Source organism: Lycium barbarum, chromosome 9, assembly GCF_019175385.1.
Source record: "Lycium barbarum isolate Lr01 chromosome 9, ASM1917538v2, whole genome shotgun sequence".
NCBI lineage: Eukaryota > Viridiplantae > Streptophyta > Magnoliopsida > Solanales > Solanaceae > Lycium > Lycium barbarum.
In genome coordinates, this window is record NC_083345.1 from 27310976 (window position 1) to 27383064 (window position 72089).

The 72089-nt window shown below is 36.3% G+C and overlaps 3 protein-coding genes across 4 annotated transcripts; 2 read left to right on the plus strand and 1 right to left on the minus strand.

Moving 5' to 3' along the window:
• Positions 1–4784: 4784 nt before the first annotated feature.
• On the plus strand, positions 4785–9428 carry LOC132610748 (probable histone H2A variant 1). The gene is made up of 3 exons (XM_060325101.1): positions 4785–4941; positions 5676–5798; positions 8943–9428. Exons 2-3 carry the CDS (start codon positions 5676–5678, stop codon positions 9237–9239), a joined length of 420 nt encoding a protein of 139 aa, XP_060181084.1. The 5' UTR covers positions 4785–4941; the 3' UTR covers positions 9240–9428.
• Positions 9429–20504: 11076 nt separating this feature from the next.
• LOC132610503 (beta-carotene isomerase D27, chloroplastic) lies at positions 20505–26953 on the plus strand. Of its 2 annotated transcripts, XM_060324816.1 has the most exons (7): positions 20505–20764; positions 20843–20982; positions 23978–24070; positions 25010–25071; positions 25301–25407; positions 26433–26525; positions 26666–26951. In XM_060324816.1, exons 1-7 carry the CDS (start codon positions 20524–20526, stop codon positions 26734–26736), a joined length of 807 nt encoding a protein of 268 aa, XP_060180799.1. In that variant the 5' UTR covers positions 20505–20523; the 3' UTR covers positions 26737–26951. The 2 variants fall into 2 exon arrangements, with proteins under 2 accessions (XP_060180799.1, XP_060180800.1); XM_060324817.1 differs by lacking the exon at positions 26433–26525 and having other exon boundaries at positions 26666–26953.
• Positions 26954–30998: 4045 nt separating this feature from the next.
• On the minus strand, positions 30999–34609 carry LOC132610602 (ammonium transporter 2 member 5-like). The gene is made up of 4 exons (XM_060324918.1): positions 34375–34609; positions 33227–33702; positions 32446–32731; positions 30999–31672 (listed from the first exon to the last, which is right to left on the minus strand). The coding sequence occupies exons 1-4, from the start codon at positions 34490–34492 to the stop codon at positions 31131–31133; spliced, it is 1422 nt and encodes a 473-aa protein (XP_060180901.1). The 5' UTR covers positions 34493–34609; the 3' UTR covers positions 30999–31130.
• Positions 34610–72089: the final 37480 nt, after the last annotated feature.

The following is a 72089-nucleotide window of genomic DNA, read 5'->3' on the forward strand; positions in this document are numbered from 1 at the left end:
ATGTCTATACGAATTTATTTTTTTATTCTTGAAAGTAAAGTTTATTAGATATTCGACGGAATTATTAACAATTGATATGAGCATTCAGCCTCTTAACTTTCTTTCTCTATCTCTAAAGTTTTACTCCCTCCGTTCCATTTTATTTGGCCCGTATTGGCTTGGCAAGCATCCCCTTAAGAAACATGTGTATTTCAAACTCGCGTATGTATGAAAAATATCCGAAATGATTTGTACATGTATGTACAAATAGATGACTATGATCCAGCGAAAGGATCCTAAAGAGACTATGATCCAATATCTTAGAGGTGTGCGTTGGGGTTGGAGTTTGATTTTGGGATCAAAGAAATAACAATCTAAATAAGCTTGAATTGAATCGAATTTTTTAAATTCAATTTCGAATTAGTCGGTTTAGTTATTTTGATTTTTATTTAAGCCTATACCTTGAGACATTCAACATATAAATGATCATCCAAATGAAGAAGGAAAGACAAAGGAAGCCCAAAATGATACAAAAAAAAATCTCTAACAGTGATATAGATGCACAACTCCTTTAGCCTAATGCTTGTGTATTTATTTCCCAATAAAAAAGATAATAGAATTATAGATGCACAGTTTCTTGCCTCTTTTGTGTTTTCACAATCGACCTTACTAAGTGATAAACTTGTGAAGATCTGAGATCATTCTTTTGTTCGTCATATGTGAATTGATGTACTATAAGAGTATTAAAAATAAAACAGAACAAGAATAGTCACACAAATCAGAATGCTAAATAAGGATTAACAAGTCAAACATTAAACCATACCGCAGAAAAAGTATATTGATAGTAAGAAAGATCTAAAAATTAATTATCTCAAAAATTCACAATTTCAAATAGTTGGATCTATACTCAGCTTCAGCCTTCAAAGTTCATAAACACATAAAACAACAATTGCTGAGAAAGAAGAAAACTCTATATTAGATAATATTAAATACTAGCCATTATTATGAGACATATGGCTAATGTCTAATGAGCAAGGTATTTGACTCATTAGTGTCAGGCATGGAGTAATGTTTAAAGGGTGGGGAAAATATAAGGTATAAATTGTTTAGATTCCTAGATATTCTACTTAAAGATAAATTGGCGTCAAGTATCAACATAATGCCCTATGGCATAAAATAGCACTAATATAAAAAGTTAGCACCTGGTAGCTATTTCCCATGTTTTAGGCTATTGATTTTTGTATTTCATAACCGGTAAAGTGTTCCTTAAAAATAGATTTGAATATTTCAACCTCGCTCCCTCACTTTCGAAAATTTCACTCTCTTTAATCATCTCCGCAAATCTCTTAATTCATAATCGCAAAATCTCTCAAACCATATCCGCAATTATCGATATCAGTATCTCAACATTAGTAGCTGATACTTAATTTTTTTTTATTTATTTTTTAAAAAGCTCTATTGTTTGACAATATCTGCAACTCTCGTCATCAATATTTTGAATAGAGTGACTTGAAACAACATTAAAACTTGGTTTGAGTTTTTTCGATCTATATATTTTTTATTTGTCTTGATTGAGTGCTATTGAGTCTCGTTGGAATCATCTTATGGAGCTTGAATATCAATGTTGGAGGTGCCAGTGACGAAGCCAGAGTTTTCGGTAAGGGTGTTCAAACTTCGAAGAGGTATATGCATATAAAAAAAATCTACCGATGGGTGCACCGAGAAATTTAAGTCAAACTCTATATAATATTAAGCCAACTCATAAAAGTGCTTGTTATAAAATTAACAATAGTACAAATCAAAACTAACGTAAAAGTCAACAAACGAAATTCTTTTAGTGAAAGTATAATTTGAATATGTTATTCAAATCGTTCGAGAAGATAAATAATTAATACTAGATACTTTTATTTATATAAGCCACTACAGAATCCCAAAAAATTCATTATTCATGTAGTGCATTTTATTTAGAAGACTAAAATTCTGTAGTATTTAAAAATATTTTCCTATTGAAGTTTCAAACTGTATCACAAGGTATTTTAATTTGAAAAGATATAATCCAACAAAAAAAAAATTGGAAAATAGAGCTAGGCAACTGTGTTATTATCACCAGGATATTCACAGATAATGAAAAGGGCATTTTTACTTTGCACCTAATCTTTTTATGCATATAAATCAATTTTAGTGCAAAGACAACAAATTAATCCTCTTCTTTAAATAATAACAAATTATTATTCTCATCAAAATTTTAGTGTTCTTCCAATAATAATAGAAAGAGCCCTTACAAGAATTATATTATACAAGGGAATCATGTTGTTAAAATAAATAAAAAATATAAAGGAGGAGAGAATATTTCAAAAGATAAAATTAGTAAACAATAAAAATAAGATGCTCCATTTGAAATTAAATTGTTGATGTCAAAGATGGGCCTTAGTATGCAGCCCAGCTAGCAGAACACTACGTTTTGGAAAAATGTAAAATCAAAGGCGAGACGAAAGGAATCGAACTCGCAACCCTGGGGTAAATTTGAACACCCTTGACCGTTGAGCCATTACTGTTGATATTGTCAAGGGTGTTCAAGAGTTTGCATTTATCCGATATATACAATATATTAACTATATATACAACGTAATTTTCCCGCGAAGGGTGTTCGGTTGAACACCCTTCCACTAGTGTAGCTCCGCCCCTGGGAGGTGCTTGGAGACGATGTGAGGCGGATTAGAGCCAAATTTCAAATTGAAACTCGAGGTTGAAGACGACTTCATCTGGATATCCCCACTGTATGCGGTGTACACATGCATATTTATTTGTCTCGTGTGTATCATGTATGTTTGTGTTAATTCATGAAAAATTGTATTTGATATACATGATATGTGACATGATAAACACTTGTCACAATTGATTCCACGGAATTTTTTGTTATACGATATGCATGATACAATGTGATATGGCTTGAATTTTCACTTGAAATAAAACACTTATAATCATCCTCAAATTTTGCATTTAGACTCGTTTATGTGGTTTCGACTAATTTTGACCATACCAACTCACACTTTTTCAAACCAACAGAAAAGAAGGAGCTTGAAATTTATGTTATTCTTGAATTTGGAATAAATTCTTCGAATTAAATGTCAGCTTTGTTTGACATTTCTTCAATGGAAAGAAAGCGGAATACTCATAGAATACGATCTGAAAAGATGAATAATATGTATTTTGTATATCTTAAGAATGTTACGAGTGTGTGTGTATATTATGAAGTATGAAATATGACACTATTTTCTTTCCCAATAAATCGTTGGTTATAGATGGAATATGCTACACAATGTCAATATTTTTAGACTTCAATTGCTAAATTTAATTTTTGGCTAAAAAATGCCAATAAATATTTAAGGTTATATATAGTGATGGTACTTATTAGCATTTTAATATTAAAAAATGTGTCATAAGTGTCTATTATATGCTAATAACTTCTGCATGTTAAGAGGCAGAAATGATACATATAGATGTCAATATCTTCAAAGTTCCAAATCCAAAATTTAATTTGAATTTAAAAATATAAACATTAATTCTGAAATCAAAACTAAAAAACAAAATCAATTTTTTGTTTAGCAAAACAGTGCCAACTCCTAATTGTTTTTGGGTCATTTGCACGATAATCCTTCAAAGGCACTGATCTTTAATTTTTGTCTCTCAAATTGGTGGTCTTTAATTTTTGTCCTTCACCTAATACCATATGATTTGGGGTTCGAACCCCGGTTCAGTAAAAAAAAAAAAATGCAAGACAGAGTTTCGTAGCAAAGTTAGGCATATTCGGGCCAAAGTAAGGTCTCAGACAGAGTTTTGAATGCAAAACTTTACCTAAGACAGAGTTTTGCGAATCCAAACCTAGGCCCTGCGATTTTTTTTTTTTTTTTACTGAGCTGGGATTCGAACCCAGAACCTCGGAGTATTAGGCGAAGGACAAAAATTAAAGACTAGTGCCTTCGAAGGGCAATCCGCACAAAAAAAAAACATTTTTGTTCCTTGTCGCAAACAATTTTCTCATGGGCCATAAATTTATATTTCCGCTTCATAATATCTCACAGGTTATGCCGAATTCCTAAAAGAACATATGCCCTGCTAGGCATAAGTTCTATTTTGTGCGGATTGGCCTTCTTTTGGGGTGGTCTTTAATTTTTGTCCCTCAGGTTGATGCTCTTTAATATTTGCCCTTCGCTTAACACCCAGAGGTCCTAGGTTTGAACCAGGCTTAGTAAAAAAAAATAAAAAAAATTCACAAGGCATAAGTTGGACCCCAACCTATGCCTTAAGGCAAACTTTTAACTAAAATTAGGCCTTAAGGCAGAGGTTTGCAAAATTTTAGCATTTTTTTTTTTTTTGGCGCCTTAAGGCAGAGTTTGAAATAGGCATAAGTCCTGTGAATCCCAACTTATACCTTGCGATTTTTTTTATTTTTAATTTTTGACTGAACGGGGGTTAGAACCCGAAACCAATGGGCTTTTATCGAAGGACAAAAATTAAAGACCACTGATTTGAGGGCCAAATGTTTAAGGCCATCCCCAGCAAAGGCTAATCCTGCAAATTTCCCAAAAAATCACAAAACAGGAGCCGAAGTGGAAATAACCCTTTTAATATCGGGCCCTTGATATGGGACTCTGCGGGCTTGGGCTAGAAGTTGGATTATATTCCAGAAGGTTTGGGTTGGGCCTCAATTATTGCAGCCCAAAAGAAAAGAGCAGGTAAAGCGGAGGGAAAGAGTCCAAAATTTTGAGAATTCCCACCCAAAAGGCGGCAAACTGAAATTACCATTCAAAACAAAGCCAGAATTGCAAATAAATGAGGCAGTAAAAGTAAACACAACATTACAGATCTGACCACTCTCTCTCTCTCTCTCTCTCTCTTTGTTTATCTTCTTGTCAAGTATCCTTTGCGCTCTCTCTCTTTGCTTAGCCCAAACGTTAACAGGTACGCTTTCTTTCTTCTCTCCACACTTTTAATTGGCTATTCAGTTGTAATTTGCTTGTAGGGTAATAGATTTGGCTAAAAAAGTAAAAAACCCTAATTTTTTTCTTTGGGTTTCTTTCTTGTTTATCTTAAATCGTTAGTAATTCTTTGTTCGTTTGTTGCAACTTTGAAAGGTTTCTCTTTTATCTTACAGTTTTTGTTATTTTGGGGTCTCCCCTTTTGAATTGTTCGTAAAACCCTTTTTTTCTGTGTTGGTATTTGTTAGAATTAGTAAAGATCTGTATTTATTTGTTTATTTTTTGGGAAAAAACTCAGATCTTTACTTCTTCCTTTAGGTTGGTCTTGTAATTTTCTCTGTTACCATCTTGGTACCATTTTAATGAAGGGAAAATAAAGCTGTATGTCTATTTTGGAAAATATTTACGCCACCTAGCCCATACTTTGTGTATAAACACCCGTTTTTCAACATAATTGCGTATAAACACCTTTTATACACTATTATAGACTTTATACAAGGTTGATATATTATGTATGATGCTCTCCCCCCAGGTATAATGTTGTATAAAATTTTATAGTGGGCTACTTGGTGTAAATATTTTCAAAAGCAATATATTTTTGAAAGTATCTCATAAAATAAAAATCTTTGCTTATCAAAAAATAAAAATAATACTGACCCTTTTGCCGCTTCTTTCTTTTTTCGTTTTTGTTTAATGTGAATTAATGATGTATTGAAGATGGCGGGGAAAGGTGGTAAGGGATTGCTAGCAGGAAAGACAACAGCAGCGGCAGCAGCAGCAGCCAACAAGGAGAAAGACAAGAAAAGGCCGGTTTCTCGGTCATCTCGAGCAGGTCTTCAGGTAATTTGATTTACCTTTTACCCTAAAGATTTAGATTTGAAGTTAAAGCCAGTTGAAAATTGCTTTTCTTTTTCATACTGTGGTTGCTTGTTCTGTTTCATTATGTTTTTGTGTATGTATTTCTTGTTGTTTCTAAGTTGACTTTGAGAATATAATATGCCAAGTCAATGATTATTTGCTGTCCATTCATTACATACGTGTAATTGTGTCTAGGGGTGTTCAAATGAGACTGAAAAACCGATCCGAACCTGTAAATTGAGTCAAACCAACTTAATAAACCAAAAACCAGCTTGGTTTGACTTGATTTGGTTTGGTTTGGTATTAAACCAAAAAAACCCGAACCAAAACTGAACCATATATATATAGTGTCTGTGTGTTGTATCTTCAAAATTTTGGCTCATTCCAAGTCCAATACAAATTCAAATAATTAGAAAGCAAAGTGTAGCCCATTTAAGTTTAAGGTAAAATAAAAAGAAATTTGCTAAAGGTAAAATAATTTTTTTCTCCTTTATCCAGTTTTATGGTTCCCTCATTTACATGCCATTTGAATTACTACTAATAAGCTAGCATTTTATCCGTAACAAATTAAAGGGAAGAAAATGGCAATTGGAATTTAAAAAGAATTGGTAGATGATTTTGTCTTTCTGTTTATCATTTTATGTTCTAACTTCTGTGCTTTCTACTCAATGTTTCATAAACACGATGAGTCTAGGTAACAAAAATTCCGGAGGGCTACGTAATAGCAAAAGGCTATATGTAGGGAGGTAACTAAAATCACGAAAAGTAGATGTTATGTTTCTGTAATTCCTATACCCATAGCCATAGGCCTATCTATACCTAAATAAAGTTAATGAATTAATTAAGAAGATTCCTAGGTTTGAATGGATCACGGTCAAAGCCGTATTTAGTTACCATTTAATTCAAAGGTTCTTTATATTAATACATTCGTAAAATCCAAAAAAATTGCAAAAACTGAACCAAATTGATAAAACTGACAAAACCGAAAAAATCAAAAGCGCTAGAATTTATACTATAATGGTTTGGTTTGGTTTGAATATTAAAAACAACCAACTTAAATGATTTGGTTTGGTTTTTAACCAAAAACTGAGTCAAACCGGACCATGAACACCCCTAATTGTGTCTTGTACAAACTGTATAGACAAGATCATGTGATATTCCAGTATGCTTAGCTGTCTGTTGCAGTGTAATTTACTTGTGTCTCAATTGCTACATAAGGCTAAGAAACACCTTTGAAGGTGTAAATTACGTTGTTGATATATGGACAAAACCTCTAGTTTTTTGGAATGAAGTTCATCTTTTAAATGCATGTAATATATAATGAGCATACTGTAATAGGATCTTGATATCTGTGTAGAAAAGTCACTTGCATAGTAACACACCTAAACTTTATGGGCGGCCTAGTACCTCTTTGTCTGTCCTAGAACCAGTTATAAGCTGAGTGGTGAAGTCCATCCACTCCGTGTCGGCTTCCACCTCAGAAAATCCTTGAAGAAATTCTATGATTTTTTTGTGTTCTCATCTTCTTTCTCACTTGTGTACACTAGAAATAATGGAAATTTGAACCACCGGACCACATTGCTTTTCTGACTTCACCTTTAACTAACTAACTAATCTCTGTTACAGTTTGCTTTCTACAGTCTGATTGGTTCCTGTCAATTCCAGTTCAACAACATAATCAATTAAATCTGGGCCCTTGACTCACCAGTTCAAGTTTTTCTTGTATAAAATATTCTTAGAGGGTGTTTGGGTTGGCTTAAAAAAACAGCTTTTAAGCCAAAAAGCAAAATGCTGGGGTTGCCCAACTTATTGCTTTTTGCTTATTTTGGCTTAAAAGCACATAGCTTAAAGGGTGTTTTTAAATTTACCAAACACTCCAACAAGCTAAAATGTGCTGAAAAAGCTGCTTTTAAGCCAATTCAAACACCATCTTATTATTAACCTTCAGGTGCCACCATAGGTTTCGATCCACCAACAAACAATTCAATTCCAAGAATAGCTCATTGATGCATCTTATCCGTTCTCAATTAGTATTGTGAAACTACATAACAAAGCTCAAATGCGTCCATCCAGGAAAGTCTTGGGTTTCTTCCTCATTCACTAAGGTTCATTCATTATTAATGTTCCTGCACTCCCCAGATATTCTCTCTTAACTCTCCCAGACAACTTCATTTTGCAGTTGAACACCCCCAAGAACACTTGAGTTGGATGATGTATTCACACCTATATTACATAACGCCTATGTTGCTCGGACTTTCCAAAAATGCTGCCGCACCCAGGTTGGATCCTCCAAAAATGCACTACTTTTGGAGGATCAGACATGAACCAAGTGGGTTTTTTGATTTGTCCAAGCAACATAGTGCTACAAGTTTCATGTTGGTGCGACAATTGGTGCTCCCTTTGCTGTCCGGACGTAGGGAGTTCTTTCTACTTGGTCTCCAGATCTAAAAGAGAAAGCAAGCTTGAGAGTGGGTAATGGCTGCTGAGTTGTGGTTTGGTTGCATTATTTGAGGTGGTGGTGGTGTGGTCATTGCAGCATAGAAATGGTTGTAGGTTCTGGTGGGATGAAAGTAATGGGGTGGAGTAGGAGGTGAGGGAGGTGGAGCTGGTGACATGGTGGCACTGGCTATGATGTCTGGAGAGAGAGAGAGAGAGGGTCAAGGAGAAGAATAAAAAGAGGGAAAAAAAGGGTCACAAGAAAAGAGGGCCCATAAAAAGGAATGATGTGTAATTAGTCATGTATTGTCCTGTTAAAAGATGACACTTGCCCTTGGAAAATGAAAAAAAACTTTTTCTGCCATGTGACGGTAGGGGGGTAATGGGTACATTTTAGACAAGATTAAGGGGGTAAGGGGACACTAACAAAGTTTAAGTGTATGTATTTTCCCTCGATGATAATGACTAAATGTGATGCTCTCTTAATCTACTGAGATCTTGCTGATAAGGGTATGATTTGTATGTCATCCTGTGATCGGTTTCTAACTAGGACATTTTTGTTAATGCATTTAGAAAATGGAAAAGAATCCTTTATGATTAAGGGTGATATTATGAGTTGTATATTTTTTTCCCAAGAAATGTTGTACACTGCTTGATATGATTTTCATTGACATGTTTGTGGGATTATAGTTTCCAGTGGGTAGAATTCACCGTCAACTCAAGTCCAGAACCGCAGCTCATGGAAGGGTTGGAGCCACAGCAGCTGTTTACTCTGCAGCAATACTGGAATACCTGACAGCAGAGGTTCTTGAACTGGCTGGTAATGCAAGCAAGGATCTTAAAGTGAAGAGGATCACACCCAGGCACTTGCAGCTTGCCATTCGTGGAGATGAGGAACTTGACACCCTTATTAAAGGGACCATTGCTGGTGGTGGTGTCATCCCTCACATTCACAAATCACTCATAAACAAAACCACCAAGGAGTGAAATCCCCCCCTTTAACTTTGTTATGTCTTGACTTAATGACAGTTTGTGTTAGTGTCTTTTCTGTGTTATCTGGCTTGATATTGGTAGTCTTGTATTTTGGTTTAGGAACAATTTCAGCTTATCAGTCATGTTTGATGAAGTAAAACTTGTAGGATGTAGTGGACAATGGAAATGTTAATTTGACATTTATATCGTGCTGTTGTTTGTTGGTATTTAGATATATGTATGTCATTTATGCCTGTTAACCGGTAACCGGTTAGGGAACCGGCCGGTTTCCGGTTAAAAAATTGGAACCGCTTAACCGATTTTGGTTTACCGGTTTGAAATCCCAAACCGGAACCGGTCCGGTTCAAAGTGGTTAAAACTTTTTTTGTTTTTTGTATTATATATATATATTATAGTATTTATTAGTATATTGTAGGTATGTTTACATATGTTATACAAGTTTATAATTAAAGTTTAAATATTTACTGACTAACAGGCTAACAGCAAGTCAGCAATACAGAATAGTGTTTTTTTTGTATACATATATATGTATAACTTGTTATATATACTATATATACTTATATATATGTACTATATACTATATATTATAAGTATATTCTTAATATATTTTAGTTATTTTTCAAGTATATAACTTTCTAATTTTTAATTTAAGTAGATGTATATTATAAGTATATTTTAGATATATTCTTAACTTAATAAAAGTAAAAATATGAACACAAAGTAAATAGAAGAAAGCTCAATGAGCCATATATTTTATTCATTTTTGGATAACATTTATTTGCAAGTTGTATTTTTTTTTAACTTGCTAGAATTAAATTGTGAAAAATAAATTGCTAGAATTAAATTGCGAAAAAAAAAGATAGAGTTGGAACGAAGGTATCAAATTGTCGGATTAATTTTTAACAAAGTGAAGGCGGCTAGAATTGCAAATTCACCAAAGCTACTTCAGATTGTTGCAAATTAACTATAATTGAGAGATTGAGAAAAAATTAAAATGAAAATGAAGAAGGGTTTATATAGAAGTGGGGGATGGGTTAAAATGTTAAAAAAAAAAAAAAATTGAGAGCCAAAAATTAATAAAATGACCGTTTGGCAACGACCATTTTTGCAAATGGACCGTTGCCAACGGTCCATTAATGCACAGGCGGCCCAATGGCTATTTTTTTTTTTAATTTCACCGGTTTAACCGGTTCCGGTTTCAAAAATATCAGAACCGGACCGGTAAATTTTTAAATGGTTAACCAGAACCGGTTATACTGGTTCCGGTTACCAGTTTTAACCGGTTAAACCCAACCGGTTAACAGGTTTAATGTCATTGAACCTGTTGTAGATGCTTATCCTACTTTAATTAGGACTAGTGTATGGACTTAAGGCGCACACGACAAAGTGGGGTGACTCCGATGTATTTGACCAGGAAAGGGCTTCTTCTAAATCAATATTATGGCATCAACTTATGGTTTGGTCTGGGCAAGAAAGGATTTTGAAGGCACTTTAATACTCATGGTAAATAATTGTACATTGTTTATGTTTTTGTTTGGTTACTATTTTCTTTCTTGGTATAGGTCCTTGTATAATTTACACATCAATCATTGTATGCTTTATACCACCTCCTACGTAAAAAATTACACATCGATCATTGTATGCTTTATACCACCACCTACGTAAAATAAGCAATCGGAAAAGGGTCATATTTGCCCTTGTACTTTAAAAAACAGCTATATTTTGTTTTTCGTTATACTTTGTTGATATATTTACCCCTTTCATCTAACTTTAGGGTCATATTTATTCTTGAACCGTTAGTTCTCTTGTCCCCACCTTTATTATCTTATGTGGCGCCTACGTGTTGCCTACATGGATATTTATTGCTCACAAATTAAATCCGGTCAAACTAAAACCCGACCTATCCAGCAAAACCGACCCAACTTGCATATCAAACCTTTGGGCTAACAGATTGGTATTTGAAAGGAATAGGAACAACTGTTCTAGAGTTCAGATTGATACAGTGGTGGGCTTAAATCTGTGAATTAGTAGTGAAATTTTGCTACGTCATCTCTCTTCTCTTTCAAATCCCCTTTTCTTCTTCTACATAAGAAACTTTATGTTCAGTGATAAATTGCATTTTGCTCCATAAACCCCCCAAAGATGAAGCACTAATCAGTAACTCTTTTAATTGCTTTCTGAGGATTTTATTTAAAACTAAAAATGGGAAATTTGGAGATTCGTTTGAAGGATTTGATTTAATCGGAGTCAAAATTAAATGGGGTTCGGTGTTGGAGTTTGAGAAGTAGCGATTTGTGTTTGAATTCGATGATTCAGCCACAACATCGTTGATTTCTATGGAATATTGTTCTTCTTCAGAGTGTTGTTACGTGCACGGAGGAGTCGCCAGAGAGGGATCGGAAGGGGACGGTTACATTGCTAAGCTATGTAATTCTTTCTCCATGGAAAGCCACATTTAGGATGTTGAAAAGCTGTGAATCAATTTCTTCGTGGTCTAAAGACTTGCACATTGTCAAACGTTGCTCGGAAGCCATTTCTTGGAGAGCTTGCTCAGAGTCTGGAGTGGGTTTGGAATATGCAAGTTGGGTCGGTTTTGCTGGATGGATCGGGTTTTAGTTTGACCGAATTTAATTTCTGAGAAACAAATATCCATGTAGGCGACACGTAGGCGCCACATAGGATAATAAGGGTGGGGACAAAGGAACTAACGGTTCAAGGGTAAATATGACCTTAAAGTTGAATGAGAGGGGTAAATATATCAAAAACAATATACGAAGGGCAAATATAACTCTTTTCTAAGAGTAAAGGGGCAAATATGAACCTTTTCCGATAACAATACATGGATTAGTTATACGTGGATAATAAAAAGGAAATTTACAGCTCAGAATTATCTCTAAAACTTATTTATTAGTAATAGCACTTTTTTTTTAAAATTATTTTTGGTAGCTTAATTATTTATCAAATTGCCATCTATAACTTGTTTTTGTAACTGCAGTGTATTTCTCTAAAAATAAGGTACTTCTCTCTCATTTACCCACAATCTCTTTTTTTTTTCCAATTTTTTTTTCTCTCACATCTTCAATTCACAATCGTATTTTTCTCCCATTATTCTTCACCATAATTAGCACGATTTCTTCTTCTTCCTTATTAGTTACCCAATCTCTACAGGTAATTAATTTTCGCTATGTTATTCATTGTATTTCTCTTCAATTATTCATAAATTTCATCGTCTTTACCTTCACTTTTCATTCAATTTTTATTTTTATTTTCAGCCATTGTTAGAGTATCTTCAACAAGCTCTAACTCTCCATTTTAATGGCGGATATTAATACTCCAAGAAAAAATACACCAGTGGCAACAAGAAAAGCAGTGGAGGATCTCCAGCCAATGGCCGAAGCTCAGCCATAACAATTCGTTTGCTAAATCTCCATGGATAGGCCGAAATAAGAGGAAAATCCTTCTTACATTTGCTAAACATGTGGTGTTGTTTATCTTATGAGTGATGAAGAATAGTATTGATTATAGCAATATGATATTGTAGCATCATCTAGGAGCAAGAGCATAAGTTGTTGTTGTAGAAACACCATTGATGAGAGTTGTGGAGCTTCATGCCCACCAAGTGTTTGATAAAATGTTTCAATATATTTCAGTGTATCAACAAACAAAATATCTAATTTTTCAGTATATTTCAGTGTATTATTTCGCTGTATTTAAATGTATTTTTGTTTTTTGGTGTAGAGCCTATTTTTACTCCACTTTGTTTTCACGATTTTTGTATTTCAATGTATTTCTGCATTTTGTATTTCTAATTTATAAAATAGTTTCTGATATATTTCATTGTATTCCATTGTATATACGCGTACTACAACTTTATATTTCTTAAACAATCAACCATATTTCATTGTATTCCAGCATATACTTTTCTATATTTGAAAGTTTTCAGATCTTTAGTGGTTTTTGAATTCAAAAAGTTTTGATTGTGGTAAAAGTTGAGAGAGATTCGTGAGCTGTTATGGAATGCGTGAAATATGGTTGATTTAATTTATATTTAAAAATAAAAAGAAGATTTTGTTCCAAAATACAACATATTTTTACTCAACCCGATTTTATATTTTCGTATATTTCTGTGTATTTCACTGTATTTCAAAAAATCTGTTCCATAAATAGCTCCTGATTTCACTGGAGCATGTTTACTGTTCACTGTATTTCTCTATGTTTCAAAAAAAAGAAATACACGCGTTTTTAAAGGAAAGTAGCTATGCTTGGTAATTTTACATTTTATAGTTATATCTAGTTAGAAGCTAATAAAAGGTAGCTATTTATGTAAGTTTCACTAATAAAAATTTGACAAAAGGGCCCATCGTTCCAAACTTTTCTTTATACTCTTTGGCACGGCTTTCTTTAAGGGCCAAAGTTATAATTGGATACAAAATACTATCCACTTTAAAACCAAACATGTCATTTAAATTATACACTCTACATCTTATTTTTTATACAATAAACCAAGAGCTAATAAAAAATAATCTTAGCATTCCTAATTTATGTATTACAAATTCTATAATATTAATCCATGTTAATAATTTAATTAATAATCTTAGTGATTGACCGGGTTAGTCTAATCGTCTGAACTCTGAAGTATCTTTTATTGTTTAGATGCAAGCTTTCTCTTAATTTCTATCATGTACTTAGCATATAATCTGTAGATATGTTACTTGAGTAAAACTTGATCTAAATTACAGTTCGATATTAGTTTATTGAGGTCGCCTATGAAAGTCATCGAATGAGTCGGTCTTTTAGGTCTTCCAAATTAGAATATTAAAGGAGGATGTTACAACGATGTAATTATTCTAGATTTTTGAAAAATTGTAGCTTATTGATAGTAGAATACCCATCCATTCTGACAGTGAGCTCCTTCAAAATTGCAAACTTAATCCCTAACATAAGTTGCCATCAACTTACTTGTTTTTAAAACAAACAACCCCATTACGTTGTATTCAGCTTTAAGAATGTATACCATAGTGAGGATTTGAAAGCGATTCAAACGCCAATACCTCGGCTTTACTTGGAGTTTTCGTAATATAATAAAATGGAAAGGAGAAGGTGACAGTGTAGTAAAGCCATGTGTGATATTTTAATATATATTTCTTTCACGTAATTAGTGTATTTTTGAAGACCATTGAATTTAGAAATTGCTACTTATACGATGGTATTGAGGAGGTTGTAATTAAGTCTTTATTAGTGATCAACCACAAGAGAGGTGGGATTTTATGTCTTCCACTGAAGAAAAAAGAAAAAAAAGAAAAGAAAAAAAGATCAATAGAAGAGGCCGTGGGCGCTCTGTCGAAGTAAAGACTTCAAAGGGCATCTTCTTGCCGACTTTTGTTTTATCGTCTTTTTCTTTGTCCGAAGAATTTAAAATTCTATACACAACTTAATCAATTTACTTATAAAATAATGATATATTTTTTATGAAAAATATTGAAATAATTACTTGGATAAAAAATAATAATTAATCTGATATCATATATTAAATATATAAGTTGTTTTACATCGTCACTATCATAACTTGAAAAACTAATTTAAAATACTATATATTTAGTTTTGGTCGAAGGTAGTGGCATAGTCACATAAAGCGAAGGTTGTTCAATTGAACATCTAAACATCCTTCCTTGGAAATTATAGCACTGAATATGTATAGAAAATCATATTATTTTTACGTCAAAAGTTATTTTTTTTTCATTAATTTTTTCATTAATACATCTGAATTATCACTTTTTCGGGAGTTACACATACTAATTATCATTTGTTCCTTTTTCCTACCTGAACTATCACCATTTACGTATTAAAGCACACCTCAATTATCAGGTGTCCTTTTTTCCTACCTAAACTATTGTTTCCTACCTGAACTACCACCATAGTTTAGGTAGGAAAATGGATCAATTAACAGCTGAAGTGTGTTTTAATACATAGACGGTAATAATTCAGGTAGAAAAAAGGAACATCTGATAGTTAGGCTATGAAACTCGCGAAAAAGCAATAATTCAGGTGTGTTTTTACTATTAATTCGTATATATATATTGAACATTTTAGTAAAACTTTTAGCTTCGCGATTTGTTGGGAGAGGTGTTTCCCAGCTACTCGTGGATTGTATGTTGTATGATGTAAGGAAATTATTAGCATTATTAGAGGCGTTTCCCTTCTTTTAATTCACTTGAGAGGTATCAAGATTTAGACTCTGCCTTAATATACTCTTGCATTCTATTTTGTTTGTTTGTATATGCATGTATGTACATCTCCTCCATAATTTTTTTTTATTATACTATAAATCTGTCATGATCTCCCACAATTAGTAGTCTGCATCATTTCTTCATTGCTCATCACAAGGAGCTTCTTTCGTTCTCTCTCATGGATACAAAATACTATCCACTTTAAAACCAAACATGTGATTTAAATTATACACTCTACATCTTATTTTTTATACAATAAACCAAGCGCTCATAAAAAATAATTTTAGCATTCCTAATTTATGTATTACAAATCCTATAATATTAATCCATGTTAATAATTTAATTAATAATCTTAGTGATTGACTAGGTTAGTCTAATTGTCTAAGGTATCCTTTATTGATCGAATGCTAGCTTACTTTACATCCTATAATGTACTTGCATACAATCTGTAGGTATATTATTTGAGTAAAACTTGATCTAAATTATAGTTCGATATTAGTTTATTGAGGTCGCCTATGAAAGTCATCGAATGGGTCGGTCTTTTAGGTCTTCCAAATTAGAATATTAAAGGAGGATGTTACAGCGACGTAATTATTCTAGTTTTTTGAAAAATTGTATCTTATTGCTAGTAGAATATCCATCCATTCTGACAATGAGCTCCTTCAAAATTGCAAACGTAATCCCTAACATAAGTTGCCATCAACTTACTTGTTTTTAAAACAAACAACCCATTATATTGTATTCAGCTTTGAGAATGTATACCGTAGTGATGATTCGAAATGGATTCAAACGCCAATACTTAGGCTTTACTTGAAGTTTTCCGTAATATAATTAAATGGAAAGGAGAAGGTGACAGTATATTAAAGCCATATGTGATATTTAATAAATATTTCTTTCATGTAATTAGTGTATTTTCTAAAACCATTGATTTAGAAATTGCTACTTATACGATGGTATTTCAACTTTCAAGTAGTCTTTATTAGTGATCAACAGGAGGTGGGATTTTATGTCTTCCACTGAATAAAAAAGTAAAAAAAGTTGAATAGAAGAAGCTGTGAGCGCTCTCTCGAAGCAAAGACTTCAAAGGGCATCTTCTTGCCGACTTTTTTTTATCGTCTTTTTCTTTGTCCGAAGCTATACGCAACTTAATCAAGTTCTAAAATAATTATAATTTTTTAATGAAAAATATTGAATTAATGATAATTAATCTGATATCATATATTAAATATATAAGTTGTTTTACATCGTCACTATTATAACTTGAAAAACTAATTTAAATTACTATATTTAGTTTTGGTCGACGGTAGTGACGTAGTCACATAAAGCGAAGATTGTTCAATTGAACATCTAAACACCCTTCCTTGAAAATTATAGTACTGAATATGTATAGAAAATTATATTATTTCTGAGTCAAAAGTTTTTTTTTTTTTTTCATTAATACATCTTAATTCTCACTTTTTCGGGAGTTACACATACTATCTATCAATTGTTCCTTTTTCCTACATGAATTATCACCATTTATGTTTTAAAGCACACCTCAATTATCAGGTGTCCTCTTTTCCTACCTAAACTATTGTTTCATACCTGAACTACCACCATAGGTTATGTAGGAAAATGGATCAATTGATAACTGAAGTATGTTTTAATATATAGATGGTGATAATTCAAGTAGAAAAAACGAACATCGGATAGTTAGGCTATAAAACTCGCGAAAAAGTAATAATTCAGGTGTGTTTTTACAATTAACTCGTATATATATATTGAACATTTTAGTAAAACTTTTAGCTTCGCGATTGGTTGGGAGAGCTGTTTCCCAGCTACTCGCGGATTGTATGTTGTATGATATAAGGAAATTATTAGCATTATTAGAGGCGTTTCCCTTCTTTTAATTCACTTGAGAGGTATCAAGATTTAGAGTAAATTTCATAAAAGGTCACCCATGTATTAAGAATTGCCTACAAATATTACTTTTGTTTCTTTTAGGACTAGAATATCACCCAACTATCACTATTTTCCTCAGAATATACTAAACACACAAACCCTCCTTCTCTCCTAGTTGGCAGGCCATGTCACATAGAATTCTATTTTTTTAATAATAAATTTATTTAACTCATCAAATGCATTTAACTCAACCCAATTCAAACCCATTTAACCAACTAACTCATGTGTTGTAACCATTTAACACGGTTAGAAAATATCAAAAAAGCATAACTAAATGACTGTAACTCATATATCTTTGTTGCTGAGCATATATGGATATTGGCTATATGATCATTTGGAAGATTCGATTTGCTTGTAGAATTTAATTGTTATCGAGATAAATGTACTAGCTAGCTTGGCAATATCAGCAACAATGCGATACTTGGAAAGTTCCAATTTTGCTATCCTTTTTATGTCTTTTTCTAGAGAACTCTTTGAAATATTGAATGCTTACTAGAGCTGGACTCAGAGGCTAATTGAAAGCTTTGAATTACATTATTATAGATGTAATATCTAGTACTTTGGATTTTCCAGATGAAGAGTTTAGAGGTGAAACCAATGTGTTACACGTCATATATTCTTTACAACTACAAATTTATTTCGTTTCAATGGACTGTGAGAGAGTAACCTCTTTGCGACATTTCCATCCAGTATTGTCCGGTGGAGCATTTGATTTTTGACACGTGTCCGAATGTAATTTAAATGGACAAGATCTATTTGTTTTAACCATGATTAACTTCCCTCTCTTACTTCTATCTTCCTTCTTTCAAAATCCAGACCAAATATTTGTCTTCTTAACCTTCGTCACTTTCTTCTCTCTTCTTCCTTCCTTTTTCAAAATCGAGAGCTCTCATGTTATTCTCCTCTTCTCTATCTCACTCTCTCCTTCTTCCCATTTCATTGCGCTCTTTATAGATTTGGTAATTGTCGATTTTTCATTGTTCCCAAATATTTAAAGCCCATGAAGGCATCATTTGATGACGTGATCTTGGATAGTTGCAAACCAATGTAGTATGAAATCTTGTCCTAAATGATATAAGGATGTTTTGTGCACAGAATGTGAAATTGAATTATGAAAATCCTTCAGCATCTCAAAAAATAGAGAAATAAACTCGAACATATCACGTCTCCTATAAATTAAAAAAGAAATAATTACACTGTACATTAGTTAGGGTAACAATGCTATCAAAATTGACTCATATTTTTAAATCTTAAAAAAAAAATGACCCACTCCCTCTTCCCTCTCCCCCCCCCCCCCCCTCTCTCTCTCTCTCTCTCTCTCTCTCTCTCTCTCTCTCTCTCTCTCGATCTGCCACGCCTCCTTTCTCTTGATCACCAGAAAATTCACTCAGATCTAATGGTGGTGAGCGAGGTGGTGTGGCTAGTGGTTTTCGCCAGAGCTCTGGCGTGATCTCGTTGAGGGAGAGATAGAAATGATCGGAGAGGGAGAAAGTCCGTTGCCGCTCGTCGGACGTCGTTTGTGGTGTTGGAGTTCATTTGAGAATGGAACTCCGGCAATGGCTGGTGGTTGCTGCTACTCCATCGTTGGTCGTGTTGGAGTTAGTTTCTGTATAATATTGTATATTAGTGTATAAAAGGTGTGTACACACACCTCTCATACACTATTACACATTTTTATACGCCTATATACATAATGTATCTGTCTTGTATAAAAGTGCAATTCTTATTCAGAACCTGTCTAGATATATGTTTATACCCTTATACAATATTGTATAATTATGTATAAATGTGTATAAGTGTGTATTTTCGTGTATAATATTGTGAAATTATATCTTTTAATATATATGCCTACACATTATACACTCTCATACACCCTATTTTGTGTATATAACCCGTCTTGTGTATATAAGTGTATAACATTGTATAAAAGTAATTTTAGGTTATATTTTTACAGTGTAAGTTTTGAGCTATATTTTTACAATGTACGAATTGTACATTACTGAAATTTTCCAATGAAAAGATGATTTAAATTATAAGCCTAAAATTGACATTCTTTTTAAAAAGTCTTCAGAGAAATAGACCCATAAAGCTCGGAAGTAAACTTGGAAGTAAATGGAGACATCATTGAAATTGACGAAAGAGGAATAGATGAGAGGGACGAAATCAGAAGTTAACCATAGTTGAAACAAATAGATCTTGTCAAATGCTCCACCGGACAGTACTGGATGGAAATGTACTGGACTGGATCTTAATCCCCTTTTTGCATATGCTTTTGGGGGTGGGACAATGGAGTGGGGATGGGAGGGGTAATCTTTTATCCAATGCCATATTTAAGCTCAGCAAGTGTACTGTAGTTGGGCAAGGTTATTTAGGTGATGCCGAACAGACCACTGCTTTTTGATGTTTAGTTACGTTTTTTTGATTCTTTTAACTGGGTTAAATGGGTATAAGAATGAATTGGTTGGTTAAATGAATTTAGATTTGTTTAAGCTAAATGTATTTGATGAGTCAAATAAATTTATTATTATAAAAATAAAATTTTATGTAACATGACATGCCAATTAGAAGAGAATGAGTGTTTTGTGTATTTAGTATATTCTGAGGAAAATAGTGATAGATGAGTGATATGCTAGTCCTAAAAGAAACAGAAGTGATATTTGTAGATAATTCTGAATATATGAGTGACTCTGCCTTAATATACTCTTGCATTCTATTGTGTCTGTTTGTATACGCATGTATGTACATCTTCTCCATTATTTTTTTATTATACTATAAATCTGTTATTTTCTCTCACAATTAGTAGTCTATGAGCCTGTTTGGATGAGTTTAACAAAAACAGCTTATAAGTTGAAAACAACTTATAAATAAATAAATAAAAAAGTTGGGGTAGGCTAACTTATTTTTTTTTGACTTATAAGCTGTTTTCAGCTTATAAGCTGCTTTAGATAAGCTAAGCTAAACAGACCCAATTATTTTTTTGGGCTTATTTTAACACTTAAAAAAGCTGAAAACAATGTACAAGCTGTTTTCAGCAACTTATAAGCCAATCCAAATGGGCTCTATATCATTTCTTCATTGCTCATCACAAGGAGCTTCTTTCATTCTCTCTCATGGAGGCAAATCTTGTTGTACCCTACCAGAGCTTTTCAACAGTATCTATGAGAAACAGAAAAATCAATACTTATTATAAGTACAAGAAAATATCATATCTACCATCATGGTCCATATGCTGCGTGTTAGCAAAGCCTCCTGCAAGTAATCAAAGTCATAGTAATTACAATGTTTATAAAGATAATTGGTTTGATCATCTCGCCATTAACCATCTCTCTCAAAGTATACAAGCTACCACAGGTATATATTATCTCTCTAGATCTTATTTATGTGTTTATTTACTTTATATTGATTTTAATGAATTTTATGCACTTTTAGGATTAAGAAACAATAAGAGTGGTTACGAAGGCTTCGTAGAGGCTGCAAGGTTGGTGTATATGAATTTTAATTCGACACATCAAGTAAATCTTGTTGCTGAAGCTCTTCAAAGGGCATTCCCTAAGCCTATTCTTTCCCTGGCAAGTTCACCTTCATATCTTTTATTTTTCTTCTTATTTCATGTTTGATCACTACATAATCAAAACTCTTTCATCCCCTGCTACAACATGTTAGAATAATTACACCGATTGTGTAAACAAAGATATTTATGTTGGCAATGTATAAGTTATTTTTTTCCAATGTGTTTACTTCATTATCTTTTTCTCTTTGACGTGCTCTAAGGGTGTGTTCGGTATGGATGAAAATGTTTTCTTGAAAAATGTGTTCTTCGAAAATAAGTGAATCTCTACTTATTTTCTCATGTTCGTTTGGGTAGCGGAAAATAAGTGAATTTCTTACTTATTTTGTCATGTTCGTTTGGTTGGTAGAAAACATTTTCAGGAAAATACCCACACAAGCCCCCCACCCCCACAACCCCACCCCACTCCCATTTCTTTTTTGAAGTTTTTAATTTTTTTCTGAATTTTCTAAACCACCGCATCCACCTCACCCCCCAAAAAAAATTCTTAAAAAAAGTTTTAAAAGTTACTTTTTTCGAATTTTTACACCACCGACCCCCACGACCCCACCACCCCCTCCAATAACCACGCAAACTTTCAATTTTTATAATTTTTTAATAAACGTAAAATTAAATAGGAAGTAGAAAATTAGGGAGGGTGTAGGGGGAGCGTGCGGGGGAGGGTGTAGAGAATCAAAAAAGAAAACTTTAAAAAAAAAATTAATTTTTTTGGAGGGGATGGTGGGGTGTCGGGAGTGGGGGGGGGGGGTGAAAAAAAATAAAAAAGAAACTTTTTATTTATTTTTTTAAGAAAAAAGAACAAAATTTTAGGGGTGGGTGGGGGTAGGGTAGGGAGTGGGGGGAGTGGGTTGAGTGGGTGGTTGGGGGGGGGGAGGGATGTGGTGGTGTAGAAACCCAAAAGAAAATTAAAAAAAAAAATAAAAAATTAGGAGGGCGAGGGGGTGGGCGTGCGGTGGGAAAGGTGGGGTGCGGGGTGGGGGTAGGGTGCGGCGTGGGGGGAGTGGTGCATGGGTTGCGGGAATGGTTGGGGGGTGGGGTGGTGCATGGTTGCGGAAGTGGCTGAGGTTTGATAGTTGGGGTGTGGGTGATGAAAAAAACTAAAAAAAAAAAAATTTAAAACTTTTTTTTCAAAACAATTTTTTTTTTTGGGGAGGGGGGTGGGGTGGTGGGAGTGGTTGCGGTTTGGAGGTTGGGGGTGGGTTGGGTGGGTGGTGGAATGCACTTGTGTACTTGTTTTCCCTACTTTTATTAGGGAAGTTTTTTTTTTTCTATTTTTGAGGAACTTGTTTTTCAAAATTTTTGATCGAAATCTTTCATGAATATAATACTTGCGGACCAATAGCGGAGCCACATCCAAGGAGGAGAGCTCAATTAAATCGCCTTAGTTGAAAAATTATACTGTGCAAAGAGGAAAAATAATATACATGAGCCTTTGAATCTCCTCGTAGTTGTAAAAGTAATTCAAAATTTATTTTAAGTCACAAGTTCGAATATTTTGAAGTCACTTATTAAAATTTCTGGCTCTGTATGGCGGACGATAACATGCACGTCAATATTTAGGCAGTAGGATAAAAGTTAATTAGATGCTTCTGGTTTCAAAGTACAGCTTCATATCTTTGGTTTTGTCATCCTTCTTGTTATTAACTTCTATTACTCAATTGCAGTTCCAACTGGAAAACCCCATTTTAATACTATATTTCCATATTATTTAAAGGCAACTACTGCTTAATGGCCCGTCTATATTTAAAAAATAAAACAGAAGTCATTAGGTAGGGCGATAAAGACAGAAAGAACACATAAACAAGTTGCTTAAAATAATTTTTCTATCCAATTACAAATCGGTAATTATTATACCTTACACAATCTTGGCGGTGATGACTGGGGATGACATGTTGGTGATGCTTGAAAATAATCGAGCTGTAAAACGAGAAAAGGGAAAGTTGTTGTAGCTTGTAACTAGACTAGAATAATACTCCCTCCGTCCACATTTACTTATCACGTTTAACTTCTCGACAGTCAATTTGATTAATCTTCGAAGCTAAATTAAATTAGATTAATTTAATATTTTAATAGTAAAAATTAGATGTTCAAAACTATACGTAAAATAATATAACTTGCAATTCTTCTTATATTAATATGATGAAAAAATATATATTAAAATGTTGATCAAAGTCTATATAATTTGACTCTTGGAAAGCGAAACGTGACAAGTAAAAGGGAAGCGTAACATCCGGCTACTGGTCGGCACAGCGGGGCGACAAATGCAAGTCTTTTTTAATTGCCCGCTGACCTTTTCTAAAAGCACCTTAGATCGGAGGCTGGTTGTAAAGTAAAGATGGGTGGTGCGGAGTCCTCCATTAATAGATCTGTTATTTTGCAGCGAATTCAACTTATTTCAACTGACTATAAATATTACTGTAGCAAAACATAAAAGTTTATCAAAGCCTGATCTAAAATACCCGAAAATTTAACTTTTCTATGATTACATCGGCAATAATTTGGCAAAAGAAGAATTAATTAGAGTGGGCTCAATGGATAACGGGATTGGAATAGCATTTTAACAAGTAGTCAGTTTTTTCTTTCCAGGTTGATTATCCATTTATTATTTCTTCCGTTTATTTTTACTTGTTCACACACACACATATATATTAAATTTATATGTCCATTTTTAAAAATCAACAACAACAACAACCCAATGAAATCCCACATTTTTAAAAATCAATGGAGAATTTATTTTTCAATATTAGATGACGTATAATAATTATGGGTGATATAATTCAATTACTATTTTCTTTATTTTAAGGAGCATGCCAAGTAAAACATGAACAAGTAAACTTAAACGGAGGAAGTATATTTTTTAGATACATGGAGTAAAGAATATGAAGTTTCTTTTACTAGCAAGATATTGCTTATTAACGATTTTAAAATCTTTATTTAGTATGGTTTTTTCAACGTACTAAAAAAAATTACATGGAAATGTTGGTATTGGTAAACAGCTGAAGATGCTACTACCACAATCTAAGTGGGCGAGAGAGTATTGTGCTGCTTTCACCACAGTGTTCTTTGCTTGGCTAGTGGGACCTTGCGAGGTACGCTCTAAAACTTTGTGCAACAATTTAAATTGGTTATGAACAGTTACTTGTATCATCTTTAAAATAATCTGATTATGTAAAAATGTCAAATATATAAAAATCAAAAGCGTATGACACATTGGTACAAATTTGCATCAACTTAATCATTAATCATTCACATTTACACTTGTAGAGATCGGCTCCTCCCCACTACTCGTTGGGGTTTTTTTTGGTAGTGTGAATGAGAAATAAAGAGGTAAAGACACCACGAGAAAGGATGCAACTTAAGTAGCACATTGAATAGATTGTGACTTTCCGATAAAGCACAATAGCATCTGTTCACACTACCCTTTGTTGACTATAAACTCAGAGGACTAGCCTCAGTTTTGTGCATTGAAATTTCTACACTCTTTTCTTACAAGCAAAATCGAGTTTTTGTGTAGTTCATGGCTGTCTTCAAGTTCGACGAAGTTATTGGCATTTGAGATACCACTGCTCCAATAATAGGGATTCCGTTCTATCATGGGAGGAAATAATACTATACCTCGGATACTTGAGAGGATTAAGTTTCTTAAGGACGCACAGTAAATTCTATGGGCTAAGATATTAATTATATATTCTGATTTATTGTTTTTGAACGTAGATTATAACACCACTCGCACTATTGATATAGCTAGGCGAGTGTCGATTGTGCGGCTCCAAGTGCCTTTGTGAGGTCTGCACCGTCCACACACAAATTGGTATCATGTCACACGTTCTTGATTTTTAGATATGCAATGACATAACAATTGGAGTATAAAATATTGATAACCATGATCATAACAACGAACAAAAATGAAACATCCATAGAGCCCTAAAAGCATACACTAACACGTACACATATGTTTGCCACATTAATAGTGTGTGCAAGTCAAATGGTGGTGACCAAGATCTCTAATAATTTTCTTTTGCTACAAGGTGAAAGAGTCAGAGTTTAACGGGAGAATGGAAAACAATGTGGTCCACATAAAAAAATGCAGGTATTTTTTAAATTCTTGAAGCACCATTAACGTCTACACAAATGAAATTTCAACTTCAATTTTAAATCAACTTCAATTCAAATATTGTCCAAACACCTATCAGATATTTTGCACAATGTTGATACCAAGGTCAAAGGCAAATTCTAGTGGTTATGCTTCTTTGTATTGTTTATTGTCATAAGTATTTTATAATTCCCAAACCTTTTTCCATTTTCACAATACTTTGTAGGTTTCTGGAGGAAACCAATTGTGTGGGAATGTGCACTAACCTCTGCAAGATGCCTTCTCAATTATTCATCAAAGATACATTAGGAATGCCAGTGAACATGGTACCAAGTAAGTATACACTGATACCAAATGCTAATACACAGTACTTCCTAAAATTTCTGTTATGTAGCTGTGCCTGAAATGCATCATTGTAAAATATTGTGAGAAATTTAGATATATTCAATACGTTGCCATCACCAGCAATATTGAATACTCTCCTCCTCTAAGAATAATTCTAAACTACCTTACCATAGTGAAAATGTAATAATACCTGCACTAGGAGTTGGAGGATTTTGCAAATCACTTCAATGGGTGGTCCCACCTCGTATGCCACTGAAGGTGCAATTCTGAAAAGGATAATGATATTGCTGTTGAAAAAGCACCCTGACAATTTGTATTTTTATGTGAACAAGAATGATATGTATTTTGTATTATGAGGGTTTATCATAATTGACTGTCATGCGATCAGGAGGTCACAAGTTCAACTCGTGGAAACAACCTCTTGTAGAAATGTAAAGTAAGACTGCGTACAATAGACCTTTGTGGTCCGGCTCTTCCTCGGACCCCGTGCATAGCGGGAGCTCAGTGTATGGGCTGCCCTGTATCATAATTGACTGTCAACCTACCACAATCCTGCTATATTATTCGACTTTAGGACCAACCATATGTGTAAAGCTCACATCGATCAGCTTAAATGGACCGACATAAGTACGTAACAGTTAATATTGGCATCGCTGATCCCAATTTGTTTGTGATTGAGACACAATTGTTATTATATTTATGCCGACAAGAATCCAACACACAATTTTTATTATATTTATGCCGACAAGAATCCAACTGGCCAAAGAAGAGAGAAGGAATAAGAGGAGAAGAAATGAATGATACTGCTTCCTGATACTCTGTCCATTAGTTGGGCTTAACTTGTCTCTCATAATGCTAAGTGATTTCTTTTTCAATTTTAGAAAAAACAATAGTTCATGCACTTCCCTTCCCCACATCCAATCATCCTTCTATGACCTACACCAATCATATGGTAAGAGAAAAGAGCAAAATTCTACATATAACTGATGTTGACACCTCTGTGTAATTTGCAGACTTTGATGATATGAGCTGTGAAATGATATTTGGAGAGGATCCTCCTCCACCAGATACAGATCCAGCATTTATGCAGCCTTGCTTCAAACTATGTAACTTTTTCATCTACAAACAGTTGCAATTTTTTATTAGCTTAAGAGAAACATATGTTATGAAACAAATGAAAACCTATTATGGATAGTAAATGTGCCAGAATATGTTCCTTATATTTTTTCCTATAATTTCCCTGCAGGCAAATTAAACAATAAACACCAAACTGATTGCAACAGCCAAATGAAGAAGAAAGATGTGGAGATTTCATAATGCCTCGTGATCATAATTCATATATATATCCTTTCAATTTATTTTGATTTGATTGCTGCTATACTTTAACATTATGAGCGTGTCAAAGCATTGGTAAATGGAAGAGGTGTAAATTCACAGGAACAGATAGCATAAATCTGATGCAGAAGAATGTTAACAGAAATTTTCTGGATATTGTTTGAATTTATTCAGTTACTGGTACAACATATGGATTTATTTTCAGAAACTAGACCTAAAAGATCAAAGAAATGTGAAAACTGCAACTATCTCCTAAGATATGTTTCAACTTCTGGTCAAGTGAAAACAGACTACTTCCAGAGCCACATGATACGACATACAGGAGAAACTATAAGATAACTAGTGAACTTCCCGCGCGCGGTTAAAAGGACCTGATTATATTTACGGAATGATCTTCTTCTAATAGTTAAATAGTTTAAAAATAATCAGACAATGGGTTGTATATAGCTACTTTTTGAGCATATCCAAATTAGGGAAAAACATCCCAAGCAAGCCATAGACATTATAAAACACATGACAATTTATAAGAAGTCATAAATTTAGCTCACCAGACTAATTAATTAGGTCGACCTGCATCATATACTAATTACTCTGTAGAAATAAAGAAAGAAAAAGGTTGGAAGAAGAGAGATTTCAGGAAAAATATTTTTTTGATAAAAATTAAGGAAAAAAATTAAAAATGTCAGAAAATAAATAAATGGACTTAAAAAACATATTTAATTTTGTTTCTTGCAAATTTAAAAAAATGTTTTAAGCATATCCAAATTAGGAAAAAGCATCCCAAGCAAGCCAAAGACATTATAAGAAATAATGTAATTATATTACTAACACATGGCAATTTATAAAAAGTCATAAATTTAGTTCATCAGACTATTTAATTAGGTTGAGTTGCATCATATACTAAGTACTCCGTAGAAATAACAAAAGAAGAAAGGTTGGAAGGAGAGAGATTTCAAGAAAAATATTTTTTATACATAAATTAAGGAAAAAAGTTAAAAATGTGAAAAACTAAATAAATGGACTTAAAAAACATCTTCAATTTTGTTCCTTGCAAATTAAAAAAATTATACTTTTATAACTTTCTCTTAAAATGTATAACGTCATTAAAAAGATTAAAGAAAGAAAAGAAATCTTCGAAACGAGCTAGTATTTAGTAAACAATATCACGTCGAATTTTGATATGCCCCTTCTTCTGTTCTTCTGTTTATTTTTTCTTGGGGTTGTTTAATTTTCATTGCCTGCTTCTTTTTCCCTTATTTTCCGCTTTACACGCCACTTCTCCAACAAAATTCAAAATCACTCCGTCATCTCAAAAAAATTATCCTTACCAATTATTATATATTTGTTCACATTTTTCCCATAAAAAATCTCAACCGAAGAATTAAAGAAAATGTCACAAAAGTTAAATATATCCAAATTAGAACCCAGCACATACCAATTGAATTTCTACTCAATGGAACGTGAAAGGATAAAAGAGTTACCATTGCAAAAGGCTTCAAGTAAGGAAAGAAAATAGGAGTTATAAAAACAGGGCATTTCAACCACGTTACATGAGTATGGCATGGCAGTAACCACAAAAGCAACATCCATGAAATGGAACTATGTCTGTCTGTTTGTGATGAAGAAAATCGACCAAACCAAATTAATGCGGATGATCTTGGCCATCAGGATCCTTGCATCTTTTTTTTTTTTTTTTTTTTTTTGCTTTGTTATAGAAGAAATAAGTTGACAGAGAATTGGTTAAACCTCTTTTTTTTGGATTTTAATGTATATATCACGCAAAAGACATCCATAGTCATCTGATACAACAATAAGCAAAACAAATATGTATTCATTATGGGTCTCAAGAAAAAAAGTGCAAACCTCACAGATTTTTTTTTGAAATTAACTTATGTATCAAGAACATCATATGTAAAATGGTCAAGCACATATTTTAATCTTGTCCACTAAAAGAATATATAAAACATATAACACAAGTTTCACATGTATATAGTTGTGACAGTGCTCTGAAAAACTGCAGTTGTGCTGAACTTGAAAAAGATAAAAGAGAAGTCCAAGGATATTTGTTAAAAAAAATACTCTAGTAAATTATAAAAGAGAGAAGAGTGTAACCTTAAATGAAAAGAAGAGATGGAGAAGTAGCATGAATGAGTAGACAATAAGGGGAGGAACGTTGCTAGAAAAGCCATTGCAAGAGTGTTGTAGATTGCAAGGGTTCTTTTTCCCCGTAAATGAGGAATACGAAGGGATGCAACAACAACAACTACTCTTGGGACAGTTTCTTTCTTTAATGAACATGAAAAGACACGTTTTTTAGGCTTGTTAAATTTAAACAATTATAGAGGAAAAAAAAAAAGAGAAAAGGCAAAAAAAAGGAGAACATAGATAAATTGATTTCTTGAAATTTTAGAGCGTCACGTCACCGGGCCTAAGTCTTGCTTTTATATAGATATATAGGTTATATCAGGAAAGAAGATGTAAAAGTTATAATCTCACAATCTTAGGTATCCAACCAAGTGTTCTCATTATCAATCCACACATAATTAGAGCTTTACATGAATTAAAATAAACGAGATATGGGCTAAGCTCCATTGTCACAAAATTACTTACTTTCAAGCTAATCGTTGCTTAGACAGGAGTTTGACAATCAGAAGTGAAGTAAATATATAGTAGTGAAGAACCAAAGAATGCTTCAACATATTGAAATTGCACAAGTGTGGTTCCAACAATTTCTCGAACACTCAGATGGTGGTTAATGATTGTCTCAAAAAACTTCTCACATCTCATCCTTCATGTCATAATCTGAACTATAACCTCACAATCTGGCACCAGAAGCCAATTAATTGGTAAATGAAACGATAATAGACTAAGAGTAAGATCTGGATACTTGATGTCTTTTTTTTTGATAAGGGATACTTGATGTCTTACCTTCTGTTGTGGGCATATAGTTGAAGTTGAAAATGTATCCTTGAAACCTTTAATGGAATTTAGACGGGCATTACAGGTTCTTACTCCTAAGTCCCACTGGGTAAGGCAATAAGTTACCTTGCTTGGGTAAAGAGTGAAGGAATCTTTTTTTGAGTTCAAGGGTAGCAGTGGTTGACCTAGGTTGTCTACCAACTTCATTACTTAACGACCAATAGAGCAACTAAGTTTGTGTTGTCATTTCTGCACCACTAAATTTTCTTATAACCGTGGTTATCATATCAACTTGCATGTACCTCGACTATTTCACAAGATACCTTCTATTCCTCATTGGCATGCATCGGGCAACTCTGTCAGCAAGGTTTAGGTAGACAAAATAATCATTTCTGCACCACTAGACATTGATGTACCAAGTTGCTTGAATATACCAGAGAATTCAGCAGTTGTTGTCGTCAACGTCTTCTTCTTCTTCTTCACATAACATATAAGAAAAAGTAATTCAGGCATCCTAACTAAACATGTGAATGAATATTCAGGAAAACATCAAAACAGCCATAACTAATCAGAGGTTAGATCTACCAATTTGCCATTCATGGAGCTATAGACGAGACACCAACTATCGTCAAAGATAAGGTCCTATTACAAAAGAAGAAGATAAAGGAAGATGTTTCATTTTAGATCCAGAAAGTTCAATATGCTCCTTATCTATTTCGAAGAAAAGTTTACAAGATAATTGGTTTCCTATTGTAATGAAAATGATTTCATGCGCAATTCAAAATGTGTGAACTTTCCCTGAAGCTGCCGTATTCTTGGATTGCAATTCAAATTGAAGCAAACAGATATATATTAAAACAAGAAAACGGTTGCACTTTAACAAATCAAATTATGAAGTCTCTCTCGCAGAAATATCCCATAGCCAAATGTAAAGGGATTGTATGCATTTTACCTTGAAATGTACATTTGATGAAATAAAGATGAATGATGCAACTGCTTTAGTCTTGGTTGAATAACTTTTAAGAATTGAATCATCATAAAAGTTACTTCGTATGTTGCTTTAGATATAAATGGTGTGAGCTGGACACAAATATTAGTTGTTTTACCAAACTGAATTTGTTTCAAAATTTGACATTATAAAAACATGAAAGTCCTTTATTACTTTCCTTTTCAAATCTACCAATACTATTCCAATTAGTGGAGTGTAAGTAAATGTCTTTCTTAACACTTAAGATGTATGCAAATATCTTAAAATACCGATAATATGGATCGAAGGCAGTAATATAAATGAAAAACAGTCTAGAATGACCCTTTCCTTGAAGAAAGAAGTCTACAATATTTGTTTGATAGTATAACATATACTTTATCTAAAGACTAGAACTAGACAAGGAAAACCTTACAAGATGAAAAGGCTTAAGATTTATTTAACTTGACAAATATTTTAACAGGCTATAATATCACAGTCCATAGCCACTTTTGGACAAGGGAGGTTCTTCCATTTCATGAACTAACTGGAGCTTTGAGTTGTCAAATTTCTCCCCATCACCCCACAGTGCATAGGCCTCCTCTCCATGTACTGCATTATCTCCCTCACTCACCTCTTCCTCTGTCATCCTCAAAGGAACCACCATCCTAATTAACAAGCAAATCACACTAGTGCTAACGACATTCCAAATGAAAACAAATCCGATGCCTATTAATTGTACCCATAATTGCCTGAACCCGGCATTGGACTTCCCACTTTGAATGCCGTAAGCAAGGCCTATATACTTTGGCCAATCATCAACCATGTAGAAGATGCGGCTGAGTCTTGGATTTGCTAATATACCTGCCAGAATCGCGCCTAAAGTTCCTGCTACCGCGTGTGTGTGGAACACTGCCATGGTGTCGTCCACTTGTTTGAGTAACCACATTTTCTTGTGGAGGAACATCATACTGAACCACGGAATGGATCCGGACAATAACCCCATTAGTATTGCTGCCCAACCTTGCACCACCCCTGTTGAATTGTCTTGTTAGAATTCTTTAATCATTTACCACCAACTAATATTCTTGGACCATTGGTGTTCTGTTTTAGAGTTCAACCAAGAATTGCAGGCAAAGGCAGATCCAGAATATAAGCAATAAGTACACATGCATCTACTCAGTGGCGGATGTAGAGTAGGACTTACGGGTTCACGGGAACCTAATAGCATTTGCACATACCCTTTATATATAATAAGAAATTCACTAAATATTTATAAATAGTCCAATGTGAACCCAGTAATTACTGTATAGTCATTTCAGGTCGCTTTAGGTAGGGGCGATTTTAGGCACTATTTTTGGAGCACGTGAACACATGGTCTCTCCGTAAAACTAGGTATTTCATTTATATATCCGCCTTTGCATCTACTAATCTATCTAGGACTATAAATGTAAATATAGAAAAAACTTACATTTTTTAGAAGCTGGTATATTATATGAAATATATGCTGCTTTTAGATTCTAGATTTACCACCATATACTGCCTACAAAATAATTTCTCATTGTCCAAGGCTATAGGTCTCAACGTTGGTATTCTGTTTTAGAGATCATGCATCAAGTATTACATGCAAATCTAGAATATAAGCAGTGAGTGCATGTGCATCCGCTGTCTCAATGTTATTTTAAGATGTGCAATGGCTGCGTTTAAAATCTAATTTCAACCTTCTTATAGGTGAGAGTTGATATTCTACTGCAAGAACAGCTAGCACTTGGTACATGCTACATATCTTAAAGCCTTATTTAAGTTACCTGCCGCAGGAGTAATGCAAACTAAGCCTGTGATCATCCCTTGGGTGGCACCAATGACAGAAGGCTTTTCATAGAACAAAATGTCTAGCATTAGCCAAGTTAGCAAGCTCGCAGCAGCACACACATGTGTGTTTAGGACGGCTAAGGATGCATCAAGGCTGGCAACATATGGATCACCGCCGTTGAATCCTGTCCATCCCATCCAAAGAATGCCAGCACCAGCCAACATTAACAATATGTTATTTGGTGGGAACCTCTCCCTGTCTCTAGGTGCCCTTGGTCCAACCTACATGCATTTTTTTCTTATCCTTTAGAATCTCATAGTATCTAGAGTTAATAGGCATCTACTTTCTCCATAAGAAACATAAAAGGATATATGAAACTAATGTTGCACTAGAGTCATAAAAATAATTTTTGTAACAGAAAAATAACTCATATATGCATATATATGGTAGAAAATAAAAAACGCCGGAAAATGCTAATTCTGTTTCGAAAAGATACAAGTAGGCTGCCACATGTATAAATACTATGTAAGGTTAGCCACGTCAGCAACTCGTCTTACATAATATCAATGTGACACCATCTCGTGCAAGGTGAGTTGCTGACATGACTATATTAACAATTTTATGTGTATGGTAACCTACTTTGTGTTTTCCATAATTGAGTTATTTTTCGATAAAAAATTACCTTTACGACATTAGTGCAATAAACTGAAAATTGAATTACTATCCGTGAAATTAAACCGTACATAGAGTAATAGGCACAAGAGTGAAATATGTACCCAGTAAGCAGCGGTGAAACCAGCAACACCAGAAGAGAGGTGAATAACAAAACCTCCGGAATAATCAATAACTCCCATTCTGAATAACCAACCTTGAGGGCACCAAATACTAAATGCACCCACCGTATATGAAAAGGTAAGCCAAAGAGGAACAAACAACATCCATGCAATAAAATTCATCCTCCCCAGCAGGGCACCAGCTATTAAAATCAAAGTTATGGCAGCAAACACAAACTGAAAATAGACCATTGAAGCATTTGGATACTTGCCAGCAAATGCTTGACTCATTAGGAACTTCTGTTCTAATGCATCAAAATTCGGGTTTCCAAGAAATGGAGCTAATGTGTCACCAAAGGCAAACTGATATCCCCAGCCAACCCAACAAACAAGGACTGCTGCAAAAGCGTAAAGGGCCATCAAAGCCGAGTTGAGAGCCCATTTCTTCTTGACGATGCTACCGTAAAGGATGACAAGACCTGGTATTGAGACATAGTATAATTAAGTGATAAAAGAAAAGTGTCTTCTAGTCTTCTTTGTCCCTAACAGTTTAAGCTTTTCGATGAGATGATCGACATAATCCAACATGATACCAGACCCATTCACGTGTCTCTACAAACTCACTCACGTGTGAGCCTAATTCTTTTTCATGAACCAAACACATGAGATTTTATTTTATTTGTAAATTATTTATTTTTGCTTTTTGGGTGGGCTGTGAGAATTAAACTCAGGCACCTTTGCCTAGTCTGATACCATGAGAATGTTTTGTGATCGTATATTGTCTAACAACATTGTTTATAAAAGATATAATTTTCATCTACAGGAATTATCATGTAAGAACAGAGGCGGGATTATGATTTTTAGTTTATGGATTTTGAATTACAGTTCTTTATATTTACTGGGTTCTGAATAGGTTATCTATACATATTAAATGAAATTTTCAATACAAACTAAGCTACTGAGTTCTGCCGTACCCATAACCGCTTGGCTCCGCCCCTGTGTAAGAGTCCTTTTAGGTAACCTCTGCCAACTCCAATACTATGAGAATGTTCTTGTGAATGTTCACCGTGATACCATGAAAGTGTTATATATATATATATATATATATATATATATATATATATATATATATCAGGTAAGATTCTTAGTACCTGGAACACTTTGAAGGCCAACAAGGGTGGCTGAAGTCAATTGCCAAGCGTTGTCAGCTTTGTTCATCCATTGTGGATTTGAATCATCTGGTTGGAGGTTTCTAGGCAAGTATGACATTACTAATTAGTTGATAATTAAAGAAAATGGGTGCATAAAGTCAGTGCTTGAAATTAGAGAAGATGAGAGCTAGAATATACTTTGTGGACGTGAATAACTTTATACTATGAATCTTGATTAATGTAGGATTCTTCATAATTTGCAGGCGGAGAATTCAAGCGCTAGCGTTAAAAGGCTAGTAGGGAAATTATCACACGAATAAATTGGATGGACGCAGCTTTGGAGATCCAGATAGATCGATATTTCCTAATTGAATTAAGGAAATTCTTGGCTAACTTATAAGATGCAATGTATTACTTAAAGCTTAATTGAGAAAATTCCATAAATAGCTATAATTTAGAGTTTAATTACAAAACGTAGCTACAGTCTATGTATTTAAAAAACGTAATTATAGACTTATAGTTGTTGTATCATGCGGGTATCAGCTGTATCAACCGAAAGAGCTATATCAGGCAGCGGGTATCACATGGGTATCAAGTCGATTAGTGTTGTATTAGCTGAAACCGTGCATACTGTATCGCGTGTGTATATTTGCTACAAAACCAATGATGTAGCTACGTTTTGTAATTTTTCAAAATTATAGCTATAGATCATAAATACAGTCCAAATATATACCACGTTGCATAATTTTTCCTACTTAATTTGCATTGCGCTGACTCTTAGCTTGACTTACACACATCATAAACTTTAAAAGAGACCGGAATCAAATTTGTTTGAAAGCCAGCCATACAAGATAAGTAGGTCTTATACATCACGAGGGCGCTAGCTGAGAAATCTTCAATCAAGTGGTGTCATCTAACATCACTTAAAAAATTTACTAGTATATACTATATATTAATGTTTTCTTTCACTAAAATACAATGGGTCGATATCACTTGAAAAATAATGTAAAATAAATACTATATATTAATTTACTATAGATAGTGATGGAACCAATACAAGGAAATTTCTATTATATATAAGTGCCAAAGGAGGACCAACATAGCATCAACAAATTGTACGTAGAGCATTCCACGCTGTACCCATCTATTTCTATTATATTTTATTCTATAGCCTAAGGAGAACCAACATAGCATTAACAAATTGTACATGGAGCATTCCATGTTATTTCTATTATATTTATATTATATATAAGTGCCAAAGGAGGACTAACATAGCTTCACCAACTTGTACCAAAATCTTTACAACTTGTACATGCAATTAATGTTTGTATTATAAGCTATATAACTTGTACACTTTACTCAACTATTTTTTAATCCCACGTGGATATATGTCATAGTACTTAATATTTATTCCCTTCTCATATATAGACGTATGCACTTCAATTTTAATTTTCAGACACATTTATTTCCTCCATGTACTTTTACTTGTTCGCTTTTGACTTTTTCCGTTCTTGCTAATTGTTTATTCTCTTCTCATGTATAGCGTATGCAGTGCAATTTTAATACTCCTACACAAATTTCTATTATATATATATATGTGTGTGTGTGTGTGTGTGTGTGTGTGTGTGTGTGTGAAGACAAGACTAACATAGCAATACAAATTTGTACCACAAGCTATATAAATTGTACAGCTTAACCAACTATTTTTTTATCCCACGTGGACATATGTCATAGTATTGAATATTTATTTCTTCTCATATATACACGTATGCACTTCAATTTTAATTCTCCTACACATTTATTTCCTCCGTGCACTTATACTTGTTGACTTTTCAAGTTCATTAAGAATTAATAAATAAAGTACTTCCTCCGTCCCATATTACTTGGCCATATTACTAAATAATTTATTTTATCTCACGTGGACATATGTCATAGTACTGAATATTTGTTCTCTTATCATGTATACACGTATGCACTTCACTTTTAATTCTCCGACACATTTATTTCCTCCGTGCACTTTTACTTGTTGACTTTTGACTTTTCAAGTTCTTTAAGAATTAATAAATGAAGTATTCCCTCCGTCTCATATTACTTGGCGACATTACTAAACTATTTTTTTATCCCACGTGGACATATGTCATAGTGCTGAATATTTATTCTCTTATCATGTATACATGTATGCACTTTAATTTTAATTCTCTGATACATATTTATTTCCTCCGTGCACTATTACTTATTCACTTTTGACTTTTCACGTTCTTTAAGAATTAATAAATGAAGTACTCAACATTACTAAAAATATATGTCCAAATTATTTGTTCATTTACAAAACCAAGATAAAATTAATTAAATCTTTCCCATCTTACCCTCTCCGTCCCATATTACTTGGCCACATTACTAAAAAACTAGACATATGTCATAGTACTAAATATTTAGCTCTTCTCATGTATACACATATGCACTTCAAATTTAATTTTTCTGACACATTTATTTCCTCCGTGCACTTATACTTATTGACTCTGATTTTTCAAGTTCTTTAAGAATTAATAAATGAAGTACTTCCTCCGTCCCATATTACTTAGCCACATTACTAAACTACTTTTTATCCCACGTGAATTCATGTCATAGTACTGAATATTTATTCTCTTCTCATTTATACACGTATGCACTTTAATTTCTCCGACACATATTTATTCCCTCCGTGCACTTTTACTTGTCCACTTTTGACTTTTCACGTTCTTTAAGAATTGGTAAATGAAGTATATATTTTATCATAATATTCATATTTATTGGTGTATAGTCTCAATAGCCTCAGAAAATAATTTGAAAATGAGTAATTAATGTGAAGGGTAAAATAAGAAGAAGAAAAATTTCTTTCTCTTGATATGTTAACGTGGACAAGTAAAAGTGAAGGGAGGGAGTGACTTCTATCCCCGTTTTCCTTCTTTGTCAATACTATACTTATTTTACTCTCCTTTGCATTTTCTGATTATTGTTTCTTTACATTTATAAAATGTATTGCTTTATAGTTTCACTTCAGAATTAAAATTTTGGTGATTTACGATGTAACATATATCTTTCTAATTTTGATTTCTTTGTGACAATTCTTTTTTTTCTATAATTGTTAATATAAAAAATTATAATATCTTTTTTAAGTAATTTAATATTTTTTTTTAGTTTTGCTTATAAAAAATTCAATATATACATTAATTGATATGGATATCAACATATCGGTATACATATAAGATATTAAAGAATTTAAAAGGAAAAAATTTAGAATCAAAATATTAATATTTCCTCACATTCTTACTAATTTTCTTTTTTACATCGATGAACAACTTTCATTGTCATGACAATGAGAAAAAAGTCCGATTCTTTCCATCTCAAAGACTTAACTCCATCATATGTTTTAAATTTTTAAACTCCATTTTTAATTATAACTAAAGTAATGATACATAATATGTTGCTATGTATAATAACAATTAGAATGTTTTTAAAAGTTATTTTCAAAATACAAACCTTAAAGACTAGCTAATTAAAGTGACTAGACATGTTCGGCCCGTGCGATATTGCTAGTTTAAAAGGAAAAACTAAAACGTCACATCCAGAATTTGCATTTGTAATAATGTTGCTTTCAGTCCATAGGCTAAAATGGTTCATCAGGAGCAAGAAAGTGGAAAGAGCTGGAGGCAGAGATGAATTTATGTATTAATTTTGGGTCACGTGAACACATGGTTACTCGACTAAACTCGATACGTTATGCGTATAATTCAAAAAATCTATCTAATGTTACCTGAAGGAACACATGATTAAACTAGGCCAAGTGGAGCACTGGTTAGGAGCTTTGTTATTTCCTCAAGGTCTCAAGATCAAACCTAAGCTCTTGCACGTTCTATGCTTTTATTTTCTAAAGCAGCCTTTTAACTTTCTTGTTATATTATTCTAAATATTTTTTCTTCTATAATTCTAATTACCCAAAAGTAAAACCTATTTGTTTTTTATATTATATGTAATGATCCCCCCCCCCCCCCCCCCCCTCATTTATTTCTAATTACCTAAGTCCCAAAAGGCAAAAGAAATTAAAAAGTCCCAGAGGCTAAGCTGCAACAAACCAAATGTCACGAACTAGCCCCGTGGGCCGCGACTGGTGCCCTACTTGGGCACCCAAACGGACATACAAACTAAATCATCATAGCAAAGCTTAACACGGATTCCATATCCATCATTTTTAAACAGAGTTGGGAACAAATATTATCTTGCGCGATTGCGCGTACAAAACATCATATCAGAATCAAAAGAGGCGGCGGAATGTACATCGCCGAACATATGCACATATCTCAAAAAGCCGGCAAGGCTATCAAATATGTCAAAAACCTACAAGGCTGTCATATATGTCAAAAGCCGACAAGGCTGTCAATTGGCACAACAGCCCAAAACACAGATACAAATGCACGCCGACAAGGCTGCCATAACGAATAGCATCATACAACCACATCGGAACAGAAGTAGGCACACACACCCACAACTACGTCTACAGATCTCTAAACAGAAAACCGAATCATATGGCGGGACAGGGCCCCGCCGTACCCCTGAACAAATATATATACATACTCGGCGAACAAATATATATACCAACTTATATGCTCTGAAATGAGAAGAGCACTCCAAACAGCAGAAGGGGATGTCCTAAACTGGTGAATCACCAAACTGTGTGTCTGTACCTGCGGGCATGAAACGCAGCCCCCCGAAGAAAGGGGGGGTCAGTACGAAATATGTACTGAGTATGCAAAGCAGAATATACAGAAAACAAACCTGAGACATAAACGAAACAGAAGTGCCGAACATAAGTATCCAATCATATCAAAATGTTTAGTTTCAAACATGTAAGTCATGCATAGGGTACAGAAGAATATGGTCGCCCGCCCGTCGATGGCGCCATAATACAGCATAACACCAGAAAGTTTCAAATCTCCGTAACCCTGTCACGTATCACATCACCGCATAACGCCATACACAGCATATCACCAAATATAAGTGGAACCCAACCCTCTTTTGCGAGTAGCTTGGTGAACCATAGACACAACATAACTCCGGAGTATAACAAAGTGCGCACGACAACAGAACCGGCCCGGGACTCGGCGAAAGGAATAACAGAATGCACGAATAGAATCGTGAGTAGTTATATGCATAAAATCATTTTCATAAATTCAAACATAAGCAAAATGGTCATATTTGAAAATCGAAATAATGGTTATACTAATCTTTCAAAAGTTCCCGAATTACATAAAGGGAAGTCGCGGGACCCACGGACGGGAATTTACCCAAGTCGGGCCCGCTTATGGAAAACATACTCATTATACATAATGCAAACTCTTATAAAAATATTGGAGCAATCCGAGCATTTATACGAAAGATATGACATTCCAAATTTACGAATTCTTTAAAGTGAAACCCTTTGGGTGCAAAGTTCCGAGAACAATTATTTCGAATACATAAAGATTCATATTTCATCAAATCTTGCATAAGAATTCCAAAGAACATATACGGATCATAACATGCTCGGATGTCGGATTTGGAATTTCCTTAAGGCTCTAATTTAGCCTATGAAAAACAAAGACATGCCAAAAAGAAAGGAAGTTGCCTTACATACCTCGTACGCACTCCAAGATGGCCAATCTAAAGTAAATATCCAATCTGCGCCTCGGGCTCCCCAAGGTCTACAAATACGCCAACGAATACCAAACATTAGCTAAGGGCACTTAAGCCATTCTTTCCAACTAATCATTAAATTCTGCAGAAAATTCGGCAGCACTTCCCCTGTAAATAGGCCATCCCGAGAATTTATCTCGCTCAAAATCAACAACAACAACCACAATAACCAACCTAGTAACATTGATAATCAATTCGAAAGGCAAAACAACATTAATAGCTCTCTTTTACATCTTTCAACAACCTTCCAAACATTCGATTCAACGGCTTACTTTCAAGCCACGATATCGTTCGTACATTCGATTATTAACCCGAATCCTTTCCCACAATATTAGAGGACTTCTAAACCATTCACATAATTTTTCCAACGATCCCAAAAAAAATTTCCAAGCTGGCCGAAACCAGTCCCTAACCGAGCAGCCCCTTTTTTTTTTTTTTTTTTTTTTCATTTTTCCTCATTTTCACGTCATGTTTTGTATCAACAATTCACAATATAATGATATACTTTCTCATAAAATATACGAATTACGTCAAACGCACAACAAGCCTCAAAACAGCCCGCATAATCACAACATCAATCTTAAGTCATTAAACACTTATTTCCACTAGAATTCATAACGACGACACTAAAGCGCTTAAACGAAAACAATGCGATCTTCGGCATATTATATGACTCACATTCGTCCACACTACACATATAGATATGTTAATGGTTCTTATTTATAAGGATTGCATTAAGTGCACCAAGTTCTCCAAATCAGTCCGCAACGCTTACTATATCAATTCAGGACATTAACTCTCATTTCCAACATAAAAGTCATCACAATAACCATTTCGACGCTAAGCGATATTAATGAGTTCTTTGCCAAACATTTGGGACCATGCACGGCCACACCCATATATATACATATAGATGGTTCTAATTTATTTCTTCGCTCTACGACAATCAAACATGCTACAAGGAATTTAATTCATCAATTTTGTCACAACACCCATTTACATAACCACACCCATACACACGGCTAGAACACCCATCACACAACCCACTTCCAACATGCTATATTTCATGATTTCCATCCATATTAACATACCACATTGTGCACAAAACATTCACAACTCATAAAGCAAGAGAAATTCTTACCTTTCTTCTTTACTCCATCATTAGGCTAGGGTTTGAAATCCACAAATTTGATGGCTTGCTCGCTCCAACGACACTTCCACGTTACTTAGGGACCTCTAATTAGTGGGTTTGTACCAAAGAATTAATTTTGGAGAGGCAAAATTTGGACTTGATTTTTTCCATGTCCAAGCCGTGAGCCTCCATGGCTTGTTGCTCTCTCTCTCTCTTTTTTTTTTTTTTTTTTCTAAGTGATAAAGTGATGATAAGATGACTTGAAGTCATCTTTTAAGTCCCTTAAAATATCTCCTTATTGCCTTTGGCCCACACAATGTGTTGGACCAATTAAAATTGGCCACACAATGTGTGGGACCTTTTTGTGGACCACACGGCTACAAGGCCATTTTTTGGGCAAGATTTTTAAATTCCAATTTTATGAATTGTGGTCCCAATTTTTCCTAAGTGTTCAATGCCATCAATTTCATATATAACTTATGTCTCAAAATAAAATCAAAGGTCGAAAGTCCCGACTTCAAATCCCGGAATAGTCTTGGCCTTGAATTATCATAGTTAATCCGGGTTGTCCCAATGTATAAAAAATACGGGACGTAACACCAAAAGCAAAAGAAATAAAAAAATCTCATAGCTAATGGTGAACCCATCTTCTTGAAATCCTGGATTCGCCTCTAGCGGTAGGAAACAATCAGCTGAATGTTAAAGAGTAAATGTGACCTCTGACTGATTAGAAGAGATCTTGGTTTATACTGCAAGGTGTGGTACAGTTTCACCAACATAAATTAGAATTGAAGAAAGAAATTGGCCCCTATAGTCTTTGAATAACCTAGACCACTAGATCAAAATAACAGCCAAACCAAAAACTGATTTTATTGAAATAAAAAAAGATACCTTATGTGCATATTTTTATGTACAATAAGCAGTAAAGATGACGTAAGTACATCGTAGGTCTCCCGTTCATCTTCAATCACATATCAGGAATGCCTTAATTCATCATGAGTACCAGCGCAGTCCCCAGCTTGGTAGTTTAGCCTCTGTTATTCTAAAGCAACAGAGTGGGAGAAGTTTCGCACTACCCTCAAAAAGCAAGTAAACACCAACAATACAATACACTCTCTGCAGTAATAGGCAGTGAAAATAATTTACATGGTCATAAAAAGTGGCATAAACCTTAATATAACCAACTACTAATAAACAGTAGTGAAATTCAGAGGGAAAACTATCTTTAACACTTACAATAAAGTTAATGAGTTAAAGTTCATCAACAGTTAAAGTTCATCAAAAGCCACAGGACTCAATCTGCTGCAGAACACAACTATTCCCCTTGAAAAAGAATAACTAAATACATCCAATGATGGCCTAGGAATACAATCATGTCATACCGGACAAGTATAGAAGTTTGCCTTTTATCCTCTCAGCCATCAAGGAGATATGATGGGGTATATCATCCTAGGTTTCTGGACAAATACCTGGTTAAAGGAGAATTAACTTTGGAGATAATTTACAACCAATCCTAATTGCCCTCCCCCTTTTTACTTGATTTGGATAATGGAGAATATGAAGTGAAGGATGTGGAACTAACCAAAAAATGAGGGGCTGAATCTTTCCTGGGATAGTAGCAACACAGTGCCTTCTCATACGCAACTTATAATTATAGAGAGTAGAAAAGCAAGTGTAAAACTTAAGACAGCTCAATTGCGGAGTATATTGTAACTGAAACATTAAGAAGCTTCAAGAGACATTTCACAACTTAAGAGCTCATTTCTTTTCTCAATCAGCACACCCTCTTTCAGATTAACATTCAAAATGCAGAAGATATTAAATGTGGCAAGATCATCACGTAAGTGTTACATCAATTTATTTTTCACACACCCTTCAACTGCTGATAAGATCGATAAGAAAAAAAAGCACCAAGAAATTCAAATAAAAGAATTTTTCCTGTTTCTTTTCCTTAAGAAATGAATTACGCAATAACCAACTTCTACTTTCCATCAACATTTTCGTCAGACTCCTTGGGTCTCCCATATTCCTCTTATACCTCTTTTTCTTGAAGAGTTCAAATTGATTAAGTAGTATAAATTGCATAGTTACTTAAATTATATTTCATCATATCATAGTATATCATCTTCTCATAGTATGTAATGCCAGCCTGACATTCAATGAAGGTAACAGTCATTTCTCTATCACTCATCGGGGTTGAACCCTAGCTGCTTCTGACCTCCAATGTAGCGCGTACTTGCGGAACATCTCAGTTGTCTTCTTGATTACCATAGTCATGTATACTCTATCTGGTGTGATGTCGGTATTGAAATTAAATCGGCCCATGAAGTCTTGTGCCATATCACTCCAACCACACCATTTACGGACATCTTGTTGCGTATACCAAGTAAGAGCCTCACCAGATAAGCTTCTTATGAATAGCTTCATCCTTATATTATGATCTCAACCTACTCCAACCAGTTTGACACAATAAGCCCTTAGATGCGTATGAGGGTCGCCCGTTCCATTGAATGTATCAAATTTTGGCGGCTTGTACCCTATGGGCAAATCAACGTCAGGGTGAACACACAGATCCTCATATTCTACACTCTTGCTTCTCCTAGCAACTTGAAGGTTTCTCATTTCTTCTTTGAGACTGCAGATCTCTTTCAACAACATATCATCCGCCCTTGCTTTTGCATCCTTTTCCATTTTCTCATATTGATCTACCTCGGGTTGGAACTTGACCGTCACTGGGTTGGTAAAGGCTTATGTTTCCGCTGCATATACCGGAGGAGCATATTGCGCGTTAGGAGTGGCAAATGTGCCCCTTGTATATGCTGGGTTAGATAAGTTTGGACGGTAGGAGTTTTTTGGATTGGAGGTGCTGTGTTATAAGTATAATTGACAGGTGGTTCGTTTTGTGGGTTTAGGGGAGTAGTTGTAGGTGGTGGATTAGTGTTAGTGGATAAAGGAACGTAAGAAGTATGAACTAGCGATTGACTTGGTGGGTTGACGGGTGGTAAATTAGGAGTAGCATAGGTAGTGTAGGTGGGTGGTTGACTTTGTGGAGGAGTATAGACGAATGATGGATTTGGTGGATTTGCAGGGGTGATTGGAGGTAAGTTGTTGTTGGTAGGTGCATGATTTTGTGGAGGGAAATATTCAGGAACTAGTGATTCAAGTGATGGAAAACGAGGTGGGTTTTGTGCGACATTTCTAGGTTCAGGAGGTGGACTTTGGAGTGTGATGGACAAATTGGTCAAGTCCCTAACCCGGTTCAGTTCTCCACATAGATCCTCAATCTCTTGAGTCAAGCGGGCGATATGTTCATCATGAGTAGTTCTATGTTCGGAAGTCTCTGGAGGATCACTAGGGATCACGATATTTTTCAAACCAGTTGAAATAGATGCAGCTGGATCAGACATAGTAGTTTTCCTTCTTTGAACAACCCAACTACGTCGAGGTAATGGTGATGTCTTTGACCGTGTGAAGTACGGATGGTCGGCCAACTCTAATGTCAACACGAATCAACTCTTGTGGGAGTAATAAAAAAAATAAAAAGAAAGAACATTCAAATGATGTTAGTCTCATATTAAAATATCTAAGTAAAGTCATGATCACATAGAGTCAAATAAGTCATGTAGCAAATAATTCATCAAATAAAGGCAAGTAAGTTGTAAAGCAACATGTAAACAAGTATATCAAATAACAATAATGCGTCCTAATATGCATGTGACCTCTTTGTGCCAGAGGTAGGCCTAACGTTTGCTTGAAGGGTAAAATATGCCATAATACATCATTCCATTGCTCTTGGCTAATTAAATAAATTCTATTTTCCAAAAATAAGTACAAAAGTAGTGTAATATTTATTACATAACAAACTAATACAACATAAAGTACTACCTAATCTAAGTAAAGCAAATACAATTTTGTCGTGTCTAAACTTCTTAGGTCCATTTTGAGATGACCTCGGTTCTCGTTCATTATTGATTGAAGCGTACTCCAATGTAAAGTCTTCATACTTGTCATAAAAAGGTTAGTCATTCCCCCCCCCCCCCCCCCCCTAAAGTTTAATTAGTTAGAGCAAATGATCAATATTTAGGCACAATTATCCTTCAAACATGCACATAAAATATGATTAGTGTCACTTAGGGTCGTGGACCCACTTGGACGTTTGGGTAAAGTCATCTAATGGGCTTAATTCACCAAGGGTATTAAACCTCCTAGGTCATGAAATGTATGCTCCTAATAAAGGGTGTTGGCTGAGCTCTACTCTAGGTTGACTAAGAGTAGGCTCACTAGACGCAAGGTTCTCGAGCGGACAACTTGTGAGAAGGCTACGCGGTCACACGGAAAATTCGGACACCCCGCGCATATGCCAACTCTCCTAAAATTTGGGATTTTGAAAGAAATTCGCGGGTGTGCAAAACACACCTCGCGTGTACGTGTGATAGTGTGAATTTCCAGAAATAGAGAAAAATGAAATGGGATGACAATTTATCAAAGAAAGTAACACATAAACAATTTATGTCAAACAAAATAATACATCACGCAAGCAATTTATAGCATGTGAAATAATTTAAAGCAAGTAAAGTAATTAAGTTAGCACATAAATCCTAATTAAACTAATTCCGTTATGGTTAGAACCTTTAAGTCCCCAGCGGAATCGCCAAGCTGTTATACCCCATTTTAACCAGATTCAAAATGGTTTACAACATTCCGGTAATTCCGGGGTTAATTAAAGTAAAAGGAGTGGCTACCTAATTATTATGGTGAATTAGGACACCTAAAGTTAATTAAAGCTATTGTGTAAAGTTAACTCCGTTTTAAAGTCTACGAAACCAAAAGATTCTAGGTAAGGGTTCAATTAATTTAAAGGGAAGGTGTTAAGCACCCTTTAAGATCCATTAAAATGGTTAACTGACCGAACTTAAAATTAATTAAAAAGGCTAGTTGTAAAGTCGTAAAAATTATGTACAGATACCAAGTATCAAAAAATCTTCTTTATTAATGCCTCGAAAATGCTATTTATGAAAATCCACTTTTGAAAAAAAAAATGGAAAGGAACTAAAATGATTTTGTAAACTCAAACCAACTTCTTTGTTTAAAGTGCAGCATTAAATTGGTGACTTTGAAGACCCATTTATTTTCAAATAAAGATTGGATTAGCTAGAATAAAATGAAGGCTGCTTTGTGAAGTAATTTTTTTTTTTAGTGAAAACATTTAACCAAACTCCACCTAAGGGATAAAACCTGGAGAAACATAGATAATTAATTACCTGTTCAACTTTCTTTACGTCGAACAGTTATATCTCATATACCAAAAGTAAGTATTCTGTTATAAATTTCAGTAACTCAAGTCTCAACAGTTGGTCACACAAAATACAAATAAAGGTTAGTCAGATGGGAAATCTTAATCACACCAACAGGTAAGCAAAGATGGTAACATAAAAAATGATAAAGGTCATTTCCGATTTTCACAAGCGATAGGAATGTTCTGCAATATGCCACTCAGGCAATGTAAGAGAGCGTAGATGATGAATGATGTGCGGACTCCGTAGTCGTTGAGTCTCAAAATGAAACTCTTCGTCTCCAGTATATCATGCAAAACATGAAAAGTAACAGAATCATAGGTTAGAAGATCTGAGTCTTAAACAGTAAAATATGCAATGCAGAGCAGAATTAGTTGAACATTTGGTTCATAATAAGATTAACGCGTACATATTATGTAATCAGGGCATTACTCTTACGAACTAATGTATTAGACAAGCTGAATATTATATCCACTGTAAGTAAACCAGTAATATGCACATCTACTGCAACAAGAGAAACCCAAGGACATGACACATTTTAAACACGATACATATTTGCGAAAAGAAAAGAGTTTAACAAAATTCCTAGTTAAAATTTAAACCTTGGATCTTTTGCTATATCTAGAAAAGCACCTTTAGGAAACCAATCACTTATTGTAACAATATCATCAATGAATTTCGATAAATAAATCCTCGGCATAAAGCTTACAGAACATTTTATTATCTAATGTAGCATATCATTCTAAGATATAGCCATAATATATTTGAATTTATATGACAGTAACATCTACTTAGACAGGGAAGAAAATAGGACCATAACTTCCACAACATGTAGGCATATAGGGAAGACCCGAAACAGATTCATACAACCCTTGAAGCAACTACATCAGCAAACATGCTTAAATGCTAGATTTTTGTTATTCAAATACGTATTTTATATGTCCGAAGCTATATTTGAACAAAAGAATGATCCCATACTAGAAACGTGATGGTAAACAAATAAGAAGAAACTACAGAGAAATACAAATATCACTTAGAATGGATGAAAGTAAAAGGAGAATAGTAATGACCTTTTTATGGTGAAGTGAACTAGGACGTCGAGGCCTCAAATCTACTCTCTCGTTATGAACCGATCCGAACCTTGAGCCGAATGAGTTCGTATGCCTAGTGTATGAAAGTGTTGAGGGTTCTAGCAGACTAAAGTTTTCGTATTTCTTGTGGGATAAATCGAGTGAGAAACTGTAAGTAAATAGAGAGCAATGATATGTATCAGCAGTAGCGTTATATTCACCACCCTGCGGCTGAGTTCTTAAGGTAGTATTTATAGGTGAAGTTCAAACTCTAGGTTTTCATTTGAAGTACAAATTCACGAGCGGGAATTTGATTTTCGAAATGTATCTATTTGAATTTTGAACAAAAGTTGTTTTCCTCTAAAAAAATCTATATCTCAGACTGGAGAATCAAAGCCAAAAAGTCTCTTGGCTTTTTCCTGTTTGACTGAACCTTTAGGCAGAGAAACGTCATGATATGCTAGAGAGAGAGAGACGAGTTTTGCTTGAAACGGACCGAACAAATCCTGTCCGTGCCTAAATCGAGGCTAACTTTAGCACAAAAATGGAATGAGAGAGAAGAAAGAGTGTTGAAGCGGCTGAGAAAATTAGGATTAGGAAATTTAGAAAGAGGCTAAACTGTGTGTATTGTTGGGTTTCAGTTGAATGACATTTTGTTGGGCTGGTCTTACACGAATTGGGCCTCAGCCCAAGTGGGTTTTAGGACTGATTTTGGGCTAAATGGTCTCTTTCCCTTTCTAATTTATTCCTTGGGCCTCTTTGTATTAAAATATTACCATATATATGTGTGATAATAATAATAATTTAGCCATTAGCATTAATAAGGGGTAATTTAATAAAATATAAGTAAAGTAATAATAGAGTAAGAATATTATATAGGTTATATCTTATTATTAATAAGTAATGAGTAAATAACAATATACGAGGTATTAATAAAGTAACAGTTCCTAACAATAATTCTATAGTAGTAGCAATAGTAATGAAGTAAGGGCGAAAAATAAGATATTTAGTTTATTAATAATTTAGAAGCTCGAGGAAGTGAACTGGAAAAAGGAGGGTAAAAATTGAGTGTCAACACCTACATCCATAAACTTTCGAACGAGGAAGGTGATAGAGACATTGGGTTAGGAGATTTGGAATACTCTGAGAGGCGATGCGATTTTGGGTATTGTAAGAGTATAAAGGTGGAGGAGGTTAAGGGTGTTGTTCGTAGGATGCGCAAGGGAAGAGCAGAAGAGCTACTGGGCCTAGCGAGATCCCTGGGGAGTTTTGGAAGAGTGCGAGCAGGGCAGGTTTGGAGTGGTTGACTGGGTTGTTTAATGTTATTTTTAAGACGGTGAAGATGGATGAGGAATAGAGATGGAGTATGATGGTTCCTTTGTACAAGAACAACGGTGATATTCAAAGTTGCAACAACTATAGAGGGATCAAACTGCTAAGCCACACTATGAAAGTATAGGAAATAATGGTGGAGATGAGGGTGAGAAGGGGCGTGTCCATTTCAGAGAACCAGTTCGGATTCGTGCCGGGGCACTCGATTACAGAATCCATTCACCTCGTGAAGAGACTGGTGGAACAGTAAGGGAGAGAAAGAAGGACTTACACATGATTTTCATCGACCTAGAAAAGGCCTGCGACAAAGTGCTAAGAGAGGTTTTATGGAGATGCTTAGAGGCTAGAGGTGTACATGTTGCGTACATTAGGGCGATCAAGGACATGTATGAGGGAGCCAAGACCAGGGTAAGGAAAGTGGGAGGAGACTCGAAGCACTTCCCAGTGGAAATAGTGTTGCACTAGGGATCATCTCTTAGCCCATTTTTATTTGCCTTAGTGATGGATTGTTTGACGTGAAAAATTCAAGGTGAGGTGCCATGGTGTATGTTATTCACGGATGATATAGTCTTGATTGATGAGACACGCAACAGAGTGAACGCTAAGCTGGAGGATTAGAGAAAAACTCTAGAGTCTAAAGAGTTCAAGTTGAGTAGAACCAAGACAGAGTACATGAAGTGTAAGTTCAGTGCCGTGACCAATGAGGCTGGCGTGGAAGTGAGGCTTGATACCCAGGCCGTCCCAAAGAAAGGAAGTTTCAAATATCTTGGGTCTATTATACAAGAAAATAGGGATATTGACGGTGATGTCTCACATCGTATTAGTGCAGGGTGGATGGAATGGAGGCTCACTTCAGGAGTGCTGTGCGGTAAGAAGGTGCCACCAAAACTTAAAGGCAGGTTCTACAAAATGGTTGTGAGACCGACTTTATTTTATAGGGCAGAGTGTTAGGCAGTCAAGAACTTTCACGTCCAAAAGATGAAAGTTACGAAAATGAGAATGTTGTGATGGATGTGTGGGCACACCAGGCGAGAGAGGATTAAGAATGAAGATATCCGAGATAAGGTGGGAGTGGCATCAGTGGAGGACAAGATGCGAAAAGCAAGACTGAGATGGTTTGGGCATGTGAGGAGGAGAGACACAGATGCCCCAGTGCGGAGGTGTGAGAGGTTAGCTATGGATAGTTTCAGAAGAGGTAGAGATAGGTCGAATAAGTATTGGAGAGAGGTGCTTAGACTGGACATGACGCAGTTCCAGCTTACCGAGGACATGACCTTAGATAGGAGGTTATAGAGGACTCAGATTAGGATAGAAGGCTAGTAGGTAGTCACAACTTTGATATATAGTCTATTGTCCTTTGATTCTTGCTATTATATGTTGTTTCTTGTACTTCAATTATCTTATTTATCTGTGGTAGCTACTGCTTCCTTTTCTCAGACTGCTCTATCATGACTTGTTGGCTTTCTTTCGTTTTATTTTCATTTTGCTTTGAACTGCTTGTGCTTATATGACCTTTTCTTGTCATGTTTGCTCTTGAGCCGAGGGTCTTCCGGAAACAGCCTCCCTATCTTCCGATATAGGGGTAAGGTCTGCGTACACTTTACCCTTCCCAAACCCCACATTGTAGGATTTCACTGGGTATGTTGTTGTTGTTGTTGTTGTCACTCCCAACCTTTACTTCTTGTAGTTCCATGTAATTGCTCATATTTTTTTATTTTTTTTATTTTATTCATTTAGCATAACCGTGTTATTATTCTAATTTTTGAAACTACACCTCTTAATATTGGAAAGAATGAGTCATTAACAAACTTGGCATATAACGAGTAACGTTATTAAAGTGGAATTTCGTTGTGAATGAGGTTATAGACTTATATTTTCCGTTTCTTTTAAATTATTTACTTAAGTTACGTTAGAACTTACTTAAGTAAATGTTGGAATTTAACATAAGAGTATTATGTTAAACTTTTTCTTTTGGATTTTGAATTTAGGTTATATTTTCAATTTTAAGTTATTTGCTTTCACATTGCATGTTTTTTATTTTTCACTTACATTTGATGGATTTTTTATGTCAAACATTTGAATAATGTTATGGCATTATATTTATAATTTTATTTTTCAAACATCCAATCCATGATGTTCTCACAAAAAAAGTCTTCTTTTTAATTTTATAATTAATTAAATTTAGATATTATTAATTTAGTACCAATTATTTTTTACAATATTAGTTAAAAATATATGATTATTAATTAATATATTTTCAAGAAATGGTGTTAGTAAATAACTAATTTAATATCATTTACAATGGAAAATATTTTTTAAATATTAATGATGAATTTTTGAAAAATCTTCCATCATGCTTTCAGAAGGAACACTTTCTCTCTCTTCCATCTCTCTCTCTCTTCCATCTCTCAACGGTAACAACACCCCACCCCACCCCCCTCCTTCCTGGCAGCGAACCACCGCCGGCGGGTATACTTTTCCGGCGTGAACAATACCTTTTCTTTTTTCTCTCTCTCTCCTTCTCTCTTCCCTTCTCTTCTTTTTTCCTTTCTTTTCTTTGTTTTTTTGCCTCTTGTCTTCTCGTTTTTTCACTTGGAAACCTCCACCAGTGGGTTTCCGGTGGTGAACAGTGCTCCGGCGTGAACAGTACTCCGGCGTGGAACAGGTTTTTTTGTTTTGAAATTGTTTTCACCTGGAGTTGGTACCTCTGGTGGCTCATATTAATTCATGTGTCTTTTAACCTTGACTCTTGACTTTAAATTCTTGCCTTTATTCCTTTAACTTATAGTGCTATCTTTCTTATCATAGTAACCTGACTTGCATATAGTCTCTTGATAACTGTGCTTTAGTATTGATTCTTGTTTGTTTTAGATAGATCTTTGATTTGCTTTTATTCCCCTTAGTGGCTATAGTGAGTGATGGTAGACTAGGGTCATATTCTCGGTCGGGGACGGGGGCTAGGGTTAGAGGGGGTAAGTGGGGTCAGAGAGCGTCTAGGTTGAGAGTAGGGTCCTGGAACATTGGGACTTTGACGGGGAAGTCTATAGAGCTAGTTAAGATTCTTAAGGAGAGGAAGATTAATATAGCTTGCATCCAGGAGACCAAATGGGTAGGATCTAAAGCTAAGGATGTGGACGGGTATAAGTTATGGTTCTCGGGTAAGTCAATGTATAGGAATGGGGTAGGTATTTTAATAGATAGTGAGCTACGGGACCAGGCCGTAGAGGTTAGGAGGGTAAATGACCGGATGATGACGGTTAAGTTAGTTGTGGAAGGGTTTACCTTGAACATTATTAGTGCTTACGCGCCACAAACGGGCTTGGACGAGGAGAAGAAGAGGCGCTTCTGGAGGATTTGGATGAAGCGGTGGGAGGTATACCACCCACCGAGAAGTTATTCATAGGGGGAGATTTCTATGGACACATCGGCTCAACCTCGGGGGGTTATGATGATGAGCATGGAGGTTTCGGCCTCGGAGTCAGGAATGGAAGAGGAGTCTCACTTCTGGATTTCGCTAAAGCCTTTGGATTGGTAGTAGCCAACTCGCGTTTCCCGAAGAGGGAGCAGCACTTGGTAACCTTTCCTAGTTCGATGGCTGCGACGCAGATAGACTTTTTGCTCCTTAGAAAAGAGGATAAAGGTCTTTGTAAAGACTGTAAGGTAATTTCGGGTGAGAAGCTTACGACCCAACATAAGCTTTTGGTGATGGATTTGGGGATTACGAGGAAGAAGAGGAAGAGGGTCGCGGATGACCTGCCAAGGATCAGGTGGGTGAGTCTGACTTTGTCGAGTGCCCACGAAATGGGGGAGAAGTTGATGGCTATGGGGGCTTGGGAGAGTAGGGGGGACGCGAGCAGTATGTGGGATAGGACGGAGAGTTGCATTAGGGAAACAACTAGAGATGTCCTGGGAGTCTCGAGAGGTCGCCGTGGTAGGCGACGTGAGGACTGGTGGTGGAATGGAGAAGTCCAGCGAAAGGTGGAAGCAAAGAAAGTGGCGTACGCGAGGTTGGTAGACAACAAAGATGAGGAGGAGAAGCGGACGAATAGGGAAACGTATAAGATTGCGAGAAAGGAAGCAAAGTTGGCAGTTTCGGCGGCAAAAATGGCAGCTTTCGAACGTCTATATGCAGAACTAGAGGACAAAGGCGGGGATAAGAGGTTGTTCAGGCTAGCCAAGGTGAGGGAGAGAAAGGCACGGGACTTGGATCGAGTAAAGTGCGTCAAGGACGAGGATGGCAAAGTATTGGTAGAGGAAGCTCTCATTAGACGGAGATGGCAGTCATACTTCCATAAACTCTTGAACGAGGAAGGTGAGAGAAACATTGTGTTAGGAGATTTGGAGTACTCTGAGAGGCGCCGCGACTTTGGGTATTGTAGGAGTATAAATGTGGAGGAGGTTAAGGGTGCTGTTCGCAGGATGCGCAGGGGAAGAGCTACCGGTCCTGACGAGATCCCTGGGGAGTTTTGGAAGAGTGCGGGCAGGGCAGGTTTGGAGTGGTTGACTGGATTGTTAAAGTTATTTTTAAGACGACGAAGATGCCTGAGGAATGGAGGTGGAGTATGATGGTCCCTTTGTATAAGAACAAAGGTGATATTCAAAGTTGCAACAACTATAAAGGGATCAAGCTGATAAGCCACACTATGAAGGTGTGGGAAAGGGTGGTGGAGATTAGGGTAAGAAGAGGCGTGCCCATTTCAGAGAACCAGTTCGGATTCATGCCGGGGAGCTCGACTACAGAAGTCATCCATCTTGTGAGGAGACTGGTGGAGCAGTATAGGGAGAGGAAGAAGGACCTGCACATGGTTTTCATCGACCTAGAAAAGGCTTACGACAAAGTGCCAAGAGAGGTTTTATGGAGATGCTTGGAGGCCAAAGGTGTACCTGTAGCGTACACTAGGGCGATCAAGGACATGTATGAGGGAGCCAAGACCAGGGTAAGGACAGTGGGAGGAGACTCGGAGTACTTCCCAGTGGAGATGGGGTTGCACCAAGGATCAGCTCTTAGCCCATTTTTATTTGCTCTAGTGATGGATTGTCTGACGTGGCGAATTCAAGGTGAGGTGCCATGGTGTATGTTATTTGCGGATGACATAGTCTTGATCGACGAGACAGGCAGTGGAGTGAACGCTAAGTTGGAGGTCTGGAGACAAACTCTGGAGTCTAAAGGGTTCAAGTTGAGTAGGACCAAGACAGAGTACATGGAATGCAAGTTCAGTGACGTGACACATGAGTCTGGCGTGGAAGTGAGGCTTGATACCCAGGTCATCCCAAAGAAAAGAAGTTTCAAATATCTCAGGTCTATTATACAAGAAAATGGGGATATTGATGACGATGTCTGACATCGTATTGGCGCAGGGTGGATGAAATGGAGGCTTGCTTCAGGAGTGCTGTGTGATAAGAAGGTGCCACTAAAACTTAAAGGCAGGTTCTACAAAGTGGTTGTGAGACCGACCTTGTTGTACGGGGCAGAGTGTTGGGCAGTCAAGAGCTCTCATGTCCAAAAGATGAAATTTGCGGAAATGAGAATGCTGCGATGGATGTGTGGGCACACCAGGCGAGATAGGATTAGGAATGAAGATATCTGGGATAAGGTTGGAGTAGCATCAGTGGAGGACAAGATGAGAGAAGCGAGGCTGAGATGGTTTGGGCATGTGAGGAGGAGAGGCAGAGACGCTCCAGTGCGGAGGTTAGCTATGGATGGTTTCAGAAGAGGTCGGGGTAGGCCGAAAAAGTATTGGGGAGAGGTGCTGAGATAGGACATGGCGCAGGTTCAGCTTACCGAGGACATGACCCTAGATAGGGGTTTTTGGAGGACTCAGATTAGGGTAGAAGGCTAGTAGGTAGTCGTTGTTTCGATCTATAGTCTATTGCCCTTTGTTTCTTGCTACTATATGTGATTTCTTGTACTTCGATTATCTTATTTATCTGTGGTAGCTACTGTTCCCTTTTTTTCCAGACTGCTTTATTCTGACTTATTTGCTTTCTTTAGTTTCATTTGCATTCTGCTTTGAACTGCTTGTGTTTATCTAACCTTTCTCGTTGTGATTTCTCTTGAGCCGAGGGTCTTTCGGAAACAGCCTCCCTGTCTTCCGAGATAGGGGTATGGTCTGCGTACACTTTACCCTCCCCAGACCTCACATTGTGGGATTTCACTGGGTATGTTGTTGTTGTATTAATTTTAAATTTTTTATAATTAAATTTTGTTTTTAAATTAAACTAACTGTGTAATTACACTTGTGCAACCAAACAACACGCTTGTAATTACACTATAATTACGTTATGACAAATAAACAGATCGTTGCAATTATACTACTTTGTAATTAATGCCCTAGTAATTACACCAACTCCAATTACCAGGTGGCTTTCTAGACAGGCCCATAATATCTTAAATTCACTTAACTATTCAAGTTTAAACTCAAGCATCATTCAACACACTACATTAGTAAGAAGTAGTATCCCTAATCTATCTACAATCCTAAACGGCTTGCAATCTTCAAAGTGTGTGGCAAGGGTATGGTTAATTCTTCTCTAATCCTAAGAACTTGGTTGCACATTACTCCGTTAGACGCGATCTTGAAAATATCGGAATTGCACGATAAGGCAGTATTTGCCAACACAAAGCTGGAGAGTTGCCATTTCATTTGGATAATTCCAACGGATATCAAACCCAACCTTGGATTAACCTTCCAATTCCAGCGAAATTATAAGTTAACTATCGCCGTAGAAGTCAATTCGATAAATCTGGCTGCTACCGTCAAAGTCAGGACTTTATCCAATTTCACTAGGAAAAAATCAAAAGTTAGCTGATGTCAGACATACGCAATTTGAAAATGCAGGTAAATTGCAATATATAGAAAAGAGAGAAGCTAGGGATGGCAAAATCAGCTCATGACAGCATGACCGCGCAACCGGTTCAAGTGTGGGCTAATCATTGACCCACCCAATTGTTAGCTCAGCTCAACTCATTTCAGCCCAAAAATATTGGATTGATATGCAACCCAAAGTAACTAATGAGAAATCTTGTCAAATATTTTTTTAAAAAATTATCTTTTATTTTTGATATGTTATATATAGTTATAATAATAAAGAAAAATAATAATTTTATAAGGTACTAAAATATTATAAAAGAACAAACAAAGCAACTAAAACTTAGTAAAAATTGGACGGACTGGGTTATTGCCTGCATTTTAGCCAAAGTAAATAATCCATCTTTTTTTATCCGTCCAAATTCAGCTCAACCCGCCTATCTGACACCTTTAGAGAAACTATCGACCACCCAAATTAGAAAACCAAAGAGGAAAGAGGAGCGGAGAAGTGAACTCACTAGAAAGCGTAACAGTCTAGAGAAGAGCGAATGAGAATACCCCTGGATTGTGGTTTATTAATATAGAGAAAGAATGTTATAGAAACATATATACAAAAATATCGAAAGTCAAAGACAGGGAGGTGGTTTTTGGGATTAGTGAAGGATAATAGTGGAGTTATGAATAGTCTCTGGGAATTACTGTAAAGGGGTTATAATGATGCAAGAATGGAATTCTGTAGCTTGAACGAGTAGTACCATCGGTCTGCGCGATTGTACCTAGGCGTTAAGTGGGTTAGCGGTTTAAATGATGAGTTCCCTTTGTAGCATTTAAGTTGTATTTATTTATTAATTATCACATTGACCCGCTGTGTTTTTAAAATTGGACACTTTAGGTCCTCTGCTTGACAATTATGATTTAGTACAAAGACGCCAACCTTGGCAATTATGTAGGATTGCAGGGTGTTCATAACACACAGTGGAAGACAAAAACGATCCTAGAAAGATCTAATTGAGTTTAAAATTTATTTACATATAAAAGAATAGGTTTCAAAACAAACCTAATGATCAGAGTCGTAGTTCAAAATTTCATTGATAGTATTAATAGTCTGTTTGGTCAAGCTTCTAAAATCAACTTATTTTAAAAAATATTTTTTTTAAAAGTACTTTTCGGAAAAACACTTTTAGCGAAAAACAGTTTGTGTTTGGCCAATTAATTAAAAAAATACTTTTGAGCAACAATTAGTGTTTGGTCAAGCTTTTAAAAAGTGCTTCTCAAAAACACTTTTCAAAAAAGTGCTTTTGGGTAAAAGCTGTTTTTTTTAGCTTCTGAAAAACTGCTTCTGTTACTCCCCAGAAGCACTTATTTTCTCCCAAAAGCTTGGCCAAACACCTCACTTTTTTTCAAATAAGTACTTATTAAAAAAATAAGTACTTGTGGGGAAAAAATAAGCTTGGCCAAACAGGCTATAAGTCTTTATGTGTATCCACACCGAGATCGATCTTTGCTATCAACTCATTAATCAAGAGAACTCACAAACAAACTTTCCTCTCTTGATATTGTGTAATGTAATTCTCTTAATGAAAAGCTTCTATGGAACATCATCCTTTATATAGCACTACTATACAAGTTTAATTCAATAATTAGACTTTAAGGAGATTTTCACATTGAAAAGTAGAAACGTTTTCCATTCGGCAATATGCCGTGTTCAGTAAGTCCTTATGAAGTTTCCATAAACCTTAAAACCAATTCCAAATTGGAATTGCACGTCAGGGACTTAAGATGTGCAGCCATCCAATTCAAATTGGATTCGAACTCAAGGTCCTCCTCTTTAATAATATTTTATAAACTTTTGGACTTTCGTTGCTGTACATATGCAAGCAAAGTATCAAACTTCCTTTTATCATTTTATTTATATACCATATATAAATAAATACCAAATATTAAATATATATATTTTTCAACCAAGAGAAATAATTCGATTTTCTAGTTCTAAAACTCCAATTTATTCACAGTATTAATTATATTTTCTGTGCTAGCAAAGAATATAATGATATTCCATTTGAACTAATAATTTATTTATTTGACTAATTAAATTCTTTATTTTAATTATCAAGCAATAAAACATTTAATCCATTAACAAAGATAGGAACACTCGTTAGTGTGTGACCCCATAGATTCATTATTAAGCTAGTAGTATCAATATACTCCCTAGTCCCTCCGTCTCAATTTAAGTGTCTTACTTTCCTTTTTTATCTGTCCCAAAAGGAGTGCATTTTTTTATATTTAGTAAGTTTTCTAAGTCCAACATCCTACATAGCAAGTTTAAGACCACACGACCTAAAAGACTACACGCTTTTTTAATTTAAGACCGCAAGATTCAAAAATCTCATTTTGTTTCTTAAATTAAGGAAATTTAATCTTGTGAGATAAATTGTTGTCTAAGTATGCAACATCTATTTCTAACTATTAGAAATTATCCAATGAGTCGGTTCAATGATCATAGCTCTACATGCATCATTTATGTATGTGATTCAGTTAATGAGATCAATTAATCTTTATCAATTAAAGACCACCATATAGATATTTATCTGACCGGATCACTAATGATCAAGAACAATTTTAGATTTAGTTATAAGACATAGATAATGCATATAGAGACAACAATGTTTTCCACATATATAGGCGTAGTTAGGTTATTTTCCAATTCAAAGTTAACTTTACGACATTAATGCAATAAATTAAAATTACATTACTATCCGACAAATTAATCATTACATAGAGTAATAAGCACAAGAGAGAAATATGTACCCAGTAAGCAGCAGTGAAACCAGCAACACCAGAAGAGAGGTGTAACAAAACATCCAGAATAGTCAATAATTCCCATTCTGAACAACCAAGCTTGAGGGCTACAAGGGGATTAAAAAAAAAAAAAATAGAACGTCACATCTACGATTTAAATTTGTGACGAAGAATAATTTTTAGAACTCTTTTGTCACTACACTAAAATTTTCTCTTCTGTCAAGGATTAAATAATCAATTAGATATGTAACAAACAAAAATTATTTTTTCCCTAGGGGCATCACGCAAATGTCCGACGAAAAGAATTCAATTGAAACGTTTGGCTTCTTTTAGCTCCACAATTGAACATTGGAAGCAAGACTTAGTACTCCAACGCAAAAGCATGTACAAGTCGAATTATAATAATAATAAATCAATCGAAAAAATGCATGTTCGTCACTGCAACAAAGGAAGAAACTAAATATTAAAGAAAAAATAAAATGAAAAAGGTTTTAACACGACCAGGTTAGCCATTCTTGTCAGTATTTGAAACCTCAACACAAATTGGATCGGAGCATTGGGGGCTAAGGCTATTCCACACAGTCCATATTGCCTTATTGGTCAATTCAGGCGTTACTTACTAGATGAGTGTATTTATTTTGATAGTAACCTTGAGTGGAAGAAGACAAATAGAGGAAATAATTTGAAGTACGACGAACTTGATCATATATATGTCAAACATATTATATGAGAGAAGATTAGTCTTCCACCACTTGATAATGCTAGGAGCCGTACAGTGGGAATAGCCACTAAATATTTTAGTGGAAAAATAATGATTTTTTAATAGTGTTCCATTTATGCACCAAAGGTTTGTAAAGTAAATCGAATTAATTCAAATGTATCAAATCGAGCCTAATTAATTCAATATGGATTGAATCGACTGAATATAAAGCCTAATTCAACTCCTTCACTAGTGATAGGTTTGCATTAAAATAGTGACATGCATAGTCATCAAATTAAATCCTAGATTCGCCTTTGCTTCTCGCTCTCCATCTTCATTCAATCATCTTTGATTATTCACGACGCTTCTTCTATTTTATATGATGCGCCAAAGCAATGATTTCCCCGATCTTCTATTACTTATTAATGCATTGTAGTATTGTCACGACCCAATCAGTCGTAAGTGGCACCCACACAAATCCCCTAGTCAGCGAACCATCTACTTAACCAACCATTCAAACGATTACCACATTACTTAGCCAATTTTAAAACATTCAAGGATATAACAGATAATAAAATCTCCAAATGTCCAGTCATGCCATAAATAAATAAACTCTGCGGAAGTCTAACTATTACAACCTCAAAATCCGAAAGTCATTGTACAAGGACTCTATAATATAACTATCTAAAGAATGAATATCTGTCTAAAATAAATATAAATGTTTGAAATGAGATAGACATCTAAAATAAGAAAGATCTTCAAGAGGCCTGGCATGGATAAGAGCTCACCCTCGAATCTGTCGGGAACTGGCCTCACGCTAAATATGAGGCTTCGTAGATGTCTCTGGATCACAATCTGCACTCAAAAGAATGTAACAAGGTAGTATCAGTACAAACACTATGTATTGGCAGATATCATAGGCCAACTAAGATTAGTATCATGCATACAATCACAAAATCAATAAAATAAACAGATAGGCACAACAACACATAATCTCAATAATTGTTAACAGAAATCATCCAATACTGAAATATCAGACCAACACAGGGATAAGGTAAATCCATACAAGTAGAAATCAATAAGAGTAACTCAATCCATGTAATCACCAACACAATCGTAAATCACAAATTATCTCAACTCTGTCACATATCCGTACACACATGCTAAATGGTAGTGTTTGACCCATTAGCCATGACCTGCAGGGGACCCATGGTGTCCATGTACCCTTGCTTCGGAATCTTACCTCGAATCACGAGCCTTTAACGTATTCCACAGCCTCACCACCTGTCTAATGTGCCTTTTCATATTTATAATATCTTTCTTTAACACAATGCAATTTCGTTCCACAATCAATAAGGAATGTGAACAATTAATAATCAATATCAGGGAACATAAGTCACTATGTCACAAGTCATATCAAGACTCAATAATCAATAACATGAATACATGAATTCTCCAAGTCACTAAGAAGAGTATTTATGAACTCCTTCTTTATCATTTCATATTACTTCATCACATAATTAATCAATCAATATCAACTGTAGGAATTACCAACCATACTTTATGTCCGAAGCCCTAATCATTCTTTTCCTATCAAGTTCGTATCACATACAATTAACTAATTAAAGTCTAACTCAAGTAGATCGTAACCTACCTCAACGCCGAACTGGAACAGTGTAATCACTCCGCGATAGCTTTCCCCTTTCACAAGGCTTCCGAACGTTCGCAGTCTAGAAATATAGAGCTATAGGAGTATTCAAATCATCTACTCAAACAATACAACACTTTGGGGGAAAGAACCCAACTACTTCTACCCTTTTCAAATGGGTGAACTATCACTAAGCCTTATTTCATCAAAATATCAGCCTCAATAATCATATTCTATCCGTTCATGGGTTTTCTAATCGTTCCAACCCCTTTACAAGCAGTTTTTATGCTGCAGCTATCATCTTTATGAAACCCTAGGTCTCATTCAACAAGTACCACCATTAATAGGCAAATTCTCATTCTAGGAAGTGATAATCTATACTTCTAGATGATTAAACAACGATAAATTCAACAACTCATTCATTATTCGTGGGTTTCTTATGTTCTAGGGTTTTAGCCCTTTCATTCACCATTAGCGGACCTTTAACTAATCATGGAACCTATCATGATGATGGAATTAACCAAGTCTAGTGTTGAGACTTACCTTTCAAGCGTACTTTAGCCCTAGCCTTAGAATTTCATCACAGTAGTTCTTGGAAACTGTTTTGGTGTTATCTAGGGAATGAGTTCGGAATAAAGAATATAAAACTCAGATTCTGCCTCCTGTCGACCGCTGCAGCGGTCGAAGCCTCGCTGCAGCGGTCTCGCTATAGCGGAAGGCTCTCTCTATGGCGACCTCATTAAAGTCCCACCTCCTTGCTGCGGTGACCCTCTAACCACTATGATAGACCCACGACCCATTGTAGCAATCTATTTTTACCAGTAGCTCGGGTTTTTGCATTAGTTTCCACTAAAAATCCCAACACCAATTCCAGGCCCTACAGACACAAACAAAACATGCACAAACACATAAAAGCACGCTGCGGATTCACTCGCGGCCTCGGAATTTCCAACGGAGGTCTAGTTTTCTAAGTCAACCCCCATAAAGACCTAGCAGTTTATTACATCAGATACCAATTAAACAACCATTCGTCCCCGAACGGACAAAGAAATGAGACAAGAAGAATGTACCTGACTCAGTGAAAAGCTAGGGATAATTCTTTCGCATATCGAATTATGTCTCCTAAATTGCTTCCTCAACAGGACGGTTCTTCCACTGAACCTTCACTGACGCTATTTCCTTCGACCTCAACTTGCAAACCTCTCTATCTAGTATAGCAATAGGCTCTTGCTCATAGGACAGATTCTCATCCAATAGGAGAAAATCCCAACGAATAATGAACGAACCATCACCATGATATCTCTTCAACATAGAGACATGGAACACTGGATGAACGCCTGACAAACCTGGGGCAAAGCTAACTCATAGGCTACATCCCCCACACGATTGAGAATCTCAAACGGACCAATGAATCTGGGACTAAGCTTACCTTTTTTTTCCAAATCTCATCACACCTTTCATGAGTGATACCTTCAACAAGACTTGTTCTCCAACCATGAACTCGAGATCTCAGACCTTTCGATCTACATACTTTTTCTGCCTACTCTGAGCTGCCAAGAGCTTTTCTTGAATCACATTGACTTTATCTAGTGACTCTCCCAAAAGATCTGTACCCCATGGCCTTACTTCAAAAGCATCGAACCATCCAATAGGAGACCTACATCTCCTCTCATAAAGAGCCTTAAACGGGGAAATATCAATGCTCGAGTGGTAACTATTATTATATGCAAACTCAGCTAATGGTAAGAACTTATCCCAATGGTTACCGAGGTCAATCACACAAGCTCGGAGCATATCCTCTAGGACCTGGATATTCCGCTCAGGCTGACTATCTGTCTGAGGGTGGAAGGTTGTACTACGGTCCAGTCAAGTACCCAATTCCAATTCCAAATTCTTTCAAAATCGAGATATAAACTTCGTGCCTCTATCGGATATGATGAAAATAGAAACCCCATGCAGATGAACAATCTCCCGGATATAAATCTAGGCCAACTTCTGGGCGATATGGGTAATTTGAACTGGTATGAAATGGGCAGACTTGGTCAATCTATCAATAATGACCCAAATCGAATTAAACTTACCTAAGGTCTTCGGAATACTAACCGCCAAGTCCATCGATATCCGTTCCCACTTCCACTCTGGAATGAGCATCCTCTGAAGTATACCCCTGGGTTTCTGGCGCTCGTACTTCACCTGCTGGCAATTCAAAAACTGTGCAACGAACTCAACAATATAAACCTTCATCTTAGCCCACCAGTAGCGTTGCCTCAAGTCACGGTACATCTTGATAGCACCAGGACGAATGGAATTCTAGAACTGTAAGCCTCCGCTAAAATGCTCTTAATCAAAACATCAACACGGGGAATACAAACATGCCCCTTGATTCTCAAAACACCTTCATCATCAATCACAGCCTTCTTGGCCTCACCACGCAACACTTTATCTCGAATCTTACTCAAACTCGCATCCTCGAACTGTCTAGCCTTAATCTGCTCTAGAAACGATTATCTCGCCTCAATGCAAGCTAATACTCTGCCCGAACCAGACACATCAAGTCTTGTGAAACTATTAGCTAGAGTTTGAACCTCCCTGGCCAACGGACGCTTTGATGCGACCAACCGAGCCAAACTTCCCATACTAGTTGATGTCATGCTCAAGGCATCTGCTACCACGTTTGCCTTGCCAGGATGATAAAAAATAGTAATATCGTAATCCTTAAGCCGCTCTATCCATCTCCGTTGCCTGGAATTAAGATCCTTCTGATTAAACACATGCTGAAAACTGCGATGATCAGTAAATACCTCACAATGGGCACCATGGAGATAGTGCTTCTTGATCTTCAACGCAAAAACAACAACTGCCAAATCCAAGTCATGAGTAGGATAGTTCTTCTCATGAATCTTCAAGTGTCTGGAAGCATAAGCAATCACCTTCTCTTCCTGCATCAAAACAACATCTAAACCAAAACGAGAAGCGTCAGAATAAACTACAAAGTCCTTCCCCTCCACGGACAAAGATAGAATAGGTGCTATAGTCAATAAAGTCTTGAGCTTTTGGAAGCTCTCCTTACACTCATCGGAACACTAGAAAGGTACCTTTTTTCTGAGTCAATCGGGTCAAATGCGAAGCAATGGAGGCAAGCCCTTCAAGAATCGATGCTAGTAACTAGCCAAACCCACGAAACTGCGGATCTTTATCCCGGAAGTGGGCCTGGCCTAATCTCTCTCTCTCTCTCTGTCTATATATATATATTACTGCCTCGATTTTCTTCGGATCCACCATAATCCCCTCCTTCGAAACAACATGCCTCGAAAAAGACACAGATGCGAGCCAAAACTCACAGTTAGAGAACTTGGTGTACAACTCCTTGTCTCTCAGCAACCCAAGGACAACTCTCAAATGTTTTTCATGATCTTCCTTACTCTTTGAATACACCAGGATGTCATCAATAAACATTATCACAAAAGAGTCCGAGTATGGCTTAAATATTCCATTTATCAAATTCATAAAAGCGACTGGGGCGTTAGTAAGCCCGAAAGATATCACTAGAAACTCATAATGCCATACCTGATCCGGAAAGCATTCTTAAGAATATTCTCTGCCTGAATTTTCAACTGATGATACCCCGACCTTAAGTCAATTTTCGAGAACACGGAAGCCCCCTGTAGCTGGTCAAATAAATCATCAATACAAGGGATGACTTATTTATTTCGGATGGTGACTTTATTTAATTGGCGGTAATAAATGCACATTCGCGTAGTCCATCTTTCTTTTTTCACAAACACAACAGGAGCGCCCCCCGGGGAGACACTCGGACGAATGAAACCCTTACTAAAAAGATCCTGAATTTGTTCTTTTAATTCCTTCAACTCTGCTAGTACTATCCGATATAGCGGAATAGAAATCAGGCGATTTTCCTGGCTCTAAGTCAATGCAAAAATCAATGTCACGATTCGGTGGCATGCCTGAAGAGTCTGCGGGAAACACCTCCGCAAACTCACGTACCACAGGAATTGACTCAAGAGATGGACCATCAATACTGATATTACAAATATGTGCCAAATAAGCCAAATACCCCCTGTCTACTAGCTTCTTTGCACGAATGAAGGAAATTATTTTCTTTGGGGAGGGACTAAGGTTACCCTTTCACCCAAGTCTAGGCACCCCGGGCATAGTTAAGGTGAATGTCTTGACATGACAGTCCAGAATTAAATGATAAGGAGCTAGCCAACTCTTACCCAAGATGACATCAAAATCTACCATGTCTAAGATTACTAAGTCAACCCAGGTGCCATACCCCATACGTGTGACAGTACAAGATCGAAAAACTCTATCTACAACCACAGAATCTCTAACAGGAGTAGATACATGTATAGGGGCATCAAGTAAATCACATACCATATCAAGACCCATAGAGAAATATGTAGACACGGTGGAAAATGTAGAACATGGGTCAAACAATATAGAAGAGCTCCGGTGACAAACTGAGATGTTACCTGTAATAACAGCATCTGAGCCTTCAGCCTCTGTCCTGCCAGGAAAGGCATAACAATGAACCCGTCCGCCGGTAGCCTGCGAACTATTGCGATCAACCTGCCTAGTCTGAGCTCCACCCCGACTGGGCTGATGACCACCTCTACCATATTAAAACCCATCTTGGTTAGTCTGGGGGCCACCTCTACCAGTTGTATGACCGCCACGCCCAGATCGAGCACAGTTTCCACTATAAGATCCTCTTCCTCTACCTGATGTTGGGGCTCTGGAAGCCTGAAACTGAGCACCCTGGCCACCTTGCCTGAGTATGGGACAATTTCTCTTAAAATGCCTTGTATCACCACACTCAAAACATCCACGGTCTAGTGTCAGATGCTAAACAAAAACGGACGAATTCGAATAAGCACCGTGATCTAGAGCTCCAGCCTGTGAACCCTTTGGCTGACTGGAAAAGTACTGACTGACCCCTGATGGGCCTCCAGCCGAAACCTGCATGGCTGACTAAGCAAGGTGTCCCGAATAAAACTGGGAACTCTAGCCTTTAGCGAAAGAGCCACTGTAACCACCACCCTTTCGGGCCTTCTTCTCCGCATGCTTATGGTAACCCTCCTACCGAATTCCCTCGACAGTCCTAACATGATCCACCTCTTCTTGAAAGGAAGTAGTGGTCGCTGCAAGCTGAAGAGCTGACAACTGAAGGGCGGTGTTCTACCCCTTTGTAAATCCCCTAACCCGCTCCTCCTCAGTAGGCACAAGCTAGAGGGCAGAGCGAGACAATGAATGAAATCGAGCCTTATAAGTAGCCATAGATAGATTACCTTGCTCAATATTACTAAACTCATCGCGCCTGCGGTCCCTCAAAGTACAAGGAACATACTTGATAGAACTAAGTTCAAGTCAACGAAGGTAATCCCGTTGGCCTGTACTCTACAAAATCCCTCCACCATAACTTGGCATCACCCGAGAGCTAGAAGGTCACAAACTCCACACCATACTTCTCTACTGCTCCCATCTTATGGAGCCTCTCATGACAGTCCATGATGAACTCATATGCATTTGCAACCTGAAAGTTTCATCTTAGTGAACCTCCAACACAGATCGTGCTCATCCCCGGTCAACACCGGACCTCCCACTGGCCTAGGAAATACACCCCGTCCTAAAGACTCATCCAAACCAGGAGCCACAGCTGCAGCATGCTGTAACCCCAGAGTACGAACTCTGCCAGGAGCTGGATTATCCACTCTGGCACCCTGAGCACCTGCAACAACTGGTAACACACCTGCCTCTATCAAACAATTAAGCAGGTTCATCACTTGGACCATCATGTCTGACAACACCAGATGAGTTATAATATCTGGCTGAACTGGTACTGCTTCAAACTCTGCTGCCTCATCTGGGACTACTTGAAGTTTTGGGGACCCCAAAATCTGAAAGTCATCATACAAGGACTCTTTAAACATAACTGTCTAAAGAATGAATAGCTGTCTAAAGTAAATATAAATGTCTGACATGAAATAGATATCTAAAATAAGAAAGATCTTTAAGCGTCCTGGCATGGATAAGAGCTCCCCCTCGAATCTATCGGGAACTGGCCTCACGCTAAATATGAGGTCTCGTAGATGTCTCTGGATCACAATCTGCACTCAAAAGAATGCAGCAAGGTAGTATCAGTACACACACTATGTAGTGGTAGATATTATGAGTCGATTAAGATTAGTATCATGCATACAATCACAAAATCAATAAAATAGATAGATAAGCATAACAGCACATAATCTTAATAATTATTAACAGAAATCATCCAACACTGAAATATCAGACCAACACATGGATAAGGTAAATCCACACAAGTAGAAATCAATATGTAATGAAAGATTAAAAGTGGGTTTAATGGATACTCTACTTAGGATTTTAAATGATGAAATTGATTGGGTTTATGCTAGATTATGATGTATCTAAAGTTATTTATCATGTATCTTCTATTATTAGTGTTGAATTCTTGAATCTAAAAGTTAGGGTTTATACCCAAAATTGGGGGTTTGACTTGAAATTCAAAATTAGGTGAATCCTTGAGTTACTTAGCAATAAGTTGTTGGATTTGATCACCTAGTGCTTAATTTGATATTCTACTCTCGAATTTCCCGTTTTGACTTTGTGGGCCCCGTTTTCTTACTTTTCTAGGGTTAGTTTTGACCTAATTTTAATGATAGCAATATAGGTATCGTTCTTTATGATTTCTAATATAGATTTCGAATATGCCTAGACTTCTTTGATCTTGAGGCTCAGCGGAAGGGCATGGCTAAAAAGTGATTGTTGGTGTTTGTTGTTCGACCATCCAGGTAGATTATCGTTTACTCTTGGTGAGACTTCATCTAGCGAAGCATATATTTTGATAATATTGTCGGAGACAGCATGTGAACCTTCGGGTATGAAGCTGGGTTGGATATTGCCTTAGGTTGGGTCCTGTTGCGTGATTGGGTCTAGCCACTCCGTTGTGTTGTGACTTGATTGTTCTATTGTGTTGGCTTGATGCCACGTGTTGTTAGTAGATATTATATTTTTTGGTTCTATCTTGATTGTGATATCATAGTATTTTACGATTCGATGTTGATATGAGGATAGAGTTTTATATGACTTGTGTAGTCTTTCATGATATTGTTAGCGAACCCATGTTGGTACTTGTGACACTGATGTTATACCCCATTTTAACCCGGGTTAAATTAGAAGTACAACATATTGGTGATTCCTGTTTTTGTTTATTTGTTTTAAGGAGTCGCCACCTAATTATTTATGGTGAATTATGACACCTAAAGTTTATTAAAGTTATGTTTAAAGTTAACTCTGTTTAAGGTCTGCGAAACTTAAGATTCTAGGTACGAGTTCAATTAATATAAAGGGAAGGTATTAGGCACCCTTTAAGACCCATTAACAATGGTTAACCGACCGGACTTATGATTAGTTAGGCTAAGTGTAAATATAGTATTATAGAAAAGAACGTAGCTTTGTAAATATGGCTAAAGTTATAGATAGACCTGTAAAAATGCTATTTAAAATAGGACTTGTAGAAAATAATTATTTGTATAAAAGAAGATTTTAAGTGCTATTTAAAAGTAAGACTTACAAAAGACTAATAGCTCAATATAGACTATGTAAGGATTGTTTTAACAAATATATGTTTCAAATGTTGAAAAAGAGCTAAAGTAAAAAAATTATCCACAGAACTAGCTTGCCTTTTTATTTCTCAAAATAAGCTAATTAGTGTATAATTTGTGATATTTTGAAAATCCTAAGATGGTAAGTGTTATATCCCGTATTTTTATACATTGGGACAACTCGATTTAACTATGATAATTTAGGGCCAAGACTATTCCGCGATTTGAAGTTGGGACTTTTGGCCGTTGATTTTATTTTGAGATATAAGTTGTGCATGAAATTGTTGACATTGAACACTTAGGAAAATTTGGAACCTGATTGACAGTTGCATGGCGATGGCGTCACAGACTGATATGGATATCGCCCGGTTACAGGCCTATGCTCAGGGTATGGAGGACCGGCACAGAGAGGACCGGTCGGGAAGAGATTGTGACAGGAGGCCGCCCAAGAGGGCCAGGTCCGCGGGCTATTCTGGAGATTCTCGAGGCGGACAACCTCAGCATCAGTCGTCAGGCAGATATTTTCCTCCGTCATGCCGGGGTACACAGTCAGCCGGCAGACGATTTGACAGTGCAGGACCATCTGGGGCCTGTCAGAGCTCCAGAGCATCAGGTTCCCAGACAGCCAAAGGTTCCAGCCAGTCCAGACCACCCAGGCCCCGTTGTTCTTATTGTGGGAAATCGCACCCAGGAGAGTGCTATCGAGCTACCGGAGCCTGATTTTCTTGCGGCCGTCAGGGCCATATTATGCGTGATTGTCCGGTGGCGAGTGGTTCTGGTAGTACAGTTCAGCCGACGGGATCAGCCGCGGGTTCATCTTCTACTCCCTCAGCTATGCGCCCTGAAGGGCGAGGTATGCCGGCACAGGTGGGCCGCGGTCGAGGCCGTGGCGGTGGTTCAGGTTCTAGCGGTCCATCGAACCGCATATATGCATTGGCTAGCCGCCAGAATCAGGAGGCGTCGCCAAATGTTGTTACAGGTACCTCACTGGTTTTCTCCCGATCTGTATATGCACTGATTGATCCTGGTTCTACTTTATCATATATCGCTCCACTTGTTGCTAATGAGATTGGGATAGAATCTGAGCCGATGGAGCCTTTTGAGGTAGCTACACCTGTAGGGGATTCTGTTATAGCCAGACAGGTATATAGAGATTGTTCTGTTATCATATATGATCGTTGCACTAAAGTTGATTTGATAGAGTTAGACATGGTAGAATTTGATGTTATTATGGGTATGGACTGGTTAGCCTCCTGTTATGCTAATGTTGATTGCCAGAAAAAGGTAGTTCGTTTTCAGTTTCCAGGGGAACCAGTTATAGAGTGGTCCGGGAGTACAGTATCGCCGAGGGGTAAGTTTATTTCATACCTCAAGGCTAAGAAGATGATTCAGAAGGGTTATATTTATCACTTGGTCCGTGTGCACGATACTACAACCGAGACACCTACTCTGCAGTCAGTTCCGGTTGTCAATGAATTCTCAGATGTATTCCCAGATGAGCTTCCAGGTCTTCCGCCTGAACGGGAGATAGACTTCACTATAGATTTGTTACCAGATACGCAGCCCATATCTATTCCTCCGTACAGAATGGCACCGGCAGAATTAAAATAATTGAAGGAGCAGTTAAAAGATTTATTAGACAAAGGCTTCATCAGACCCAGTACATCGCCCTGGGAAGCGCCGGTATTATTTGTGAGAAAGAAAGATGGGTCGCTGCGAATGTGTATTGATTATCGGCAATTAAATAAGGTGACTATAAAGAATAAATATCCCCTCCCCCGGATTGATGACTTGTTTGATCAGTTGCACGTTGCTAAATATTTCTCGAAGATAGATTTGCGCTCGGGGTATCACCAGGTACGGGTACGAGAGGCAGATATTCCGAAGACTGCTTTCAGGACCCGGTACGGGCATTATGAATTCAGAGTGATGTCTTTTGGGCTGACTAATGCTCCAGCGGTATTCATGGATTTGATAAATCGGGTATTTCGACCGTTTCTTGATATGTTCGTGATTGTGTTTATTGATGATATTTTGGTTTATTCACGATCAGCAGAGGAGCATTCGGATCATCTGAGAATAGTGTTGGGCACTCTTCGGCAGCGGCAATTATATGCTAAATTTTCTAAACGTGAATTCTGGTTGACTTCTGTGGCATTCTTGGGGCATATTGTCGGAGCAGAGGGTATTCAGGTTGATACGCAGAAGATTGAAGTTGTACAGAATATGCCCAGGCCTACTACACCTACAGAGGTACGCAATTTTCTGGGCTTGGCCGGTTATTACAGAAGGTTCGTAGAGAATGTTTCTTCTATTGCGGCGCCATTAACAAAGTTAACTCAGAAGGCAGCGAAATTTCAGTGGACTGATGCCTGTGAGCGTGGCTTTCAGATGTTGAAGGAAAAATTAATTACAGCTCCAGTGTTAGCTCTTCCAGAAGGGTCAGATGGGTATGTGGTTTATTGTGATGCCTCTGGTATGGGTTTGGGTTATGTGTTAATGCAGCACGGTCGAGTCATAGCCTATGCTTCCCGGCAGCTCAGACCGCACGACAAGAATTATCCCACTCACGATCTGGAGTTAGCCGCGGTGGTTCATGCTTTGAAGATTTGGCGGCATTACTTATATGGGGTCCACGTTGATATTTATACGGACCATAAGAGCCTCCAGTATATTTTCAGACAGAAAGAACTGAATTTGCGACAGAGGCGGTGGTTAGAGTTGCTGAAAGATTATGATGTTGATATTCTATACCATCCAGGGAAAGCTAATGTCGTGGCAGATGCACTCAGCCTTAAGTCAATGGCAGTTTAGCGGGCACACCTTCAGACAAGAAAGAAATGGTTCGCGATATTCATCAGTTAGCCAGTCTTGGAGTTCGCTTAGCCGATTCTGGAGATGCTGGATTTCTGTTCGAGGACTGGCCGAGTCCTCTATTCTGGGTGAGATAAAGCGGCGTCAGTATGAGGATCTTGTTCTGATGCAGTACAGAGACACAGTCCGCGACAAAGAGGAGACCCCGTTTGAGATTTCATCCGATGGAGTATTATTATTCAGGGGCAGATTATGTGTACCTGACGTTGCGGGACTGCGGCGACAGGTTATGGGTGAGGCACATTATGCCAGATATTCTGTTCATCCAGGGTCGACGAAGATGTATCATGATCTTAGATGTCTGTATTGGTGGGACAGTATGAAAAAGGACATAGTAGAGTTCGTTGCCCAGTGCTCAAATTGTCAGCAGGTGAAGATTGAGCATCAGAAACCCGGTGGGTTATTGCAGGAGATGGAGATACCAACGTGGAAGTGGGAGATAATTAATATGGATTTCATTGTAGGCTTGCCTCGCACTCCACGGAGGTACGACTCCATTTGGGTTATCGTTGATCGGCTGACAAAATCAGCCCATTTTCTGCCAGTTCGGACTACATACTCAGCTGAAGATTATGCCAGGCTATATATTAAGGAGATTGTGAGACTGCACGGAGTTCCAGTGTCTGTTATTTCCGATAGAGGTGCCCAGTTTACAGCTAACTTCTGGAGATCATTTCAGGAGGGATTGGGGACCCAGGTGAG

Coding starts and splice junctions, on each gene's coding strand:
- LOC132610748 (XM_060325101.1), top strand. CDS start 5,676: ATGGCGGGGAAAGGTGGTAAGGGATTGCTAGCAGGAAAGACAACAGCA. Junction 5,799..8,942: donor CATCTCGAGCAGGTCTTCAG/GTAATTTGATTT, acceptor GTGGGATTATAG/TTTCCAGTGGGTAGAATTCA.
- LOC132610602 (XM_060324918.1), bottom strand. CDS start 34,492: ATGTCATACTTGCCTAGAAACCTCCAACCAGATGATTCAAATCCACAA. Junction 33,703..34,374: donor TGGCCTTCAAAGTGTTCCAG/GTACTAAGAATC, acceptor TCTCAATACCAG/GTCTTGTCATCCTTTACGGT. Junction 32,732..33,226: donor GTTTCACCGCTGCTTACTGG/GTACATATTTCA, acceptor AAATGCATGTAG/GTTGGACCAAGGGCACCTAG.
- LOC132610503 (XM_060324816.1), top strand. CDS start 20,524: ATGGAGGCAAATCTTGTTGTACCCTACCAGAGCTTTTCAACAGTATCT. Junction 20,983..23,977: donor CTAAGCCTATTCTTTCCCTG/GCAAGTTCACCT, acceptor ATTGGTAAACAG/CTGAAGATGCTACTACCACA. Junction 25,072..25,300: donor GTCCACATAAAAAAATGCAG/GTATTTTTTAAA, acceptor AATACTTTGTAG/GTTTCTGGAGGAAACCAATT.